Source organism: Lissotriton vulgaris, chromosome 4_1 (genome assembly GCF_964263255.1).
Source record: "Lissotriton vulgaris chromosome 4_1, aLisVul1.2, whole genome shotgun sequence".
Taxonomy (NCBI): domain Eukaryota; kingdom Metazoa; phylum Chordata; class Amphibia; order Caudata; family Salamandridae; genus Lissotriton; species Lissotriton vulgaris.
Genome location: NC_141691.1, coordinates 1,488,325,599 through 1,488,397,687, shown reverse-complemented (window position 1 = coordinate 1,488,397,687; position 72,089 = coordinate 1,488,325,599).

Here is a 72,089-nt window from a genome sequence, read left to right as displayed (position 1 = left end):
TTAGAAATAGTTATAGATTGCATTTTGCCCCATGGCAGGTTTTTGGCTTCCAAAAAGTGATTAAGTCTGAAAGTAATACCTTGGACCAGGGTGAAGCGCAAAATATATTCGACCTGTGAAACACCCTTGGTGGCCACAAAATTCAGTTTTTTCAGGTGTAGCTTTTGCCACCAAAACCAGTGGTTTCAGTGAAAGCTCTATAACAACATTTCTAACTTCAAACGACCCTCACCCATTAAAGCCAAGGAACTTTCCCCACAAGAAGACTTTGACTTCCTTTCAGAGAGTACGGCTGATAAAATTAACCCACTTAGTATATACAATCTTCACTGCTCAATTATCAGCCCGAAATCACATGTAGGTCCTGGTCAACTGATGTTTTTGATTTCTACTTTACTTCTTCTTGGTGCATTTTCCCTTTACACTTTAAAAAATCCATACCGTTGGTTCCTCTTAACCTATTTTAATGACATAGTGTCTCCATAACATTTTTCTCAATTTCTCTAATTTGGGGAATTTTTTGTGTTGTATTTCTTATTTTACACTTCTTGGTATTGCTTGAACTTAAAACACACTTCTCTCGGATTGCCTGCTGCTTGTTTCACAGCTACCAGCTTTTCTCATTACTGTTTGACCTAACCAGATTGGGCATATTATGTTGGAAGGGGTCATCCCTCTCAAATCAACAAACACATTTCTAACAGATGGCTAAGGCAAGTCTTTGAGAATAAATAGTGTTATATACAAATCATTCCTGGGCAGGGTGTGTGTAATCAATAAGTGTGATTATGCTGAAACCTTTGGAGATCTCTTAGATTCTAAAATGACCATAGACAATCATAGTAATTACATAATTTTTCAGTCTCTTTAGGTCGAGACTTCGCAGCGCGCATGTGCTGCAAAGGAAAACTACCTTTTCCGAGCGCTTTGGCTTTTCAGCCAAGCACATTCACGCGTTCCATTGCCTTCAATGGCAATGCGTGCACATCAGGAGATTCCCTTGCGGGAGCGCGTGGCCCATCTGGTTGCAATTATCGCTCCCGCGAGTGAATCCCTCCCCCTGCTGCCGCGCGAGCACTTAGGAATGTCCTTTATGCCGTCCCAAGTAACGCCACCAGTTTGTTCCCTCCCTCCTCTCCCCATACACAGCCTGATACCTCTTTTACTTAAAGATTTCCGTCCGATCAGCTCCTCTCAGTCTGTTCTTTGCTGGCTCCTTTGGGTTTCCATATCGGGCTGTCTGTCCCTTGAGCCTCATTCTGTCCGTGACGCTGCACACGAGATCTCTGCACTACACTGCCATGCTTGCACCCGGGCATCATTCTGAAGCGACTGAAAACAATCTGTGAACTTCCCTCTGTCTGGGAATAAATATGTGCTTGATTGAAAGGAAGCTCGTGTCAAATCAATGGCTTCCAAGTACAGTGAGGTGGGGAGAAGGGCTGCTTAGCAGTAGCGTCCTAAGGGCGAACAGGCTAACACTTAATTGTGCGTAAGATTGTGTGAGCCTTGATGCGCTGTACTGATTAAGTAAGACAGGAGACACATCACAAGGAACACTTTGTAAACGTGCTCCTATTATCATGTGCTTTTAGTTTAATCCACAGGTACTGCTTACATCTTTTTGCGTTTAACCTAGATTTTGATGTTGGCGGAAGAGAGAGGGGGGTGTTTACGGTGCTTGGATGAACGCTGAGAAGGTGTTCACACTTCTCTCAGATGTAAAAGAGTTGAACGGGGCACTCTACAGAAACAGTGTTTTGAGCGCCAGGGTCTCATTCTCATGCCTGCTAGATGTGAACATCTAGAAGCAACTTGAGTTAAAAGCAGTGCAAAAGACTTATTTCAACTTGTTTTGGGAATTTGCTGTAACAGAGACTCATGCTGTCAGGCTACTGTTGGTCATTTATTCTTGCACACAATGAGTTATATCTGGTTAGCAGGGTCGGACTGCTCTATACCGAGTCCAGGCAGTGCTGGTCTGACAGGTCTGTGACTGGGTAGTTCTCTGGCTGTTTGTGAGCCTGTTTTATAGACTTCTGGCAGGTTTTTATTGTTGATTTGCCTGACATTATAAGAAACATTGCCTGCCATGAATTTTAACTTGATGTTGTTAATTTATTTCGTGGTCTTGAGAACATTTTTAAAAGTTTATGTTGGGGTGTGTTTTGGTGTTATGGTGTAGAAACGGGATATAAAATCCCTAATCCAAAAATTCTCATTTAGCCCAATTTGTATAATTCATGAAACAACAGTTTAATTTCTTGTGCCCCCATTCCATTACCAAGCAAAACATGGAGTGCTTAATGTAAACTTATCAGCTATTATATAACATATGCTGGTATAGACACACTTGTTATTTCACATCATGATTATTTGCCCGGTGGTGTTCTTCTTTATATGTTCTTGTTTTTAGTTCCTTTCTTCTCGAGATTGCAAACTCTGATAACATTAGAAAATAGGGTTAAAAATGCTCCCACGGGAAAGAAATAATGCGCGCACCATACGAATAGGAAATATTTGGATGTAAAGAAACAACGACATGTACACAGCATTATTAGATTTTATTTTCAGATTCCCTTTTTGTGGAAGTTCGGGGGGGGGGGGAGTTAAAGGTTTATACAGATGAGATATGTTTTTTACGTCTGTTTGATTGCCGAAAGGAACCTGTCAAATGGTATTTATATTCCTATTTCAATATACATTATATAGAGGTGTGAGCATGAAAGACGTGCTTATTGAGTGAAGATAAGACAGAATGTGCTGAAATAAATTAAACAACACGTGAAATACAGAGTAACAGACGGGAGACACCCTGTTTATAATGGAGTGAGGTTCTTCTCCTGGTGCGAAGCGTGGCTCTTGTTTGCCGGATCATTGGCACGTACTGTATTCTCAGACAAGGCCAAAAGCTGTTAATATTCTCCTAAATATATGACAAAGGAGTTTTGTTTATTTTTTAGCGGCATATTCTTCAATAAGCAATATTTGAATCTAGCGTCTCGAGGGCCGCTGCAGGAATCTGCGCGCTGCGCAGTAACAAGTGTTTCACACATCCTGTAATGACACACTCCCGTGGTGTGCCAGGACCACAGCGTGCCCTCACAGCTAGTAACAGGGAGTTGCGTTTAGAGAGCGAGAGGGGCTGAGCGCACCTATTTACTCGTCGGATACTAGAGAACTCGAGCGGAAAACTAATGCGGTCAGTCCCAAATCTATACGTCTCTGGTAAATATCTTCTCTGAATAAGAATAGGTCACAGAGCTCAGATACAGGAGTCCTTGAATTTTACTGACAAAACATCGAATGGGTGGATTATGGATAAAAGGATGGATGGGGTGGGGGCGGTGAATGATGCTATGCAAGCGAATGAATGGACTTGTACAGTGCACCTCTGCTCCAGGGTTTACTGGCTTGGAGGTGCGGGGGCTTGAGACGTTATGTCCTGGCTCAGTCCAAGGCCGATGGTATCTTCCCACCTTGTTCGGTGGGCTCCAATTTAACACATCTGCATAAAATGACAAACATGTGTACATGCCCACTCGAATATTTGGGGAGCATACGAAGCTGTAAAGGGGCAAGTGGCGTTGTCTGCAAATTGTGCATTGTTTGCAGTTCTATCCATGCTGTGCCTCTGCAGTACACCGCCCAGTGCGCACACAAACATATTTTACACTCACGGACACAGGAGGCCCCTCCTCTGACGTACCAGCTGAGGGAAACTGCGTGTACAGACCCCGGTGGCACCCTACGCTGCACGCTCAATGCACACATAAACACACATTTCTGCCTCAATGCACAGGAGCCCCGTCCTCTGACCTGCCCCTCAGGTAAGGAGCACGTGCAGAGTTCATTGGACCCCTGCAGGGTATGTACGGTACACAAACACCCAATTCAGCCCAGTGATACAAGAGGTCTGTCCTCCGGCCTTGCAGATGAGGGATGCACTGCATGCACAGAGCTCCGTGAGACCCTACACACCTGCCCTGCGTGTGATGCCCAGCCACCTCGCGCTCACAGGTACAGGAGGGCCATGCTTAATTTGCAAACTAAAACGTACCAGGGCCCTTGTCAAGAGGCCACTTCAACGTCCTTCACACATTGTCCCTGCCGCCAATGACAGTACGAACACAACTATCCATCACACTCAAACAAGTGTGACAATTGGGCCTATCCTGCGCGCCTAAAGCTATAAGAATGGCTTGAGCGGCAGGTATGAGTCATTTTCAGTGCTCACCGAATTAACAAACTACTGTTGCTGTGCTTATCTCGAAAATAGACAGACAGTGCAACCATGTGCCAGACTGTCTTACGCTCCGGTGAGGACATGAAGTCCCGGTGCGAAGCACCGTAAACCACAGGCTCAAATTAGGCACTGAAGGATGCCACACTCGGCACCCCGCCCCACGGGATCCCGATTCACTGGAGATATGTGCGTCCACAGATGTCCACAGTACCGACATCACTGCAAGCAAAGTGCGAACAACGTAAACACACGTTCCGCGCTCAAGTGTACACGAGACCCATTGTGGGGATGTCGGCCCAGGGATGCAGTCAGAGCACATAGAGCCAGAATGGGGGGGGGGGGGGGTTCTCACTCAATACCTGGGGGCGCAAGGGGCATTAGTGACTCTGCTAATCTTCAAGGGTCTGGAGACAGGGAGTCATTTGGGGGAAGCCGACCAGACGGAGAGGAAGAAGGCCCGCGCGAGGCTTTAGGCCCGGACCTCCCCGGACACTCGAAACCAGCTCTCTAAGCCCGACACTCTGCTCCGGGGTGAGTGATGCTCTAATGCTATTGGGCCTCAGATAAGGGAAGGATGTTTTGGTTGGTGGGAGACTCCAGGGTGGCTGATATTTCTTCAAGGGAGGGCACCTGACCCCCACGCTGTCTGCTCGCACCGCTGCTGCATACATGTCACTTATCCATCCGTGTGTGTGCCCTTGTTTGCTGGTTTTAATGTGCCCGTCATCTGTTGAATTAGTCTCAGCTGGTAAACAGCTCGGCAGGCTTTGCTCCTGCTGCAGGTATGGTAAAGAGGGCAAGCCATCCAATGACAGGGATAGCCAAGCCAGGGCCAATATTTGGCACGGACTTTAAGAGCCAACCAGACTGGGAACCCAAAGCAGCCCTGGCAAGTTATATCAGACCAGCCCCCACAAGGTGCATAGTGCAACATGCAAGCCTGACCCCTACAAGGGGCTTGGGGGTCTCTACCCCAAGAAGATTTGGGAACAAGCATTGACCTAGCCAATAGGTCTCGCCTTTGGGACCTTTTAAGTCTTTAGTTATCCAGCACAATATCCTTGGTGCAACAACACCAAGTGTTGCATGGCTAAACACTCATAAGGTCCCAAAAGTGAGACCTATTAGCTATGCCAATGCTTGTTTTTAAACTAGGTTTCAAAGGAAACTGAAACATCTCTTTTCTGAGAAAGACATGGCCACTGTAGGTGACATGCTGGATTGCAGCAGTGCCTTAATGGTAAGAACATGTGTTTGTTTGGGAAACTTCTATGTCATGGACATCCTTGAATAAAAACTTGTGTTGTCTACAAAGAGTGTGAAAAATGATTGTGGAGCACTATCCAAAGATTATCTGCACCCAGTCGAACTATCTATTGGTAGAACACAGTACATAGTGGAACGTTTGCCTCTTAGAAAGCAATTAACTCGCTCTTTATAGAAATCTAGAAATTGTACAGTGGCAGCACATGCATGCCTACCTGTTAATGAGCGCTTTACAATCTTGGTGACTGATTGCTTGATCACTGTAATTAAGATAGAGGATACCCAGTTAGGGTTCATAGAATGTTTATATCTTCTTCAAGCCACATATTACCTATTGCTACCCCTGAAGAGTTTCTCGAGATGTTACATCACAACATCCCCACAATCCTCATCACAGTACCATCAGGCGGACTAAAATCAGATTCCATATCCGATGGCACGTGTTTCAGAGCAATAAAGGGCAACCTAATGAAATAGAAAAGAACCTGGAGACAATCTGAAGAAAGCCATTGGCATGTGATAAAACACAGTGTAAATTCCATTAGTCGATGACACAAGGGCTTTTGAGAAACAAACAATCATATTTATATACAGCATGGAAGGCTACAAAGTTTGACTGCAGCATGCAAAGACATAGACTTATGTAACATGACAAACAAAGAAGTGATGCAGCTCCTTATTATATTTATATATATCGATGTTAACTTCCACCTTGTCCGTTAAACATACCACCTGTTGCAGGCGATGGGGCCATCTCTTTTAACATTCTTGGTATATATTTACAGCTATAGCCGCCTGACATGAGACAGCACAGCATGAAGTACAATTCCAAAAAGGAGAGTTGTTGGCCACATTGGCTAGTTATCACTCCTGAGCAAGGGGTTAGGCTGCAAGCTTGCGAAGACATATGTAACAGTGAATGAGGGAGATTTACATGTACCAAAGTGACAAAAAAATACCTTTATTTATATCTGCAACTAATACTGGAAATATCCACCCTTCCTTGTGGCTGCAGTAATCGCAAAACACCCCGACCACCACTGGGACATTTTGCTTTTGAGGTAATTGCACGAAATAGGAAACACTCCTGGGTGAACCATTCAACAAAGACATGTTCTGAAGGCAACAAAAGACACAAAAACATCTGTTGATGCCAAGAATTCCTGCAATTGCTCCTACAAATAAACCAGTGAATTGGGTTTATCAGTAATGGGTCGTCTTGCAGCTGGGCTATTGGAATTCGATTAATATTGGGATCCCAAAGGAAGAAATTTAAAAACTATAGTGAACATAGAAATTTGTATAACCGTAAAAAATCAACCATATCACTCCAGCCATGAAAGAACTTTGATGCCTCCAAGAACACACATTATTTTTCTCAAATGACGCGGAAAGTTGAACGTAAACACAGAAGTTACCCCTCACATATGGACCTTCAGACCGCACAAACGATGAATCAACCATAACTTAAAAGAGCACCGAAACGATGAACCAACCATGCCTATCGACCATACCTTAAAAACGCACTGAAGACTAGTTTGTTGAAGGAGGGTGCTGACTCACACTGATACTTCTGTGGGACATAAGGCCCTAGAAAGGAGATTATGCTCCTTAATTGGGTCGCCTCAGTTCTCTGCATTACCAGTATTTTAAGATTAGCGGGGAAAGACTTAGTCATCAACATGCATTCCCATCTAGACCTACTGGAGTAAATTCAAAGGGTCCTGTATAATTAGTCTTAATAGTGCTATAAAATATCTATTGTTGAGAAAGTGGTACATTACAAAATAATTAAATGAACAATTGATCAAGATTTTTTTTTATGTGCTGCATTAAAGAGCCCAGACTTTACAGCGTAGCACTGGCATAAACGATGCATACATAGAACACTGACCATAACTCAGGGCAGTTGGATGCTTTTGAAGACATTTCCACAATACGTTTTGTTCATGTTGCCGCGTATTGATTAGCTAATATTTTTTAATTTAAACATTTGAATATTTTTTACTTCAACAAGTGATTAGAAAAAAAGATAAAAGACAAGTAAATCAAAGTTCCGTCCAACTTGGAAGAATGCATGGAGCAAGTGACTAGGACGGCGCCAGAATCAAGTTCAGAGCAAACCACCCCAGATAAAAACCTTAGGAGTGCAAATGTCACACTTTCCACATAGATCATTACAAAAGCACAAGCCCTCAGTCGCATTTGGCGTTAGAGCGCGCACAATTTAATCCATTTTATTTATTTATTTCTTTACCTAACTCCGATCGGCTGCATGCCAGAGTTTACTACCCCACCACCCTGCCACTCCCCCACCCCACCGCCCCGCAGCACTCCCTCCAGGAGCCACTACTGGTAAAGGGTCTTTAATTCTAATGGAGATTTACTGATCCATGTTGTATTTGTAAGATTAGCACAGCACCAACAGTGAAAAAGGTCTGGTATTACATCAAGGTTCTTCAGTGTCTCGACGATGGCAGCAGAATTCTTGTCTATTGCCAAGACCTATTGTTCCCAATACTTACAAATATGACTAAAGCATGCTTTAGGTTCAGCCTCTACCTCATTACTATATATCTGTTGGCCATCTCAGGCATCTGCTTTTGAGCTGAGGACTCTCTACCCTACCCACAAGAGATTAGCGATAGAAGATGGATGATCTTGGGTTGGATGTGTTTCCTACCTGGGTGGAAAGCACATTGTGTTCTTAAATCCCCACGGAGCCGTGGAGGGGACGATCAAGTGAGGTAGTATCTTGACTGACAGTGCAAATAGCACGGGGTCCCCACCGTTCTGAAGGCTCATGACGCCTTTGGCTTCTGGACAGCAAATTGATACAAAGGTATTACCTTTTTGCAGTACAATTTGACAACAATAGGCATATTTTGCAACATTTATTCATTAATCCCACTCATAGCATTTCTTGTTTACAGACGGTATCACACTGTCCATGTGAGTAGGGTAGGGATCTGTGAACCCGTCCTGAAGAAGCAGCACGCTTTGAAACACGTTGACACATGCAGGATGTTTTGTACATTAATACATCACACCTCCACCTCACCTTTTTTAACAATACCGGCACAGAGGCCTATTAAAATTCTTTTTACTCCTCACTTGCTAGGTATTTTTTAAACACTCATTCACTATCCACTCCTGACCCTACCACTCACCCCCTCTCTTACTACACATAGTGCTTACATCAGTGCTCCCACGTATCCGCTGGTTAGTAACAGGCCGCGTTCCGTAGAGGGGCGGGGAGAACCCTATAATGAAGTATGACACCAAGGGCCCTTTTGGTGTGTGAGGGGTATTTAAGAAACACAATGTGCTTCCTACCCATGTAGGAAACACATCCACCCCCAAGATCATCAATCTTCTATCGTCAATCTCTTGTGGGTGGATTCAATTTGTTTATTAACTATAGTTAGGGGAGGTCGAAACTACTCCCTATGTCCACTAGGACACACTCAATCTCCACTCCCTCCTTTGGTATTTATAAGACTCTCTACCCTATAATTGTATTTATTCCATTCAGGAGCATTTGGATCTCACAGTGTTCTGATTGTATGAGCTGTATTGTTCCACTGCTGACTTGATGGGAGTGTATTTTTCACTTAGAATTTGCCACTGTGTTTACGTGCTGCACTATATCACCACATACTTTATTTGTACACAACACTCAGCCCCTCCATGCATGCGTATATCTCTCCCTCTCGCTCTTTACCCCACATCCTGTTTTACATTTTTTTCTTTCTATCTTTTGATTATTTTTTAACAAATGGCTGGCAATGCAAATTATGCCTAGCCCTCACTTCCTTTTTTGGTGCTCACACACAGACACACGTTGTTTTCGTTTTTAACTTTTAATTGATTGTTCTAACGTGACTGTCCACTGAGTTAGGTAAGTGAATTGAAAATGGCCACCAGACCTCACTAGGCACACATGGGACATATTGTATTCACACATTTGTAATGAATGAATCAACCTTAAGTAGTTGCCCGTGGGTTATTCTGTATCTAAAGGAATCCTTGGCTAAATGACTGTTTCTCTAAAGACTTTTCTCCCCTTTACACTTTCATGCTATGAAAATAAAACATCAGAGGGAGGTTCTAGAACAGTCTAGAACTTATGGGTCAGGCACTTTCAGACTCTTTATCTAACTTTTAATACCTTGTATTGTTCCACTGCTTGCATTCAGGAGTGTACTTTTTTCATGCTGCTTCCCTCTTCCCCCAGCTCGCCAGCTGCTTTTCCGCTCCCTCTCGGTCCCGCTTGTATTTTTATGGTTTAAATCTTTTATTGGTTTTCAAGCAGAGAAAGGAGAACAGAACCTCCTGATCCTTAAAGACAGTGCAATACAGACATCAAATGTAATTAATGGTAGCTTTACTGAGTAATATGCATAGAGCGGGTCTGCAGGAGAAAACACTCAGAAGGAGCAAAGGAAAATGAATAACAAATACAACCCATCCCCATCCCGCCCTCCCGTCCCCTATCCAAAAAACAAAGGAATAGGAAAAGGGGGAAGTGCTAGATGTATGGGGAATCATCGTGGCCATTTGGGATTACTCTCTTGTGGGATCTCTGTGTCTGCTAAGCGGAAAAGCCTAAGATATCGAGGGCATGTTCCGCTTGTATTTTTAAAAACCTCTTTCTATATGCTCCTTCCACCATGCGCCCCTGTCCCCCAACCACTGGCTACGGGTGTTCCACAGGGGTCATCCCTTAGCCTTCTGCTCTTTAACATCTATGTCACCTCGCCGGTTTATCTCGCGGAGGCTCTAGGGGCTAGGGTGATGGCCTATGCTGATGACACCCAGCTGCTGTTCTCTTGGGAAAAAAATGAGGGTGCAGTTGCCCCTGCTCAACACTGCCTATCTTCGGTCTTTCACTGGCTCGCTCAGACACAGCTTAAGTGCAATGAGGAGAAATCGGAGATCCTTTTGTACGGAACATTCCCTGTCAACTTCAGAGAGAAGTTATGGCCCCCAGGCGTTCCCCTACCCAATTCTCAGGGAGGCTCGGTCAAGAATCTGGGGGTCTGGTTCAATGAGAACTTGATTTTCTCATTGCAGGTTTAGAAGTTGGCTGGCACTTGCTTTAGCATTTTGAAGATCTTGAGGAAGTTTCATCCCGTTGCCTAATTCTGCAAAAGAAACTGTTGTCCGTGCTCTAATTCTTTCCCGTCTGGACTACGCTAATGCACTGTATGCTGGCATTCCAGGTTACCTTGTGAATAAGCTTCAGGTGATCGAAAAATCGGTTGCCAGACTCCTGCTGAGTCTCTCCAGTAGGTGCAATGTGCATTCTTATTTGCAATCTTTGCATTGGCCCCCGATAGAGGTGCAAATTAAATTCTACATTGTATCCATTGCCCATGAAGCCTTCTACGGTTTGGGACCCATTTATTTGCAGAAGAGGATTGCTTTCTATTCTCTGGTGTGACTGCTGTGTTCCTCCTCCCAACTTCTGGAACAGACGCCTGGGTTCAATCGGCAAAGGCTAAGGTGGAGCTCTTTTACATGGATTGCTGCACAGACATGGAATGTATTGCCACTACCCTAAGGGGCATTAAAGACTCTATGGTCTTCAGGAAAAAGCTGAAAACCTTCCTTTTCAAGTGTTGTCCTCTGACTCAGTCTCTGTTTCCTTTTCAGGCTCGAACCGGGACACTCCTCGTAGTAGCTGTGCACGGTATAAACTCATATAACATAACATAGCTCCTCCGTTGCTCCCTCCTCCACTCCTCTAACTCTCATTCGCATGGTCTCACTTCTCACCAACCCGCTGAACCATTGCTCCCCCCTCATCGTATCGATATTTTTGTAATTTGAATTTTCTATTTTCGAGGGGATGGCATCTGCAGTTTGCTGCTGTGCCTCGGGCTTCTAAGACAAAGTAAATGTGCTTAGGCATACTTTTTGCTTTATTATTTTGCTGCTCCCAGATGCGTAGTTGCCATCTTGCAATGTTAAATTATAAACAAAAGCAAAATGGTCATCACCTCAAATGTATGAGCAGTGGAGGAACGCGCCGTCACAACCAGCCCTCTGCAGTGTCATGACTAGTGTGGATTTGCGATGGGGTATGTACAAATATCATCGCTTTTTCTTTTCTTTTGGCGTTGCCATTTTGCTGACATGGTAGAACATGAGCAAAAGCAATGGCAAGCCAAAAAGATTGGTTAAGGCTATTGAGAAATGAGACCAATTGTCAATTTGTATTTTCTATTTATTCCTTTATATTCATTGCTAATAGTATCGTTGCAAACGCTTAAATGTTGTAAGATGGAGAAAAGATGGAAAAAACACATTTGTAATGCATATCATTCATGAAGAGGCAGAATCTACTTAAACCAGACCATACATACGTTAAACAAGTTAACTCCCAAATAGGTGTGTCTTTTTAATTGGTGAGCTTTTTCACATCCTACCACGAGCATTTTGGTTTTTGAAGTGAGGGGTTCATATTCCTGTCTTTGAAAGAGGGTCTTCAATTGAGCTCGTTAAGGCTGGATAGTCACAATCAGGCACATGAATCAAAAGAAAAAACGGTCAGCAAACGGGCAGATTCTCAGAATCTGCTCCTTTGCGACCAGTACTTTTGCATTTGGGATGCATCATCCCAAATGCAAAAATCGCAATTCAAGTAATCTCTAAATTGCGATTACTTAAATAGCAATTGCATTTAAGGAATCGCAAATTGAGATTCCTTAAATGCAATGCATTAAAGTTAAAAAAATAGCGATTTTACAAATAATGGGCGCAAATTACCATGAAGAAGAACTTCATGGTAATTTGCAACAACTTTGAAGAATATACTTTTGTGCATTTTTCAAAGTTTCATGTTGCGCACACACATGCCCTTAGAGCATGTGTGTGCGTAAAATATGTGCACAGATCAATTTCAGGGGTGCAACAGGGTGTCATTTTGACACTGCACCTTGAAATTGCTTGCTCAATTTGCCAGGACCAGTTGGTACTTGCAAATTGAACATGCAATTTCCCATTCATTCCTAGGGGCCTGCAGGCCCCTAGGAATGAACGGGAAGCCATTCCTTATTTGCGATTTGCAATTTGCGACTCGCAAATAAGAAATGTGTAGGAATCGCGATTTTTACAGCGATTCCTACATGCATAGGCTTTTGCGAGTCCTTAATTGCGATTCCTTAACTATCGCAGTTAAGGACTCGCAAAATCCTACCTTGATGCATGTGCCAGCATGTGTCTTCCCCATGCACCAAACGTGGTTGCAGTCTCTGTGGAGAGTTTTAGCATTCGGCGTTTAAATGTATTATATTAGGCGCTTGAGTAGCAAACTGAGCAAGAGTGATAAAGTCCATTACGATCAGCGACCTTGGTTGCAAAAATAAAGTGACAGACAGGCAGAACGCCCTCACAAGTTTCAACACACCTCTCAGGAAAGAGACAATGAACAATCGACCGCCTTGGCAGTCACGGTGGACAGGTCACCACTTAGAAATGTCTCACACAACGGAAAGGCGTATTCTATTACTTCAAGTACCTATTTTACTTTCTTCGCTCATTTATAAAAAAAATATCATGCTTTTAAGCAGTGACTTTTCCATTGTGCTCTTCCACATGCGTTTCCAATTTAAGCCCCGTGCCCTACATTTGCATAAGTATAGAGAGAACACAAAAGGCCACTTGATGTTCAAAAGCAGGTTGTTGCTCATTCTGTTCTTTTGAAGAATGCAAAGCTAAAATACTTATTTCTTCGATGCAACCTTTTGTCTAAAAGCATAACGTTCTCTTCTTGAGGCAGTTTTCTCTGGATTTCAAACGGAGAGAGTGTTCAGATATCCTGTGTACTGGTGATGTCTGAGACTCTTTGTAATTAGGAGCTAGAAGTGCATGTGTCACTCCAGTTAAAGGAAGACTGGAAATATAATCCGATAATATGTCCACTAAGAACCTACTTGATCTAGAAGACTGTTGCATAAACATTATCCATCTCTCTCCTCACACCAGTACCTTTGAAAGAAACACAAAGGCTTTCACTCCATGTTAATGGGTTATACCAGAAGGTAATACCTTCTAGGGAAATAACAATACCAGTGGATGTGTTCATTCCCTCATGCACCACAACAAACAAGTTCCGAAGATCGACATTGGTCATAATGTTGCAATACCTCAGGGTTTCACCCATTTAGAATAGCAAAAATGGCAACTTGCATGTTTTTACTCCCACGAATTCTGTCAAGCTGTATCTGTCGAACTTCGTGAGGGGAAACAGAGCAAAATGTACACACATATGTTAATGGTGATTGAGAGAAAAACCCAAGGTGTGGCCAAGTCAGAATTCTACTCAGAATTCGGGCCTCTGTGTGGAATACTGGCCTTTTAAGGTATACGAAATATGGCATTTTTTCTTTTTTTTCCTGTTGCATCCTTTTTTATATACTTTTGCCTGCCTCTAATACAATTGGTTTGGCATTAGTACGTTGTTTACAGCCTGAATAGCATGCCACGCAAAGGTCAAGCCTACTGGCTTTGCCTATGATCGTTTTTATTTGTGTTGAACTGGAGTTCCCGAACACTAATCACGGACGAGCACTGCATTGGTTTTAAGGTGACTATATTTGTTTAACTTATTGTGCACATTGTAGTCCTTAACAAGACTATTGCGCCTGGCCCTCTCTGCAGAGTCACCCCCAAACGTTTGCCTTAACACTCCTGTTTTTGTAATCTGTTGTTGTTGGCTTTTAGGACTGAGCACTTTACCACTGCTCGCCTGTGATACAGTGCTTATGCTCTCTCCCTAAGAAATTAGCTTACACTCAATTGGCACATTAGATTTGCTTGTAAATCCCTTGTAAACTGGTCAGAGAAGTCTCAAGCCTGCCATTGCAGCCTGTGGATGCAGTTTTAAACTGCCATTTTGACTTGTCAAGATAAACCTTTTGCCAGGTGTAAACCTTTGTTTTAAATACATGTAAGTCCCTCCAGGGTAGGCCCTTAATAGCGCATAGAGCCAGATGCAGTGTGTTTAAAAAGTTGCACAAGTACTTAAATTTTCACCACTACAAGATCTGACTCTTCCATATGAGTTACCTTATTACATTTTCTACTTGATAACTTTAAATTGGTAGAGGTAGGAATGTCAAGATTGGTATCTTTAGAATTGTAATCTAAAACTCTCTTCAAAGGTAGAGTCAGATTTTAAGTAACAATTCTAAAAAGCCACTTTTAGAAATATGCCATTTTCTTGTATCAACCATTTGGTGCCTGCCGTCTGAAACCTGATTCATGTGACTAGGTGTAGTTGGTAATTGGTGTTGCAAATTGGGCTACTGGTTGAGTGGGCGAAGCCCAACTCAAGCAGTAACAACAATTGCAGTCAAGGTGAAAAACAAGCAAACCCGGACATTACCTATGCTTAACCCTCTGGTAGCTTAGCAGAAAAACGCAGTCAGGCTTAATTTACAGGCAATCTGCAAAGTACTTTTGCAGCACTTCAAACAGTATTACAGTGAAAACGCAAGAAAAATCTCAGACCAATTCAGAAACATGGAGTAAAATATAATAAATGATTTGACACCAAAACACCCAAAATCACATAAGCAGAACTGGACAAATGCAATTGTAAACATTAAGTAAAAATAGTGCTTAACATCATGAAGAACCAACTGTTGTTATCTGATTGCATCGCACAGGGACAACGTTACAAGTTCAGGCCGACCTCGATGGAGTACAGTCCCAATACAGGAAGCAAGGTAGGACCACTCAACAATGTACCTTAAATCCTGGTTGGGAAGCGTTGTAGACCCTTTGTTGAGGATGCATCATGCAGAGACGGTTATGAGAGCTGTGGACTGGGATGTGAAATCCTGCATCGAGAATGCATCACGCAGCGGTTGTTCAGAGGAGCTGATGGGCCGCAATGTGAGGGCCTGTGTGAAGGATGCATCATGCAGTACATGTTCCGAGGAGCTGGGGGACTGTGATGGAAGGTCCAGCATCGAGCAGGCATCACACAGTGGAGGTTCTGAAGAGTTGTGGGGTCATGCATCAGGGATGTGTCATGTAGTGGCAGTTCCAATGTGGAGGTGCGAGAAGATGTGTCACACTCGATCGGTTACGCCCAAAACACCAGAGTTGGGCTGGCAGAGCACCTTCACTTCCACATTCAAGGGTCCAGGACTGGAGTGGCACCACTTAGGGCAAGACTCAAAACAGGCAGAGTCCAGAAGCCGGGTCTGAGTTGGTTGGTGCCTTTTCTGTCCCTGAGGCTCTGATCAGGAGGTCAGCCAGCTAACCCTTGAAGTCACTCTGGTAACCTGAGTTCAAGTTGCAGGTTGAGTCCTTCTTACTCAGGCAGCAGGACAGCAGAGAAGCAGGGCAGCAGAGTAGCAGGGCAGCAGTTCTTCTTGCAGCAGAGCAGAAAAGCAGTACTTCCGAGTCTTCTACAGGTTCTAAGGTGTAGTGAGGAGTTGGGTCTTCAGGTCCAATATTCATATTTGGTGCCAGCTTTGAGGTAGGAGGAGGCTCTTGAGGTTTTCACCTCAAGAGGTATTTGGAATTTTCTGGCTCCATGCCTTGGCCCCAGTTTGTCTGAAGAGTACAAACGACTAGTGTGAAACTCTTTGTGAGTGTGCTGAGGCAGGGCCTTTGTAAAGTGCAAGTGTGGTAGGTAACAGCTCCTCCCCCTTATCAAGGTAGAGATGGCCCATTCTGCCAACAACTATTCCCCCTTTGGGCCTGATTCCGATCCTGGATTTTTTTTTCCATACAAATAGGATTTGTAGTTTTTTTCCATACAAATTGTACAAGTCCCTTCCAAACCGTGTAGTACGATTCGAACGGGAAAAATACATACAGATTGGCCCAATCCTTACAAATCGGATCGGGAAAAGCTGTACGACACGGACTTGTAAAAAAGACCATACAAATTGTAAAAAGGCTGTCCAACCCGTCAAGTACGATTCGTACCAGTTTGTCAGCATACGATTTGTATGGAAAATGGCCTATATACGGGGAATGGCTCGTACCGGGCAACGAAGCGAACCCCTATAAGCCTCATACCCAGGTATGACTCGTTCTGGGGGTACGACTCATACTGGGATACGGGTCGTATAGAGGTATGAGGCGTACAGGGGTCCCCCCACATGCGAGGCATGTGTATGGTGCGTACACCAAAATCGCATATGTACGCACCGTACCCCAAAATCGCTCATGTACGCATCGTACCCCAAAATCGCGTATGTACGCACCGTACCCCAAAATCGCCTGTGTACGCACTGTACACCAACATCGCGCATTTACACACGGTACATACGCGATTTTGGGGTACGGTGCATACACGGGCGATTTTGGGGTATGGTGCATACATACGCGATTTTGGGGTACGGTTCGTACACGGCCGATTTTGGGGTACGGTGCGTACAAACGCGATTTTGGGGTACGGTGCGTACACTGCTGATTTTGGGGTACGGTGCGTACATACGCGATTTTGGGGTACGGTTCGTACAAAGGTGATTTTGGGATACGTGCGTACATACGCGATTTTGGGGTACGGTTCGTACACAGGTGATTTTGGGGTACACGACCAGTACCCCTTCATCGCGTATGTGCGCACCGTACCCCACTTTCCGTGTCATCCGTACACACTGTGCATACGCACCGTACCTGTGTATTCATGGGGTGTACGACGCGTACATGGGGGGGTCTGTCTCGTACTGTTTTAGGGGCGTACAAGGCTTTTCCCACACTTTTTGGCTCTTGTAAAAAAAGAGCCGTACCGCATGCCGTTTGTACGAATCGTACTTGCCGGGTTGTAAACTGCTGCCGGGAATACATGGGAACGTCGCGTACAGAGCAATCTGAATCGGAATCGCTTGTATATACGAGTTGTATGGTCTTTTTTACAATTTGTATGGAGTGCGTCTATTTGTATGGATCGTACTTCCTAGGTTGTAGGGGCCTCCTTACAAGTACGAGTTGTATGGAGAAAACGCTCCATACCACGGTCTGTACAGCGTTTTTCCAGGATCGGAATCAGCCCCTTTGTCTCATTGTGAGGGAGCAATACACAAAGACAAGAAAATATCTTCTTTCTAAAAGTAAAAGACACACAGATGATGGATGAAATGCAGAGCAAAACAAACTTTCACCCCCAGTCAAGTGATCTGGGTTAAATCCACTGTTCTTTTGCTCACAATGCCACTTATAAAAGTGGCATTTTCAGTATTGTGACATATAATCAGAGTTTACCATTAAAGAGGGTTTTAAATTGAATTTCGTTAGAAACCAAACTCGACATTCCTGCTGTGTTTTTACTTTATTATTGTTTGAAGTGCTGCATCAATACTATACACATTGTCTTTAAGTTAAGTCTGGCTGATTTTGTGCCAAGATACCACAAGGTGTAGCACAGATTAATTTGGGGTTTGGTTGTGTTTAACCCTAACAGTAATTGTGGTTTCTGTTTGTGTAGATGTTCACCCCCCCAACCAGTAAACCAATTTTTATCATATTTTATACAGGGAATTACAGTCATTATGGTCATCTAGGGCCTGAGTATGAGTGTTTCCAATCTATGAGAATTATGAGAACTGCGATAAATATTGCATCCCCCAGATACCTTTTGGCGGGTCAATCCTGCCAATATATAGCCGTAAAAAATAACCTGAAAATACTGAACCATGCGTATGGTGGAGGAAGTACCAAAAGCCACATTTTTTCTCCATTATGGGGTAAACCTCACAATTAAAAGGTAATAATTAAACTCGATAAATTCCCACCTAGTACAGTTGGATTTTATTTGGTGATATCTATATCATACTAATTACCGGCCAACTCGAAATGAGCGTCTTAGTATTGCTTACTATTGTGCACTAACATATCTTTCTCAAACACATGCTTCATACAGAACATAGAGCTGCCTAAAATCTACTGATAAACACATGGGCCTCATTTATGAGGCCCCTTGCGCCATCGGAACGTCACTTTTAGTGAGGTTCTGATGTGCAGAATCCTGTGTGATATTTATCAGCCAACACTAAGGGGCAGATTTATGAAGGACTTGCGCCGCCGGTGCGTCACTTTTTCCCATGTTAAAAATGACGCACCGGCGGCGCAAGGCCTTCATAAATCTGCCCCTCAGTCACTTTTGTTGGCTTAATGCTGCCTGATAAATATCAGTCCCTTTAACGCAGTGTTCTGCGTTAAAGGGGAATGCAATGGGTGTTACCGGGGGCATCCCCAGCAACATCCATGGCCTTTGGACACTGCCCCAGAATTACGAGAAATCGTAAATCCGAGGCAGTGGCAAAAGCTTACGCCTCCCAGGGGAGGCGTAAGGGAGGCGCAACGGGGAGAAATATCTTTATTTCTCCTCGTTTTTCCTTTTTCTATGTGTGCTGCAGAACAGCACACATAGAAAGAGGAAAAGCCTCTTGAGATTATTTTTGTACAGAAAGGTTTTCCTGTCTGTACAAAAAGAATCATTCCTGCAACGCAGGCACCCTTGCTCATGGTGCAAAGGTGCCTGCGTTGGCGCAGGCAGCCCATTGTGCACTGGCGCCGGGAAAAAAGACAGGAATGCGTCGTACCTTTTAGGTACAGGGCATTCCTGCCATTTTCTTTTGCCGTAGAGAAGTGCAGCGGATGGTAAACTGGTACTGTCAAAAGTCGTAAAAAATGATGTGCTTGTCTGAGAGGATTCGTATCATCACCAGCTTTTTCAAGGTCAGATTTTATGGAAGTTAATCATAGTGGTCTGTGAAAGATTTAGCAGGATGCGACATGCAATATCCTTTACCACAGCAAATCCGAACCTTTCTGACCTAGAACTTATCTACTACAGAAATTCAAAAATATAGAAAAGATGTGTTTTCAAAAGAAGCACAGCCTGTGTCCAGCTCGATAAAGTGAAAGAAGCGTGGTTGAAAGGTTTCAATTTGTCCTTAAGCACAAGAAAAAGGCTACAGATTTAGTTTCACTGAAAGCATTCATAATACATTCTTGCCATTTTTGCTACCAAAAAATGAATTGGTAAATTAGACATACAGACCTCGTAATGAACATTACTTGCACCATTAAATCATGTATTAACTAATTGAGGATTTTGCATCATCAGTAATTCGTAGCAAACTTCTGGGGCATATAGAGAATTTAACATTTTAGTGTAACACTAAACATAGTTAATGTGTGTAAGCTCCTGGGCCCTTATTTATGAGGCCTTGCGTCAGTTTTGCGCCGCCGGTGCGTCACTTTTTGTGACGCACAAGCGGCGTAAAAAATGCGCCTTGTTGCGCCATATTAAAAAAGTTACGCATCTAGGTAGATGCGTCACTTTTTAAACCCCTGCGCCACATTATACCTGCGTCAGGTATAATGTATGCAGAGGGGGAGTTCCCCCGCAAAAAGCCTCGTAATAGTGACGCAGTGAAATCTATGAGATTTCACTGCGTCACTTTTAGGATGCTGTTGCGTCAAAATCTTGCGCCTGCCTCACAGCAGGTGTAAGACTACGCAAGCCCTTTCACATGGGGCTTTCCCCATGTGAAAGGACGCATTGCTGGAGTTTCGTCACTTTTGTGACACACTCCAGCAATGCGTCACTTTTGCGCTTACAGATACGTCAGAAATACTGACGTATCTGTAACTCCTTGCGACATGATGCGTCATAATGTAAATATGACGCATCAATCATGTCGCAAGGAGTGCGCACTGAGAAGTGACGCATCGCTGCTTTCACGCAGCGATGCGTCATTTCTCATAAATGAGGCCCCTGAAACATAAATATATGATCAGACATTGCCACATATGGGTACAAGTAATGCTAAGCACTACAGACCAATTATGAACCAGCAAATATATTGTAAAATAAATTCCTGCTTCTCTGAATATACTTAACCTCTTTGCTGCCTGGTGGTTTGCCGGAGAGGGAGAGCTATGTCCTGGCAGGTGTGGGGTGGATTTGCCATCCATAGCTATTTGTAGTCCACAGAATCGAAGTGACCAGAGCTTGAGCTGAAATTGTTCGCTTTGCAGAATGGTATCTCATTGGGGTGGGGAAGTGGTGCCCATACAGACTGCGTTGGAGCGCTGTAACGTAGAACATTGATGTCGCTCTGTGTTTTTCAGTTTGCCCCTGACTACTTAAAGCTACTGCATCTATCTGATTTGAAGCACTCCAGCACTTGAATCCATTAGATACCTGGGAATTCTGTGAGGTGGGAAACCTTCCCCTTCCTGCTGTATTGACGGTTAGGAGAGAGGAGTATGAAGCCCCTGTATTTTCAGATTAACCCCGGGTAACTATTTGAACTCGCTTGAAAACAAGTTCATAACCATGCTTCATATCTGCCATGGACAACTCTCTTCTGGAGAAATGTGTCTATTTCTCTGCACTTCGTGGCCAAACTTTCTCTGTTCATGTCAGTTTTCAGAGGTGGAGTTTAAGAAACAGTGCATTCATCCATTGCACAATTATTCACAGGTCAAAATAGCTGAAAACTCTTCTCTTAAACTAACATTTAAATTATCCCTCCGATTTTGTCGTCTAATGTGCTTTGGAAATTTATCTCAATCAGAAATGCACCACGGTCTTCCAGGACATTTAAAAGTTTCTCATGACCATTTGATCTTTTAATCCATCAATGAAACAAGACTTACCACTGTGCCCCTTAGAACCTTCAGAGATACAGCATTGAGAATGAGATGGTCCCCTCATCTACACATTCGAAATGCTATTAGCCATGGGTTCCAAGGCATGATTACTCATGTGTATCACCCTCTTGCCAGCTACAGTTTTCCAGTTTGGATCATTGTGGAGAAATACTTTCAAAGCCCCTGCGCTTTTTTCAAATCCTGTTAAGTATCTTCGATTAGCACATGAACAAAGAATACCCGTACAACAACTTGTATTGACAAGACATGAAAATGTGTACCTTACGTGCACTCCATAACATTTATTATGATGGCTCACTTACGTAGGTTATTTAATAAAAGATCGTATAACAGTTTTGTAGTCCAGTCCAATAGAAATTACATGTATGCTCATTGATCAACAAAAAAGTAAAACTTGTGTCTGCCATAGTGGACATAAGTGCGCAATAATTGCGAATGATGGGGCATATTACCAAGCAATAGCGATAATTATCGCTATTGCTTGGTTAGAGACAAAAATTTACAGCTGATCTGCGGCGATTTTTATCGCAGATAAAGCTTGGTATTACCAAGGTTTATTGCAAATGCGATAAAAAACGGCCGCAATGCATGAATATCGCTGAAAAGTCTGCGATTTTCATGCATTACCGAGCTAATGCTCTTAGCCATGTTATCCACCTCCCATTGGATAACATGGCTAAGAACTGCTCAGGGCAGGTGTTAGCTTTTGGAGATATTCGCGCTTAGCGCGAATATCCCCAAAAGTTGGTAATAGGAGATAGCGATCTTAGCGACTGTTACCATTTCCAGTCGCTAACATCTTGGCACGCCCACTTTGCATGTCATTAGTCATAAATATCACTGACATGCAAAGTGGGGCCCAAGATGGTCGCTATCTCTTACTAGCTGTCGCTAACTGGTGTTAGCGACAGCTAGGTAATAGGGAGATAATTTTATCTCCGCTTTCTTGGCTTTTAAAGCCAAAAAAGCGGAGATAAACCCCCTTGATAATATGCCCCGATGTGAGGCAAAATGAAGTCAGACCTAATCACGGGTAATCTAACACAAGTCCACCGATTTTCCTGTAAATTTGGACCAATACATGAAATGTATAAGCAATACGTTAAAGATTCCATAAGACAGTTAAAAAACTACGATCAGTACCATACTATAGAATAGTTAAAATGCTTTGTGCAAGTTGTGACCAAGCATCGTACTGTAAAATTCCTAAAAGAAGCATCCAAGCTGCCTGGACTTAATTACATCTCTAACAGTAAAAAAGCCTTATAGAAAATCAGAGGCATAAACTTCTGTCATCTACCAAACCGGTAATCGGCATTCGGCATAAACAATGGAATTTGATGTATCGGTCACTAAAATCCTCAGAGCAAACTAGTAGTGTCTAGTTTTCAAGTAACGACAAACAGGCCGAATCCACCTTCTTCGAAGAAAGTGGTATACAGTGCAAAAGAACAAAATGTGTTACACAGACTCAGCGGCATGACCACAGGCTTGGCAAGTAGTTGAGTCTTGTTCGGAGGCCCAAGAGTTAAAAGTCCTAATAGGTAAATAACCCAGGCAGAATCTCACGTAAAGGCTTTTAGCCAATGATAGTGTAATCAAATCAAGAAAAGGCTCGAACTTGGGCTACAGCTTAAAATGTAAGAATCCAGTGGTTAAACGCCCTGCTCACATACTTGTAGCATGCCGTTCGGCCACAAAGTCCCAATAATTGGCTTTAACAGTGTCTATGTCATTGTTGCTAACACGCTCCAGACAGGACTTCCCTCAATGATTCACAGTATTTCCTTAACTCCTGAGTGGACCACAAAAGGAGACCAATATAGGCCAATGATTTTACAGCAAAAAACAATTACTTACCTCACTGCATGTTTCTTGTACGATGCGATATACGGTACGTACATTACTTCTATATATCACTCTGCATGCAGTTTTGCGGTTTACCGCACTGACTCCTCACTCCCACTTAGGCCAATTGTTTTTCAGCATAAAACGTTCACCTACCTCGCAGCATGTTTCCCGCATGTTAATTCTCTAGTCAATAATGACCTAGAACTTCAGGGCTATTGACCCATGATTTTACGCTTTGTTGCGACACTGGACACACTGGCTCTGACCCTACTATGACTCAACACTCCTATGTCTTGTACCACGGTCACAGAATACACTGCCCCGTCTATGACACCAATCTAGAATGCTTATTTGCGCAGAAGTTCTCACCTCCTCACATGCATCAGCATGGAATCTTACGCCATTCTTACTCATTTTAAAATCACCCTAACTATTTTCCCCTGTTTCTTCTCTCTTATTCTCTAATTGCAGGCAATTTTATTCAAGAATGTAACATTATGTCCTGATGATGATCCCAAAAATGTTTACAAGGGATCGAAACATTGTTGATGTCCCATTGCATTCTTGCTTGTGCTATTTGAATGTGTAACATACAAGCAAGTCACTTTGCCTGAGCCTTTCTGTTTTTTTTGTGTTTATGCTCTTTATACAAGTTCAGTAGGATGCAGGCTTGTGTCCCACTTTATTGTTTTTCGTGTTCATTTTATAAATTACTAGCAACCCGCCCCAGCGTTGCCTGGGGCAGAAAGGGGCTGGGGGCAGTACACCCGCCCCGACCCCCTCCCGTCCCGACTCCCTCCCGCCCCCACTCCTCCCGCCTGTCCCTCTGTGCACACCCGCTCCCGCCCCCCTCCCGCCTCCCGCTGCCGCCCGCCTCCCGCCTCGACTTTACCTTAGCTGCCGCTCCTTCCCGCGTTCTTCACTTTGACGCACCCGCGCTCCTCACTTCACCGGAGCTCCATGTCTCTCCTCCTCGTAATGACGCACGTCCTCATCACCACGTCGCGGCCAGCGCTACGTCGCGGCCAGAGCAGCATCGCGGCTGGCACTACTTCCAGGGCACTACTTTTTTTTAAAAGTTATATTTTCAAATGTACGTTTTTTTTTATTTTTTATAGCCTATGTCCATCTGCACACCCTGACAATTTCTACAATGTATCGGGTGTGTGGATTGGCGCTGTGGTTCCCGAGTTTACCTGGCTCAAAGGTGCGTGTTCTCTCTTTATAATAGTAGTATAGAAAAGCATTCCGGTCCGGCTGAACAGCCTTAAATATAGTACTGACTCTGAGTCTATATTCATCTTTCTCTTTGATTTTTGTCCTTGCTTAGAGACAGCTGTGTTTAAAACTTGTAGCGACCCAAGGTCTTTGACCAACTGAACTGGGTTCTCTTGTCCTCCTTTAAATATGATAAAAGTGGATTCATCCTGATTAACATATGTCACTTATCTGTTTCACAAAAAGGAGGGGGGGAGAAAGATACACTGGGTTAGTCCTCCAAACGTTTCCTAAACCAACATAACAAAACCCCAGCAGTGCAGAAGAAAAACTAACCCTCAACTGGAAAAAACAAAAACAATTGTAAAATCTTTACCCACCAGGGTTACCCCTTGGTGGCATGCTTCATTGTCGGGTCCATCCCATTCTGCTGCAGAGCAGGGTTCGCTACAACCTACGAATTACGTGGGACCACTTACATGACTATATAGTGACAAAGTTAAGAAACAGAGTTGGGGTTGATCGTAAAAATACCTGTCTAGTGGGTTAATTCTATTTATTCTGACCCCTAGTCGGTATGGTTAAAAATGGGGGGGTTGTTTTAGGAAAGTGAGGTGTTATGTACCCGATTCCTAAAGGGTCAACATGTTTCAAGCCGTAGCCCTATTGGCTTTTTGCCAGGACCTAGGGGTACAGTAATTTATAGAGAAAGCGGCTCCCAAGTGCTCCTCCTTTAAATATGTCGAAAATGGTCTAACCCTGATTGATATATATATCACTTACTTACAAATCCTTTGTATACAGTGTAGAAAATGCACCCAGAACCTGGAAGATAAATGCCATCAGAAACTGTGGCACCTACTGAGCCATTGACAGAATGGGCCTATAAAACATGGCTGCAGGCCTACTGTGTTTTGCCTGACTGCAGAAGCCTAAAAGGTCTGCAATCAAACATATTAAAATACCCCTTTTTGACATGCAGGAAACCCTGCTCCTAAATATTAGTAAGTCATCCCATTGTACACCTTTTTGTTTGCAAGGTAGAATACCTGTTATTTAGAAGTTGAACATGTGCAAAATGAGTTTTGGCATGTTTCACAATTCACTAGCCCCAAAAAGCTATTTTTACTGGCAAGGCTGTTGCCGGATCCTAGAAAATATCAAAATACAAATTGTACACTTTAATCTGTAACTTTTGTCAGGGGACTGATAGAATAGTCTTTCAAAGTCTATTTTTTTTAAAAAAAAGTAAACTTTGATTCATTAGTGAAGTTTGATTTTAAATACATGTTTAGTAAAAGTGACTTTTAGATGGTTTCTTTTCCTTGTCTGAAACTCCTGGATGCTAATTTGCATTAGCATACTAGCAGCTGCTCAACCAGTGCTTGGCCTTAATAAGGTATACAAACAGCCCCAGTGCAGAATGGCTTAGGCCTGCTAAACGGATGGACTGGGTATGGCGCATATGATCCCTATCAGGTAAAGAAGAACAGTTGGGATTGGCCCAGTGTTAGACCTGACATCCTTGGAGCGGGATTCTTATAAACCTTTTGTCTTCACTCCTCCTGTTTTGCTGAATTGATTGTTGCTGGCAATTAGGAGCGTACTACTAATCAGTGTTAAGTGCTTGTGATCTCTCCTTCAAGCATGGTAAAATCTTCCTACCAACAATTGGCACATTTAATGTACTTGTAAATCCCTAGTACACTATAATGAATGTACCATGGGCCGGTACATTAAATTCTACGAGTGAACTTGCAGCACTCATTGTGCCACACACTGAAGCAGCCTTGTAAAGCATGTCTCAGGTGTGCGCTGCAGCCTGTAGTACAGTTATAAACTATCAATTCACATAAGACTTTATTTATATTACCAATAAGTCACCCATAAGGTAGGCCGTGAAGGCCCATAGGGCAGCGCAAATTGTATTTAAAAAGTAGTGCATGTTTGTTTATGTTTTACATGTCCTAGCAGTGAAAAACTCATAAAGTTGTTTTTCACTATTGCAAGGCCTATCTCTCCCATCAACTAACACTAGATTACCTTATTGCAATTAAAAAGTGATAAGTTTAGATTGGGAGCAGATATAAATAACTGTTTACGCTCAAAATAATTGTAATTTAAAATCCTCTTTAAAGATGACATTTTTTGTCCCAACCATTTATGCCTTCTCCCTGTATCCTGGGTCACACGACCTTGAATTGCTCTGCTGCTGTGGTTTGTGTATTCCTTCCAGACAGTGACTCTAAGGGGACTAAGTATGGATAGGAAGGGTCATTCTGCCAGGATGTTTGGGGCAGAGCTGTACCTTGGCCAGTTATACTTCAAAGGGCTTACCTCCGGCACACACAAAGGAACCTAATACTAGTCTTCTGTCACCTCAGACATCTTGGAGCCTTGTTAGGGGTAGGGACTAAGGGGCATATTAGCAAGAACCTCGTTAAAATTATCGCCGCTTTAGTGGCAGGAAACTGCCACTAAAACAGCAATAATGGGCTTGCTAAAATGCGTTAAAGAATTCCAATAGAAGCCCAGGTTAGAGGTGCAGGACATCTAACCTGGGCTTCTATTGGAATTCTATAATGCATATTAGTAATCCCATTATCACCGTTTTAGCGCAGTTTCCTGCTTCTAAAACGGCAATAATTGTAATGAGGTTCTTGCTAATATGCCCTTAAATTTTTAGAACCAGATATGGAGGTAGTATAGAGAATCCCCTCACTTTAAAAGCTGGCACCAGGCAAACATAAAGGGAAGTATGTTTATGAAAGAGTTGTGCCGCCCTTGCACCTCGCAAGGGGGAACAAGGGCGATACAACTACTAAGTTTGATTTATCAAGCCACAGAAGGCCACCTTGATGAATATAGAATAATGCAATATAGTACAAATTGCTGTGTTGCATTACTCTGCCCCTTGGGAGGTATTCCATTGGTGGAGCATCAAGATGTTATGCCTCCCTGGGTTAGACATAATGAGGAGAAATCATTTTTATTTCTCCTTGTTTTTTTTTTCATTCTATGTGTGCAGCACACATAGAAAGAGGAAAATGCCTCAGAGGACTATTTTGCGCAGGCAGGTATAAATTCCTGCACAAAAACAATCCTGCTTACAAAGCAGGTGCCCTTGCACCATGTGCTTGCATTGAAGCTAGGAAGTACATTGTGCACCAATGCACAGGAAAGATAGGAATGTGCGGTATAATATTAAATTCTGCACATTCCTGCCCTTTCCTATCATACAGCACAGCACAGCTCAGCGCGGCAATGTGTCTTGCTGTGCTGCATGATTTCTTTATGAATATGTACCTGGACCTCGAAAAGAGATACTCTTCAGTATACGTCTGGACCTTTTGACATATAGAAGAAGGGCTGCCTTGCTCCCCATGGGAACTGTCCTTCTGCTTGAGGCTTGCCTTGCTATCAAAGGATAGCCCTGTTGCTTGAGGAATATAGTGACCCCCAGAAGGTTGCCCTGATGCCTGAGGATTGTCCTAGTCTCTGAAAAGGAACACTGGACTGGCTCCCTTCTTCCCAGGCTACCTCAGAGACTCCAAGTGCCAGTTAGATGACCTCCTGTCCGAGCTCCAGGGACACAAAAATCTCAAGAGTCCTCCCTGCAACAACCTAGCTGACCTGCTGATTTGGACCTGTGAAGACCTTCAACTGGGCCTGTGTAAGCCCTGCTGGCCTCTGCTGTAGTGAGTGCCTGATCCGCACAGGTGCCTCTTTAATTCCTGAATACTTGTCTGGCAACAGTTGAGCTCATTCTGTGAAGAAAGGTGAAGTTTTGGACTCTTCATGACCTTGTACAGTCCTGTTTGCGCCCACGACAACCACCAATGCGAAACTCCCATGAACCCGACTCTTCATGATACAGCAACCACCAGTAATGTGAGAACTGCTCTGTATTCTACAACAAGGAGTATCCGCAACACACTCTGTGCTCCTTGCGGCCTCCTCCACCATTAATAAAACCTGGACTTTGAAAATGCAACATTTTCAGGAGGACAAAACTGCTCCCTGTTTCTAGCCCATGCTCCATCGCGGTTGGCCTGAACTTGAGACTTTCCATGTCTAGCATGACCAGATGACAGTGAGCGCACTTTGTGCTCTTAAAGCATTATACTTATACATCCCTTTTCTTTTCAGGAAAACGGGCTGCATTAAAAAAATTGCTTTATTTAAAAAGCAGTCACAGAAATGGTGGTCTGATGACCTCAGCAGGCCACCATCCCAGGGAGTGCTAGTTATTCCCAATTCGGTCGCAGATTCCACCTGCCTCATGAATATTAATCAGGTAGGCAATTTGCAGTCCCATTAGGAATCGCAAACAATGTCTGAGACAGTGTTGTAAATTACATTTTGTGAGTTGCAAATTGCGAGTTACAAAACAACACAACTTGTGACTCGCAAATTGTAAGGGTCGTACATCTGGCCTTAAGTTTCACCCAGGGAATTTTGATTGGCCAAAACCCCAAAAGTATCCAGGCAATGGCAGGATGTTGTTGGGCAGGAAATACATTTGTCCCCTGCTCAGAGCTTTTCCGGCTTAAGCCAACAGCTTCACCTGGACGTTGCCCAAAGTCTATTCAACTTCATATAAATGTCACAAGATTTATGTCTTTTTCTTCTAGTTTGTAGATCAAGTCTGAAGGTAATCCTTCAACGGGCATTCCGCTTGGTATAACCGACCATGTTATCCACCATGTCAACCTGAAAGAGCTCCTAGGTCCTGGTGTACTGCAACTATAGACTGCCAGTTGTGTTTACTGCTTTTTGAAGCTTTTTTCACTTAAATATTAAAAAAAATCATATCTCCTGTTCCCTTTTTAGGGGTTTATCATCTTGAGGCCATTAACATTTCAATATGTTCCTAATTCTGCCTGGTATTTTTATTGTTTGGTGTTTTGACTTTGTTACTGTTTTGGTACTGCATAAATACTTTATACTTTACCCTAAGGTAAATCTGCGTGCTCTGTGCCATTGCTACTATGGGTTTGAGCTCAGATTATTTTAGTGATTTTTAGGGTTCACCCTTACAAGTTAGTGTTATTATGCCTTGTGGTGGGCAATCCAAATAATAATCCACCTTCTTACACATGGCATACGCAGAATTCAAATCCACAGAGAAATGTGTTTTAGGTTAAATCAGGACCAACAATTGTAAAGTAAAACCAACATGATGAAATTTCCAAACCAATTCACAAAAATAGAGAAAGTTAATATAATGAGCAGAAAGACACTCAAATCATCAAAATCCAATAAAAGTAACTGGTAATGTGAAATTTGCCAAATGCACATACGAAAAATAAATCGCCATTGAAAAATACCAGCTGGTGGTTGATTGGGACCTAGGAACGATTTCAGCCTCAGAGTTCCATGTGGCAAGATACCTTCATTTTGAGGTCCTGTGCATTTTTCGTCAAGCAAAATGCTCCAAGTGGGATAAACCTAGTTTTCTAACCTATTAGGGTGTGATCTCTTTTGTCATACCTAAGCACTTTGTACCAAACCCAAGGTATTGAACCATTTTTATGTCCCATTTTTAAATTGCTGGGAAAGTTCCTTTTGAAGCCCACACGTTCTCATGGTAGGCTTCTAGGAACCAGGTCTCTCTCCAGCCAAGGCTCCTGCAAGATCCAGTCGCCTGGCATCATCTGGGCACTGTTGGAGTCAGAATTTCTTCCGCTTTTTGTGTCCCTCTATCAAGCAAATAGGAGGTCATGCACCAGATGCATGGTAATCACTTCCAGTATAAGCGTGACAGGCAAAAGTCAGTGGGAGCTTTTATTTGTAAGTGTTTATCCCAGATCAAATAATGTTGTCAGTAGGTTGTGGTGAGGTGCCAGTCTTATTGTGTGCTCTAGTCAATGAATAGAGAATATTTACTACATAGACTGTCTTTTTTTCTCATCATATGCCTCCCTCCTTGTGCAACTCTTCCACTTTACCTAAAATAAAAATTCCCAGATGTCTTCAATATTAAATAATTGAACCTTCTTCCAACAGGTGTGTCTCTGGCTTTCTTCAAAACCACCTCTCTATTTAGATGAGATCACCTGCCAGCAGGGTCCACATTATTTCTCTCTCCTGCTACGGTAGGTTCCCACAGGTCTAAGAGGGCTTGGAAATTATTAAGAGCAGAGGTATTTGGCATCTTAAAGTCAAAACATATTGCGTCAAGATTGCCCTTAGTTCTGATGTCTGCTCCTTCCAGAGATCTAATCTTTGCTAAGTGGCCAGTTGTTCACAAATACTTTGCCTTTCTGTGTCCAGAGGCCAGGCTATTTTTCTATGTAAAAATGAATACTGTCCTTAGGTGGCCAACTCTGGCGCAGGCAGCACAACAGCAGTTTTATAAAGTTACATCTCCATTAAGTTCAGCTGCGGCCCGTGGAGGGAGTTCCATGGGGCAGAGAGGCGGGGGAGGGGCAGGGTGGGGGTTCTAAACACCGGAATATGGATGATTGCAGGTAAGTACACAATTTAATATATAAAACGAATTTCGTAGCTTGCGCTGCATCGCATTTTGCAATGCAGGGCGCACTACGAAATTCGTTTTATTTATTAAATTGTGTACTTACCTGCAATCATCCATATTCCGGTGTTTAGAACCCCCCATCCTGCCCCTTCCCACCCCGCCTCTCTGCCCCACAGAACTCCCTCCACGGGCCGGCTGATTAAGTTATCAACAATCCTTGAAATCAGACTTTGAAAACTATGCCTAAAAATACTAAAAATTATTTGTCTAGGATTTTTCTAAAGCCGAGATGTCAAATAAATAATTTGTTCACATCTAGGTCTGTCTGTGGAATACTTAGCTCTAACATCCACACTGAAAAATAGTACTTAGGCCTTCAGTCACTATAAGCATACATATTTCAAATATTTAATGTGCTTTTTATCTATGCAAAGGTGTTTTCCATTCTATGTGCCACTTCCAAGTGCAGCCCAGCTATATTCAAAGGCACTTTCCATTCCATGAGTCACTTTCAACTGCAGCCCACACAGAGCGTTGCGTTGCTCCTCAGTGCCATATATTTTAGTCATATGTTTGGGTGCTGTCAGTATACACAGCAGCCTACATATGGCATGTAAATGTCATGCCATTTCTGTGTCAACTGCCATGGTCTTACTGGAAAGTTAAAGAGACTGATTGGGTAAAACCAGTTTTAACAATACCATTTTAGAGCCAGAGTACATGTACTGAGGCACTTGAATAGCAGTGTCACAGTACACAGTATTCTGATACTGACTAATGCTAGCCAACATTAGGGTCCAGGGGAGACTGCGCAGAATGCCAAATTGTTACAGCAACACAAAGATCAGATTGGCATACATCATTGCCCAGAGTTCATCACCTGTTTCAGTGGATGCACTTTGGGTAAAGAGATCCAAATCAGGCAGGTGGGCATGATAGAGGTCCCAAATGGGCGAATTCTCTACTGCTGATGAGAATGACCCCCTCCAACTGACAGATGATAAGTGAGCACATATTTTAGGGAAATCGCTTACTAAGTAGAGCATAATATTCTGATCACATAAAAACTGGTTGCAAAATTGTAATTGATTTTTGCCACCAGTTAGTACATTTGAGTCCACTTTGCAGTTGTTTCCAGCAGAGCGGTGACTATAGTTTATCAGGAGTATATGTGGGTGGCTTGAGCCAATGAGAAGACTGCTCTACTTCACACCTGTGTAGCTATTTGTATAGTCCATACATCAATGTGATCTTCAGTAATGGTGGGCACATTCACCTACGCAAGTCAAGGAGTTTAAGGAAATGCCAAGGTTTGAGATGACATGCAGATTAATTCTGTAAGCAGAAAATCTGTTTTTGGTAAGTAAGTCCTTTAATGAAAGAACTAGAAGCAAATGCACTGGACAGTTTTTGAAAGGACAGATGCAAGCAGTAAGAGATTTAGGAGCGAATATTGATCTTTGTGTTAAGCATAATAGAAAAAAGAGTAGGCTGGGGCGACTTGCATTAGGGGGCATAGTGGGTGTCTCCTCACCCACAAAAACTGAAAAAAACACTGAATTACTTTAACATAATGCTCATTGTTGCTCAGTCTCAGACAGTGATCTGGAACTCTAGTGTTGCAATCGAACCTGGCTAGGTGTAGGATAGGATGGTCTTCATGCTGAGCACACACATTTTGGAAATTCTTTAGAGCTGTGTATACTGTTGCATAGCTTGCGACTGGAGACAGTATTACTGGTACAAACCCAACCTTTTTCAGTGGGACTGTATTCTGGGAGTTCAGAGCATGAATTCCAGCCCTCAGAGGAACTGGCTTTTCTTCATCTTTCAGTCTGCACCGAATAAGCAATATGATAAATTCAGGGAAATTAGCTGTGTGGAGCACAGCATCATGTTGAAGAAGGTCCATGCCCTCAGCCACTTTGAAACTTTCTGGTTTAGTGGGACATGTGATGGCTTTTTAAAAAAATATATTTTTTAATGAGAGTTCAGATCATGATATAATATAGACACTTATGCATAAAAACAAAATAAAGTGCAGAGTGCATGTGTGCTCAATATAAATTACATTTAGCAACCCAACAAGAATACCTAGGTACATCCTTCTATAAACAATAGACTTAATATATTTAAAAAGCACAGATTCTATATATAGTCCGATAATGCACAATTCCTTATTCCACAGTGGACAAGTATTAAGTGACATGTGCATATATTCAATATGAGATAGAATTAAACAACTAAAAACATATACATATATCAATCGACTTTTTCAACATGTGTTTCTAAATTAAAAAGGGCCACATTTTGTAGGGTTGCTCAGAAAGCAATACTATTACCCAGATCTTTTTTATTAATTTCCTATAGGTCCCTAACGTTTCTCAAATTTCCTAAGAGATCCTGTTCTTAGTGCATAACGCCTCTCTAGTTTTTTGACTTTATACAGTTTTGCTCCCCATGCTTGAAACAAAGGCTCGAGCTGACTTTCCCCTGACTTTTGTGGCATACCGAACGACAAACACGTCTGCACCGGAACCTGTGCACATTGATGACTCGATCCTGAACATCGATCTCCTTGCCCTCCATCCTCCCTATCTGGTTTGCTACCTCCCTCATCTTGCCTGCACTGTGTAGCCAGCTTCCCTGTTATTTCTCCTGACTGGATTTTTTGGTCTCCCGCCTTTTCGTAGATACTGCTATTGACGCCCGTTGTTTGGGGCCCTCCATCTTAGGTGCTTCGACCTCATCCTCTTTAACGCTGGACTGCTCCCTATCTACCAGCTTGACCTCCCATCTTAAGTCTCCTACACGCCTATATTCTTGTACTGTCTCCCATTCACTGGATGTTGAGCTTTGCCCAGCCGGTCTGCCCATCTTTCACTTTGTCCCCCTGAAGTACTTATTGGTCTGACTGTTCCAATCTACATTCCTTGCCCCTTTTTCTCCCCCCCCTCCTTCTATGCCCCTTAGGACATGTGTCCTTGTAATTGTATACCCCAGTAACTTATGTTTTACTTTTCTCTAGTAACCCATGTTTTACTGTGTATCACTGTTTGTTTTTCCTATGTTTCATTATGTTCTAGTAACTGTCATAATTTTTGTAACTTGTAACACACTGATCCTCATGTAAAGCTCTCTGATACCTCTGGGTCTAGCCAGCGCTATAAAAAACTCTGCAAATAAAATGAATAAAATAAAATAAGGGCAGATATATATAAGCATTCTTCTTGCATTTTATTTAGAGTCGAATTTGGAGAGCGTCCCAAAACTGCAGTATAATTGTCGATAGCTATAGATTGGCCTATGGTACTTCTAATATATTTTTTTATTTCTTCCCATAGATTCTCACTTTTTGGGCAATCCCAAACGATATGAGAACATGTGCTTCCTCCTCTATTTGCGTAACAAAAACATCTGTCTTCGATCTGGGGATATATACTATGTAGAAATGAAGTTTTTTAAAAATAAAATAGCATTCATTTAAAATTAGCTCCTCTAATTACTGTGGCGTTAAGTCTGTTAATTCTCCAAGTTGTTCTTGAAATCTGCATACCTTCTTTCTTACGCCAGTTATCCCGCAATTTCTCACAGATAGTAACAGATGTATTATCATTAAAGATTTCATCCAAGCGCTTACTGACCACTTTCCAGGGATTTCTAGAGATTCAGTTATTCCTGAACTTGCTGTTAAAGTTCCTGCATATATATTTTCTAGAAAGTGCTTTATTTTAATGTATGACCATTTAGGCATGTCCTTGGAATGAAGGAGCCCGATTTCTATCTCGGGCCACTTTTTCCAAGAGTCTAGGTTAAGGAAGTCTTTTAATGCCTATACCCATTTTGCTCCCACTTTTCAATATGCTCGTCTGTAGTAATTTAACCTCCCAATATAAAGATCAGAGAGACTAGATGTACCACTTATCCTCGGAATGCTATAAAAAGCTAATTGAGCTCTTTCTTTAAGAATCCATGGGAGTACTTTCTACTGCACTTTATTAGGATCCTTAACTATTCTTTTTGGGTCCTAGACTCTATACTCTATTAAAATGTTATTCATAAAAAAAATATGTATTTCAGAGGTATCAAGTTGGGTAAAAGAATCTGTGTTAAAATAGTATTCTCTTATGTTTGAGAGGGATAATCCTCCCCCTTTCTTCAAAAAATATAAAGTGCCTAGTGCTAATCCTGGTGTCTTATTAGCCAAAAAAAGGATGAAAACAAACTTTCTCCTTAAAAAAAAGACATTTGTAGAGGGCAAGGAGCTGCTGCAAATAAGAAGTTAAACAAAGGTAAAATTGACATTCAGGTACACGACACTCGTCTTATAATTGATAATGGTAGTTGATTCCATCGTGCTAAAAGGTGCTTAACTTTTTGAATGAGGGGAATATCATGCAAATGGAACAAGTCCTCTACTTTTCCTGTCACAAATATCCCTAGAAATCTCTTCGGGCGTGAGTTGTACGTTGGCCTGAAATTTGGCAATAAAGTATCCAAGGAACAGTTGCATAGTACAATTTAAGTCTTGACCTTATTTATTTCTTACCCACCTATTGCTTGGAATTCCGAAAAGATTGCTAGGATCTCCTCCTGGGTATGTTCCCTGGAGTTTAAAATAAGAACAATATCGTCACCATAAAGTTTTATATTAGTCATGCCTTGCAGAGGTGTGGTATGTAACGTTTTTTGTCTAAAATCTATTGCCAAACGTTCAATAAAAAGGGTGAATAAAATAGGGGAAATGGGCAACCTTGTCTTGTACCCCAATTTATTCGACAAGAGCCTACATTGATAGAATTATTTAATATTTACTCCTGTGAGCATTTATAAAATTTTCTTATTAATTGTATAAAGCCTTCAGGGAAACCAAACTTTTCAGGAATAAAAGTAAAACAGTCCCATGATACTAAATCAAAGGCTTTCTCAGTGTCTAAAAAGCACACCTGAGCCTCAATACTGTTCTTATGAAAATAATCCAGGGCTTCTATTAAAAAAAAATTATTTGTCGAAAGCTGTCTCCCAGCCATGATACCACATTGACCTGCATGAATCAGTGAACCCAAAAATCTTTTAAGCCTATTTGTAAGACATTTTGTGAAGATCTTGTAGTCAACGTTAAGAAGACTAATAGGTCTATAAGAGTTGACCTTTTCCTTATCTTTATCTTTCTTCAAGACGCCGACTACCACCGCTGTATGGAAAGAGGCCGGAGGTTCCACTCCTTTCAGTAGATGGTTGGCAAATTTTAGGATTTGTATAATAAGATTTGGGGCTAATCTCTTATATAATTCTGCTGGTAGTCCATCCTCCCCGGTCGCTTTACAATTGGCTAACAAACCAATCACCAGTTCAACTGTCTCAATAGAAAATTCCTCGAAAAATGATTCTTTGATATCATCGTCTAATGCAGGGATCGGTAATTTGTCAATTAAACCTGTAATAAGTTCTGGGTACATTTGCCGATCTGAATGATAGATTCTCCTGTTGTGTCTCAGAAAGGCATTCTCAATGTCTTTAGTATCTGTTAATTGTGTTTTAGATTCCTCACCCTGAATACTTTCAATTCTGTTTTTGTCCTACTTCTCTTTTGCCTACCATGCAAGTAGTTTCCCTGTAAACTCACTCTCTTCATATACCTTTTGAAGATAAGTCTCACTTACTGCATCCCCCAGTTGATAATAATAGTCCTGCATCTGCGATTTTGCTTGCAGCAATTCCTGTTTTGTTTTAAAATCTCTATACTTAACATGCTCGTTATTTGCCTGTGTGAATCGCGCCTCAATTTTTAACCTTTCTTCCTTTTTGGCCTTTTGTTGCGAGATTTCTTTTGATGTAATTATCCCTGGTAAAGTGGCCTTAAATGCATCCCATACTTTATTGGTGCTCAATCTATATTGTTGGAAAACAAAGTATTAATCTTGTTGGCTATTTCCATACACCAGCTGTCATTTTCCAAACTTAGTTTATTAAGATACCACCTCAGGGGCATTTTCGCCCTTGATCTTGCTCCCGCTAGTTCCATCCTAATTAAGGCATGGTCTGAAACAGCATTCGGGATGTGATGGTATGTATTAACCCTGAGGCCATGTGAGATAAAAAAAAAAAATCCATCCTGGAAGCCATATCAAATTCTGCGCAAAAAGCTTGAAAAATCCTGTTATCCTGGGTTTTGAAAGCACCATTGATCTATCAAATCTGAGGACTTTTTACAGCTAGCCAGGGAAATACCCACCTGGAGCTTGTTTTGCCTTCGAGCCTTCTTAGAGGAATCAACAGAAGGGTCCTTGAGAAAGTTGAAATCGCCCCCCCCCCCTTATAATAGGGCCGGGAATACAGGAGAGTGGTTGCTTCAACTGTAGCATTGGTTGATAATTATTGAAACTGGGGCATAGATTGTGGCCAAAGTGAGACTTGACTGATTTAAAGTTCTATGTACAAGAGCCCACCTGCCTCCCGGGTCGGAAGGAGTGTTTTTTACTTGGAAAAGTACATGTGTGGGACTTGGCCCTTTTTGGCTAAAGTTCCCTAAACTTTTTCCTTTTTCCCCCAGACCTTTTTTCTGACATGTGTTGCCACCTTAGATGATTTGGACACGTTGCCACTTGTAAACAGTGTCAAAGTGCAAGTGCTCCCTGTGCAGAGTGTAATCAAGATTGGCTGACCATTATTGGTATGGTCGCTTTACTAGTATAGTCCCTAGTGAAGTGCACTATGTGTGCCAGGGCTAGTAATACAAATGCTACTGGTGGGCCTGCAGCACTTATTAGGCCACCCTCTCAAGTAGCCTTGTGAAGGGAGCCTAGGCCTGCCACTGCAGGGCCTGCACACTGTTTCCTAAACTGCCATCTTGTTCTGGTAAGTGCAGACCCTGCCCTTCCCTTTCCATACACATCAGGCATCCCTATGGTAGGTCATGGGTACCCCTGGACAGAGTGCAGTGAATGTGAAAGGTGGCACATGTACAAAGGTGTTTACCATGTCCTGGCAGTGAAACAATCTCCATATCGTTTTCACTGCTGAAAGGCCTTCTTGCCAATTAGAATAGAATGGAAAGGCTGAGTAATATGTTTTTCAGCCTATCTACCCAAAGGCTTAAGATGAAAGGGTGAAGTTTAGTATGCCTGAACTCACCCTGCAATAAAACATCTTTTATAAAGATGGTTTTTGCACTATGTGTTTGCAAGCCACCCTTTCAGAAGTGGCTGGGTTTTTGTGCTTAAAACATTTCTGTGTGTCTCTGCCTGGTTGTGGATTGACTGCCTGGATTTAAAAGGAATAGGATCTGGGGAATGTCTTGACCCAGGGGAGGAGGTGAGACAGCACAGGCTGACCTGCATCTGGAGTGTGCAGAGGGAGGAGTAGGCCTAGAGATGAAGAGGCCTGGGCTGGTGCTAAAAAACAATTCTTCCACCTTCTGTTGAGTGATTGAGAATCCAGACCCCACTAATCAAAGGAAGAATGCGTAATAGCGAGAGGAATTGACGCTAGTTGCTTTCTTTTTAATCATTAGGTGAACTGCTGCTACTTTGCTTTTAAACTTCTTCACCTTTTATTCTGTTGCCGCCCACTCCCCGATCCACCACGGGTTCGCCCGCTTGTTGTGAAGGGAGCAGTGGTCTTTGCTGTTTCTGGGAGGAGGCAGGGGAGGTGGAGTGCCGATGACAGCAGCCAGCTGACTGCCATGCTTTATATTCAATGCCCCTCACTCCGCGCAGCTGGCGCGCGCAGCGGGTGCGCTCAGTGGCCGTGCCAGCGGCGGGCCAAAGGCCAGCCCGTTCGCGCCAGTCCGGGCCCAGGGGACACAACTCCTGCCCTGTTTGATAAAGACATTAGGAAATATTCTCCTGGATTTTTACGAGGTATGCAGAAGAGACCGAACACTGACTGCATCGCTCTTAAACCAGGCAACCCCATCCTTCCTTGCCCAGGCTGTAATTTTACCTGCACTTCTTTCCAAAATAGGACACAGTCGGCTAATAATGTTGGTAACATGAACCCAATTAAATCATCATTAGTGGGGGGAAGACTCATAGGAGATCACTTTATAGAGTTTACATTTTATAATTTAAATTGTAGATCCCTAGCAAAGCACAAAGAAGATATCTTTGATCTCCTACATAATTCACAGTCACAACTAGACACAATATTCCTTACGGAAACCTGGCAACATGAAAGCTCGGGCCTGAAATTGCGGCAGCCTTCCCGTCCAATTATTCAATTGTCAGGAAGTATAGAGTAGACAAACTTGGAGGCGGTATCTTAATAATTTTTGAAAAAGCATATTCGTGTAAATGGGAAGCTTTAGAACTCGAAGGGTGTGAAGCCGTTTTTTTCAGGCTCCTCCTTTCTCCTCAGTTTACACTCACAGGCCTTCTAGTGTACCGACTAACGGGCCCAGTGGGACTCTGGGCCACTAGCTTTCCTGAATTCATCACCCCTTTCTTGCTTAATGCTGCTAACTTTACTATTGTTGGTGACCTCAATGTACATTTTATTGGCCCTGCATGTAAGACTGGCTGGCATGTTAGTCGCTAAATGATGGTTAAGAGAGTCGATATTCAACTTCCTCCAATTTCTGCACTAATGTTTGGATAAAGGGATGAAAGAATTATTGGGCCGTGGGTCGAGTGATATCTTAAACCTTACCAGAAAATGATCCAACCAGGTTGATGGAAGAGCTGTTTAGCATAGAACATTAGGTAGATTTGAGAAAACAGGGTCAAGCAAGTGGCCTGCCCAATGGGTAGGACCTGAATTACAAAGAAACATATTCATGGCTTCATATTCAATGGAAGCTATCCCTTCCATTGAAATATCAGATGCCAATACCATCCAGACTTGGATTATGGATTCTGTGAATGCTTATCTCCCTTTATCCTTTAAGAAACTTAACAATCACTGCCCCCCTGACGTTTGGTTTACTGAAAAACTAAAGCTTGAAAAACGAGGTGTAAAGCCTTGGAAAGACACTGGAGAAAAGACTACGCTTCAGATTCCAAATATAACTATAAACTGGCCAAGAGAAATTACAACTCCCTTTGCAAAATCGCCTGTGCTGAATATGTAAATAGCACCATTCTATCAGCACAGAATAATGAGAAAGTATTGTTTAAATTAGTTGGCGAGCTCTCAAGAGAATCCTGTCAACCGATGCCCACGATACTTGATGAAGCACATTGTGAAGTTGTGGCGAAATTTTTTATTGAGAAGATTGCAAGGATCTATATGGAACTTGAGATGATAACCACCAAAGCGGAGCAGCAAAACAACACCGTACCTCACAGGCTAGACTGTAACAAGTCAGAGGAGACCCCTCTATCCGTATCTTCTCATAAAATTACTAGCTGGCAACCACTGGACTCTCAGTCCTTTAATGGTATCTTAGAGAGCCTTAAATCGGGCTCATCCAAGGACCCATTTCCAGTCCAGATTCTTCAAAAAGTAAAACCCACTATACTTCAGCCTGTTATGGAGTTACTTAATGCAAAGATGGCATCCTACCTGCAGATTGGAAACACGCAATGGTTCTTCCTCTCTTGAAGAAACCTAACGCAGACCCAGCAGAACCTTCCAACTTCCAACCGATTTATATCATTCCTGTTTTTTCAAAGATTTTGGAAAAACATGTGAATCAACAGCTCGTGCAGTTTGTGGAAACCAATGAAATCCTGCAAGTATCCCAATCAGGATTCAAAGCCGGTTACTCCACAGAAACTACTCTTTTGGGAGTTACCAAAACACTTCGCCAACTCCTTGATAAGTGGGAAAGGACAGCGCTTATTTTGTTAGACTAAAGCGCCGCCTTTGACACGGTGTCTCACCTTACTCTTATAAAAGTCCTTCAGTCACTGGGAATTGGGGGCTTAGCCTTGGAATGGATCAAAGACTTCCTCACGGGAAGATCTTTTCAGGTCTTTTCGTCCTTGGCAAATTCAAAGACTTATGGATCCCCCTATGGAGTACCACAGGGCTCGATTTTGAGCATGATGTTGTTCAATCTATACTTAAGCCCGCTACCCACCATTGCGGGCGAAACTGGGTTGTCTATCTTTTCATATGCTGATGACACCCAGCTTCTTTTTTCTTTACCTTCCAATGATACCTCTAAACCATCTTCCTTCCAGACTGGGCTGAATAAAATAGCTAGTTGGATGCATACCAACTGGCTAAAATGAAATGGCGGAAAAAAGGAGATCCTGATCATGGGGAAAGATAAAGATCTTTGGGGCCCATGTCCCTGGCCATGTCATTTCTCGGGAAATTATTTCTCAGTTCTGGAATTTCTGGATAATTTCTGCTTTCTCTTGGGGTGTAGCTCAGCGATTCTGTGTGCATGTACCTTCTACTGGCTGAAACCAGCACAAATGGTGCCCAGTGATCTTGTGTGTCGCAGCGACGCTACGTGCGTGTGCCATGCACAGTTTGAGACCCTCGTGAGGAGTTGTCTGGTTAACATGCACCCTGAGTTCCTGTGAGTCTCATTGACTCTGAGTGCAGGTGTAGTGTGCAGCCTGGGATCCTCCCATTGTCCGGAAATTCAGAGAAATTGCATCGGAGGCCCAAGTCGCTGGACGAGGAGAGGAGAGTGAGTTCACCCCCCTCAGGTAATATGTGTCGACTCTTGGGGCGGGGCACGGGCTCGGAGGGAGACACTCTTGCCCTCTCTCTGTCCTGCAGCGCAATCATCTAATTCGGCTATGATTGAGGCCCGTGTGCCAAGGGAGTGCCAGCACCGGGGCCTGAGTGCAAAGCTGCATTTACTGTGTTCTCTATTACCCGTGTGGAGGGGCAACTGTGGACAGAGACAAACCGCAAGCAAGCACAAGTGGCAGAGAGACAGCCGGAGGCACCGGGAATGGTGCGGGAGTAACTCTTGTATTGCATTAGTTCTGCATACATGGAGTATGCTCTATTTCTACAAAATGGACTGTGATGTTTTCTCGTATTGCCCATTGCATTAGTTTGCCTAATGAACTGCCTGATAGGTGTGTTACGCATTGCACTATGTTTGCATAACAAACTGCATGATGGATGTGTTATTCTTTGTCTTAGTCCTGCATCATGATCTGCCGGATTGTTGTATTACACATTGCATTAGTGTTGCATACCGAACTGCCGGATATATGTGTTCCCCATTGCATTAGTTTTGCATAACGCATTGTCTGATAACTGTATTGCACGTCAAATTGCTTTTTCCTAAAAGAGTATCTGAAAGGGGACCGTACGCATTGCATTACGGGGCATAGTAGTCTACTACCAAATCACCAGATAGCCGTATTACGATCTGCATTATTTTTATGTTGTGAAGTACCTGAGTCTTGCATAACGAACTGCATATTACAACATTAGGATTATGTCGGATTGTTTAGTTTAGCTCAATAATAATAGGCCAGGGGGCATTACCCTGACGCATATTTTGGTTTAGTATTGTGTGGTTGCATCGTATATCTTTTTATAAACATATACTTGTTTTTCTATGAAACTTGTGTGGAGTCTATTTGTGGTGTCATCATTGGATTGCTGTGAGCGTTATTGCAAATACTTTACACATTGGCCTTGAAGATAACCCTGACTGCTCGTGCCAAGCTACCAAAGGGATGGAGCGGGGCTCTCTCTAGAGGCGACCTGTCTTTTTCCTATTGTTGGGGTTTGCAGGACCCTGTTTGGCCCACGGTACCTGCCTCAGCCAAGCAGGGATTCTGGGAATTCTAACAACATGTTTCCATATGTATACCACTACCTCCTTCTTCACACATTCTGCTTTTGCTAAACATTGGAAACCAGCCCATTTCTGGAAGATTTTACTTGCATCCGATGCGCTCCAGAAATGAGTTTCCTGTAAAAAAATGGCATCCAGGTTGTGTCTTCTAAGCCAACTTTCAATTGCCTGAGCCTTACGTTTATTATTCAGGCCATTAGCATTAAAAGAAAGGACTGTGATGTTTTCCTTACACATAGTTGCTTTAACAGAAGTTGGCTAGTATCTTTCTGAGCTGCCTGTGCAGACACAGCCCCCAACCCCGCGTGTCTCAGAAAGGAATAACTTTGTAATTGGTGCAGCTGTTCTAAAGTGTAAATATACATTTGCAGGGGACAAAAGTCAAAAGTGAATGAAATAGAATATATATAGCAACAACGTATACAGTACCTAGAATATATAAAGTGACAGGTGCTAACATGAATCAAAAACATCTGTAGGAGATAGAGGTCTAAAGTGCAAAAAATAGCAAATAAATAGCAATAACATTTACAGTACCTAGAATATATAAAGTGACAGGTGCTAGCATGAATCAAAAACCACAGGCACAGACCAGAAATATATAAAATATCAATCATTATCAAATCTCTGTAAAAGTACAAGGTGTCCAAATGGATTTCATAGCAGCTAAATATCTAAAGTGCTTGTACAGTGCAAACAGTACTTATAATACCTAATGTGGCAAGTGCTAACATGAGTCAGATCGACCTGATAACTACATAAAGTGCCTTGTGCTATAGCTGGTGACCTCTAGTTAAGTTTCTTAAAGAATAAGAAACAATAATGTACGCGTATAGCATCTAAAATGATTTGTGCTCAAATAGATACAAAATGTATCAGGACTATATAAAGTGACTGTACTCTATCCAATCACATCCAATTTGAATCCTAAAGTGCATATAGCTTGTGCAAATGGCAAAGACAGTGCCTATGGTACATGCCATATTTAAGTGCTTGCTAGAACTATCAGTAAGGTGGATTAGACCTACCGGCGTAAGCCATAGCCGTATCATACCTGCATTCTTTAAGAGGCTTCTAAACAAGTCACCAAATGATACGCCATAAAAGTAGACAGATTTATACTGCAAGTAAAAAAATTCTGATTGTGCTTCCCAGTAGCTGATTATCTGCAAGATTTACTAGGAACCTGAATCATCCTGTGAGAGCCAAGAACATCTAATAGGTATCGAGCTTTTACAATATAAAGCACAAGCAGTGTAGGCCTCCTATCTGGTTTAACCCTTATAGCAATTTCTATTTCAGAATGACACCTGCTGATCCTATAGTGTTTAGGCTCATGGACTAATGTTTTGGAGCACACATGTGAGAATTCGCTTTTTTGTAAATGCTTCACCCGCTCTACCTCCCTTCCGCCCCCCTCCCTCGATGGACGGAATTGCCCACTATTCCCTCCTTCCTCCCCTCTTATTGGATGCCATTTTGTAGCATCCTTGTGCACCCTTTGGCTCATCCCTGTCCACCCTTAGAACAAACAAAGTGCCCGGATAATTTACTGTTTCCTTGCCCTCTGTTTACATTCAAAAGAAAAAAGAAGGGGGAGGGTCTTAGTCCCCCCCAACTGACAGCACTGTGAGGAGTAATTGAGCTTCGTGAATGTCTGAGAAAATGTAGAATTTCCCTTTAGCCAGTACTTTGAGTTTTGATTGCTGCTCAATTGCTGCTTGGCTCCCCTTCCTTTGATAGTATCGATCATCTTAACAAAATCTTTCTGCCTGCGTGCAGAAGCTGCGGACATGTCAGAGAATATTCTGAACTTCTGAATCTCTGTAGTGGAAAAATATATTTTTGCCTAGACTTGAAACGCCCAGTGGATCCAATAGATAGGCTCTTCGCCCTGGGCTGGGAGCATCCACTGCAACATGGAGGTGAAGTCATGCAACACACCCTCGGAGCAAAGGCCACTGGAGTAAGTGAGGACAACGAAGCCAAGGCCAGAACCATCGGTAGTCAGCTTAAATGGCATCATGGCACAACTGTACGGCGGGACTCAGCACAAAAACATTTTCTCCCCCATCAACGCCAAGACAGTTAGCAGATCTCCGAGCGTCGGTCGGCATCAGAGGCTCGGAGAAAGACTGGAAGCCGGAGCTGAAAGTGGGCGGAGCATAGGGTGAGCTTGCCGGCCCTAGCATCTACGTGTGTGGGCCATGCCTCCCATTCCAGGTACTTGTCCCAGACATGTCTTGTCGTGATTTTGCACACATTGGCAATCCAGCTGGGTTATACGTTCACAGCTTTGCTTGTTAATGCCTACAGCTGATGCAGTTTGTTTTCCAGCTTCTACTTCATTGGTACGGTAGTGAAAAAAGCCCCATGTTAGTATCATGTGTGCTGGATGTTTCAGAAAAAAATGAGATTTCATCAAAATCAAAATAATCAAGAGCATCAATTGTAAATCCTTTCCTTCTAAAGTGGCTTGGAAGTGGTGTGCTTTCGGATTCACAAGATTTTACAGCATGAGCTGCTAAGAAGTTCCTTCTTTTTACCATGTCATTATAGCTTGTTGAAACACCAGTCCTATTCATTGAAGTGATTAGATCTCTACTTTTGCACTTGTCATAGATTGTGTGGGCAGTCATCATGTGTAGCAGAATTTACTTTTTGTCGTGATGTAATTCATAAAACATGATTTGGAAAAGGCAGAACATTTGCACAGCCTGTCAGTTCATGAGATTGTCTTCCACGTCTTCTCTTATATCTTCAAAGCTATCATCAATGTTGTTTGGCTTCTGTTCGGAACTCAAGAACTTTAGTTTGTAACAGTTTTGCTTTGCTGATATTAAACAATGATGTAAAATAGTGTGAAGACAACATCAGACATTCTTGTTGACTACAAGATTTGCGAAGCTCTAGGGCATCTCAAAATTTGTCCTAAATCTACTTCTTTTGGACATTCCTTAAAATGGTTTCTGCTGATTTTACTGCATCCTGTGATCTTATTTTGGCAGCAAGAACTTCATGAGTCAAATTAACCGAGAACACAATTAGTGTCTTGACTTTTCGTTAGACTGAAAAAAACATGAATTCTGTCATTGTGCATTCTCACCAGAAAAATCTTAATTTAATTCTTATTGATCAATACAATTTCATCAATGCTTACCATAATTTCTCTGAACTACATATGAATCCATAGCCAGCACTCAAGAGCAGCTTTAAAACTTAATTTGCTTCTTTAAAGAGTGCAAACTAAGCATGGGCGGAGAATCCGTTTTGCTCGCGGATTTTGCGGATTTTCGGTAAATTCGCAATCCGCGAGATTCGCGAATCTCCCGCAAAATCCGCAAATCCGCGAGCAGCGGATTTTTCTCGCACTGTTCGCGTGAGTTCGCGGCTTCCCAGTACAACTTCACGCCCCGGGAATAAGTGCAAAATTGCAGAAATACGATCTTAGCAAAACTGAAACTACTTACCAGGTTCAAAAGTTCAGGCTCATCATTAGTAGCCATTTCCTGTAGTGCTTCCTGAGGGGCCCCTCCAGAGTTCAGTTGCCAGTTGCAACTATTATGTGACCCTGCTCTGAACCTCAGAATAGTTACACATATGCCACAAAGGTCCTGAATTACAGCTAAGGGAGACAAGCAGGAGCCAGGCTGGAAGTTCAAATCCATTAATCAGCCCCTAATTCATTATTGTCAGTTGGGGCAGGGCAGGTGTTGTAACTAATTTTGCAACAATGAAAGCACTTAGCAAGTGCAAAAGATCACTAATCAGGAAGCACTAAGGAAGCAGGTGCCAGCTAAAAAAATATTCTGTGACACATTAATCAGCCCCAAATTAATTCAGGTCACTTGAGGCAGGGAAGGTGTGCTTGCGTTGCCACAATAATGTACACTGACTGGACAACCAGAGGGTGCTGTGATGAAACAGAGGGTGGCATGGGTGGGCCAGAGAGTGGCATGAGTAGTCAGAGAGTGGCAGTGGTGACAGAGAGTGGCAGTGATGAAGAAGAGTGTCCCAAACAGGCTGGACACGTAGAAACAGCAAGTTCGCGAAACTTGCGACCCGACAGGTAAGTTCGCGTTTTGCAAAATTGTACAAAACCCTCGCGAACTGGCAGAAACCCGCGCAAACACAAAAAAAAAAAATCCGCAAATTCGCGAGAATTCGCGGATTTTGCGGATTGCGAGTTCGCAAATCCGCAAAATTCGCGAACGCGAGATTCGCAAAATTCGCCCATGCTTAGTGCAAACTTAACTGAAGGTCGGAGGTTACATTGCTGCTAGGAGCTCATTGTACAGTCATATTTTCGTATGTATGCATGCATGCAGTTTAGGTCAGCATACAAATCCGCTGTAAATATAATCACCTTGCTGTTTAGATCCGCCACCACAGCAGAAAACATCATCCTAGAAGAAACTAGCAGCAGATAAACGCATATTTGCCCTTTGAAACTCACATACTTTGTACATTGATCTTTTGACAATCCCTTTGGCCCTTGCACTGGCTAAAACAGAGAGAACACATTGAAAATACCCTGTTTTCTATTCAGTTGTTGAAGGTGGACGAGGGGTAGCCGTCGATGGGCATTGGGTTTGGTTTTAATTGCTTTCTCAGAAGACTCATAATATTGTTGTAATTCACTGTTTTATACTACTTCATGGCAATTGTTTTCCAGGCTTTTTTCCTTTGTATATGACTTGTAGCACTTGTTACAATGATAAAATATTTGATACTCTTCACCTATGAGTTTAAATCTTTTGTGAACTTCGTCTAGCCATATTTCTGCAGCATGATCGAATTATCTTCTGTCCAGCCGCAGTTGATGTTAGATTTTCTTTCAGACTATTTTTTCATGTGACACAGGAGACCTCAGATTTTGTAGTTAGCAACACTCTGTCAGAAGTTAAAGATCCTCAGCTACCATCTGCTTCGCTTATATTTATGAATTTAAATCAATGGAAAACCTGAAACAAAAACAACATTAAAATAAATTACCAATATGATGGCTAAAACACATCATTATAGAGCCACCGTTTAGGAAAATGACAGAAGGGTTGAAATTATGAGTTGTTTTCTGTCTCTATAAGACTACTTGACCCCCAAACCTATATTTTGACACCAAAATGAAGTATACAGATCTCATGGTTCCTGAAATATTACATCACTACAATGAAATGAAATGAAATGAAGGGAGTCTTATCGTGCGCAGACTTAGCCCACATCAGCTATTTTAAAAATGTCGTCCAGAAAAATCTGACTCGAATTAGCAATGTGTACCCAAGCTAAATTACTCCTCAAAAACACAATCAAAAATTAAAATATCTGGACAACACTTTTTTACAGATGAAAAGAATTACTGAAACTCCAATGGTTTAGGCCTAGAGGTCTTGAGCGCTATTGCTAAATGTTTATCTTGTTAGTTTTGTTAACATATCTGATTTTATGAATGTTTGTTTAATCTAAGCATTTAATTATTTGTGTTATCTTTAAATTAAATTTAACTAATGCACTGAAATGTGGAAGTTAAGGGGCCTTTTTTTTATTGTAGTGTGCCAATGAACTAATGTATTGCGATATGTCAATAAACATTGAAACTTAGAGTGACTGTAGATGAGTGCACTCTCAGCGCATGTGCAAAAATAAATAAAAAATAGTACCTGCTGACGAGTGGATGGACCCTGACCTCAGAAAGCAGTACTTAGTCCAAGCTCCACAGCATGGACAAAGAATCTGAAGTGTAGGAGGAAGTTGGAGGCCAGGAAGAGCTGCTGACAAATAGGAAGCAAGGAACGAAGAGAAACATGGGATCCAACAAATAGTAAGTAATGAGAGGGCTCTAAGTCCCTTTTATGATTTACAAGAGATTTGCAAGCATAGTGGAAGTGCTGTGCAGGCGAAACCTAAAATATGTGTTACCAAACATTCAAGTTGCCGAAGTGTTTTCATTTCGGCAGGCATTCTATATAGGCGAAATACACTGCATGTTGTGAGAAACGAGGCTGAGGCTGGCAAACAAAAAGACCTGAATTTACCATTGGTTGGAGTGGACATTTTATTGATGTGGTATTGCTATCCTGGCCCTTATATGTACCCGCTCATTAAATGTCTATGTGAAATTGTACTCTAGAGAATATGTTTCCTATACATATAAGTAGTTCAACTACCTGTGTCTTTCCCATGTATTTCTTTCAAGTCATATTGATCATACATACTCCATGAACTATGGGACGTCTTAATCTTAAACATTACATATTGCCAGCATATTAAATCAGCTTAAATCGAACTACTCTTTTCTGTTTGGGCATTCCCTTTCCGCTAGCAACATATTCATTGTGTGGACCGTTTGAGGCAATCAGTGTTGGGCGCTCTTGGGTGCAGGGAGCACCCTTGTAGTAATGGTCCAGTATATGAGGTTAATGCAATTTCTTGCTATCCACGTCAATACATCATTGATGTGTCCAAGCCATAAATTGCTAATTGAATTTTTACAGTGCAATTTAATATTTTAAAGGTTTATAAAATATCGGGGCCCAGAGGATAGTTTTCGTTTTTTTCTAGCTCCTAATCCTTTCCAACCTTGAACCAACTAAGGCACCGTAAACCCGAGAATGCCTTCAAAGAATACATTTTGATGCTGTCTTTACATCAGAAAGATACTAAAATAGAAATAAAACTGTTCATGCTACATTATTAGCTCAAAACTCATAAAGAACAAAAAAGGAACAACAATGGATGTCGACGCTAAACAAATTGCTCTTTGAAAGAGATGGCACTGAAACAAAGACAGCTAACAATAGCTTGACAGAAGCCAGGAGCCAAGAATGAAGTTAAAAATAAACACACTAGCAACCGCATTATTACAGAAGTAGCAAACTTCAGATTTAGGCATATTTCACGGGAAATTAAACACTTTACTTTTCTGTATTTCTTCAGTTACTGAAGACAAAAGCATTTTAGACTTGGAGTCAAAAAGCCCTGCAGCATTGATCTTTGTAATTCATTTATTGATTGATTTTGTATTTATTCAACAATTGAAATAATTCCATCAGAAATATTTTACATTACCAACGTTTTTGGTACTCAAAAGCAGTAAGGTTGAGGTGAGCAGCATAACATCCATAAAGTTACAGTTATGGCATGTGTTAATCTTGTCGTGGTAAGAATAGGTGGAAGAAAAAATTTAACTAGTGCACATAGTTGCCCTAGAGTTAAGAGAAGGGTAGGGATTGCTTGCATTTCTCCCGCAGCCTTCCTAAAGAGGTGTTAACCCTTGGAGACAGGGAGTTACATAAATACTCTGTGGTTGGGAGTTTCAGTAGAGAGATTTTATGAGGTGGAATCACCAAACTTAAGGGGTCATGATGAAGGCGGAAGGACCGCCACAGCGGGCCGGCAGTTCTTCGGCCATCACATATCGCTTTACGCACCTCTAAATTAGGATGGCAGTGGGTACTACGGCGGACTCAAAATCCGTCCGCCGATTCACTGCCAAAGGCAATCACGCGATTGCCTGACGGAGGGAGCAGGGCCACTAATATGGTGGCGTTGCCTAGCAGACACAGTCCACCACATTAGAATGTGGGTCCAAAAAGGTATTTCCATGGCGGTGATGCCACCATGGAAAAACTGGCAGGGATTGGGTTTGGGGGTCCCTTACGGGTCCCCCTTGTGTGGGGGATGTCACTGCACTGTACTCCCCTCTTTCCATGCACCAAGTGGCAGGCACTGCTTGGTGCCTGTCACATTGTGCAGGGAAATTCTGTGCCCACACTTTTGACATTGCATGCAGTTCAGCAGTCAGCTGCACCGCCGGCAATGTGAAAAGCCCAGGATGCGCCTGCTAGTATGGCGGGCACATCTTAGTCGCAGTGGTGAGACCAAGTCCGTCCGCCATCGTAATCACCCCCTTGGAGTCTACGCATTGTGGTTTGGGTGACTAAATTATTATGGTTAGTTTATAATAGATTCTGAATTGGTTTGTACTGAGAAACAGATGAGGCCATGACACTTACAGCTTTGAACATTAGTGGCACATATTCTTTTGGGAGTATGCCTAGCACGAGAATTTGGCACAGCTTAGTGCATCCAGCAGTGTGTGTAGGGCTTGGTTGCATTCTTCCCGATTTGTGACAGTGTTCCTCCAATTAGAAATAATAATGTATGTTTTTTATATAATAATCATAATATAGGAAACCAATACATATTTTTCTACAATAAAATAGAACACCACTATGCCACTTGATGGGAGTTGAAGAAAACATGCACTGCATCCCATTTTGCATTTCTTTCCTTAGCTCCTTCGGTGCTGATAATGGCCCCAGCCGTCATGCATCACAGTGCTCGTGTGCTGATGACGGCTGGGGGCTGTCATGAACCCGCCCACTCATTAAAAGCGCCGCACAGGTGCAGAATCTCGGACGCGCCCAAGGGGTTAAACTATGTTATTTGCTATAGGCACATTTTTCCACAAACTTGAAAAATGGGTCCCGTTCACAAAGGTAAATTAAGTAATACTGAAGAAAAAAGTTACTCTTACATCTAGAAGTAACTTTACTACGTTTTGTTATTTAACATTCCCAATTGTAACATTAAACCTAGGTGTAGACTTAAATCTCTCCATCCTCTGAGTTCAAGGGGTGGCACATGCTTTCATGTCATTTTCGAATATGTTTACTACTAATGATGTTAAGACTGTATTTAAGTTCCCCATATTTACCAGAAACCTCTCCACAAACAGAAGGGAGACCTTTTTATGGAAGGGAAAAGGAAATTAACACACAGCTGACCCAAATAACACACACCTGACACCTTTTCACTTCTATCCACATCAATACAGGCAACACCATAGGCTATGCTCTTCTCCTGTTCCGGTTTGTGATCCTCCAACCACCAGGAAAAATGTTTGGCTTCAACGACGGAGACCCTACTCTCAAATCTGATGAGGAAGAGAAATGTCACTGATGAGGAAACATACCTTGTAGTGAAAATTGTGGTCAAACACTACAATAACTACACTGGCTGCCCTTATTTATCCTTACTGAAGCACAGAAGGCAGCCATGTGGTGGGAGGTCACTGATTCAGTTAATGCATTGGGGGAAGGCGGCCACACCTTTGGCAACATAAAGCAAAATGGCAAGATAAGTGGAAGTGGATAAAAGTGAATTTCTCTAGGATCCGTTTGGCTACAACTCTTCCCGGTGAAACACCTGGATCACATCTCCACTCAAATATGACTTTGACCCACCATACTCTAAATTGGTCCCTTGGGGCCAGATGTAGGTAATTCCGATTTACCTACTCCTAAATACCGAATCATACAGTTTCGGTATTTAAGAGTAGGTAAATTGGAAGTAGGCAGATGTAGGTAATTTTACTTTTTCAATTACAGAATCTGTAAGATTCTGTATTTACCACTTCGGTAAATACCGAATCGGTATTTCCCATTGATTCCTATGGACCTTGAAGCCCATAGGAATCTATGGGAAATACAGAATCGGTATTTACCGATTCGGTAAATACCGAATCCTGGCAGGGGGAACGGGGTGTCACTTTGACACCCTGTAGCACCCCAATTGCAGGCTTGTGTGCCATGTGGCACACATACATGCCCTAAGGGCATGTCTGTGTGTCACATGGCATAGGTGTACATGCACAGATGTGCATGTACACTGGAATTCGGTATTTTGCCACCTAATAGGATTTGGGTGGTAAATTAGGAATTCCTAAGGGCCTGTGGCACTGCAAACTGTGCCACCTACATATGGATTTACAAAATCGGTATATTTACCGATTCGGAAAAATACCAAAGCGGTAAATTTACAGAATCGGTAAATATACCGATTCTGTAAATTCAGAGATACCTACATGTCAAAAGCCAAATACCGGTCGGTAACGGCCGAAATCGGCCGTTACCGACCGGTATTGGGCGACCTACATCGGGCCCTTAATGTCTTGCCCAAAATATACTTGTTAGACCTAGGGAATCCTAGACTACATAGGGTAGCTTGGCACAGTAGGGAACAGCTAAACTCTCAGGCGTTGGTTAAGTGCTTACAGAACCCACTCACAGTAACTCAATGATTGACCACTAAAATAAAAGACACAACACCAATTTAGAAAAATACCAGTACCTTTTATAAAAATAATGATTGTTCTATTTCTTATGCAAAATCTGTTTTTGTTTAGCTCAGCATAAATTCAAATATGTTACACAGATTTTAGTACATTTCGCACTCTAGCAATGCTAAATCATAGGTACATTTCACTTGTAATAAGTTACTGTCAATTCCACGAAATTACTTCTCCCATCAAATGTCACAGAAAGACATATTCACTATACAGGTTACAAAAGCTACATTACAGACCTGGCATGTACATTTCATTACCCTTCTGTTCTCAGAGACCCAGTCAGGCTCGTCAGACTCCTACCCCCAGCAGCGCTGTTCTCAGAGCCCACAGCCAACTAAAAAGCTAAACAGGAGACAAGATGAGTTAATAAGGCTTCCCCTTTGTTTACTTAATGGCTACACCGCTCTGGTAGTGAGTCTATCTCCAGGTGATTAATTGCCTGCAGAGATCCTGAAAGGGAGCTCTAAACCTTACTGAATTTCCCTGGCCCAGCTTCTCAAACACTGGCACAAGTACTTGAACCTAGCGGTTCGTGTCTGTAATCAGAGGGCAGGAGTCAAATTCCCTCAGGGTCTATATGGGAGGCCTCGGCACTTCGTAGCCGCGTTCGTTATCCCCAGTCACCAAAGTTACTGGTTGCCGGCACAGCCGCCTCCCGCTCCCCCACTTCCCGGCTTACTTTTGCTTGAAGGCGAGCTAGCTGGCGTTGCCTTCTTCACGCGTTGGCGATGGTGCCTTTCAGAAGTCGGTGTCGGCGTGAGGAGACAGGGAAGCCTACCCCAGTCCGGGGCGCTCCACCGACGAGTCCGTTGCGGCGCTTCTGCCTCCTACGATGTTCCTTCCGACTGGAGCTCCGCCGCGGGCGCACCTCCGGTGACGCGGCCGGGCCCTTCCTGCAGCCTGACTCCGCCTTGCGCACGCCTCCTCAGACGCGCTTGGTCCTTCCTGCCGCCGGACTCCGCCTTGAGCACGCCTCCTCAGACGCGCTGGGTCCTTCTTTCTGACACTGGGCTCCACCTCACTTCCAGCGACGCTTCTTCCCGTTTACTCACGGGTAGCTGGACACTTCATACGCGTGTGGGGCAGGCTTGGCTGACGGCGCTTTGAGCAGGTAGGCACCACAGCTGATTTCGCCGCCTATTTCCACCGCGTGTGCCCTGGTCACGAGGGTAGGAATGGGATTGTCGGTACTCCTCGGTCAATAAGCCCAATTCAAGTCCGATGTCCACTAAATCCGCCCACAGCCTTCAGGGCAGATGTGTGGGTCCTTCACCAGAGTCGCTTGGCTGCAATTAACGAGGGTCTTCTCCCAACACGACCCGGTTCTTCACAAACTGGTCATCAAGTCTCTGGTCACGCTTTATGGATGACGTGACAGTGGGGTTTGGTCAGCCTGAAAGGGGGCACTTCCCAATACGCGACAGCCGGCCCACAGGTCGATCTGGTCACCACTGGTGCGCAATCCTCCTCCACAAGTCGCCTCTCTCCTCACTGGTCACTCCTGAGACTGCACAAAATGGCTGCTGGTCACTGGCCTTTTATAGGGTGGCCTGAGACCTCTGGAAGCCACTAGATGGTTCTGGAAAGTTCCTCATGTTAAGCTATGGGTCTGCTCTCCTGGAATGTCCGTTATGGCAGTTGGTGGACACCATTTTAGGTTCCTGGGTGTCCCTAGATTTTCAAGGAGCATAACTAGGCCTCACAGAATATGAGGGGAAAATGGCGTCATAATCAAGGAACACCTAGCCCCCTGACAGCACTGAAAAATCCTGGTGGACATATAAAAAATAAAAATAGAAACTCTGGGAGACTAAGGGGGACAAACATAAATAATGTTGGTTAGAGTATCCCCAGATGCAGACAGGTCTAACAATACTCATACAATTTCTTTGCTCACTTCTATGGCTATTGTCATTGGCCTATCTACCACCTGCCACAATATCTACTTCTGCTACTACCATTACAGCTAATCTCAGAATGGCATCACAGATCACATGGATGGGAGAGAGGGGTAAGTATAATAATTCTGATTTATAGTATGAGTAGGTTTAATATTTCTGACAGGGTGGAGGAGGACATTACAGCTAACAGCCTGATGGACAAATGCCTTCCATATGTGTAGATAAGCTGTGAACCAGGGGTGATCGCCGCGGGACTGCCATCAAAAACAAATTTAAAAATCACCTGCTCTTCAATGTTAATCTGGTATCTCTTGTTCTTTGTAACATTTTTTTATCTTGAATCAAGTTTACACATCCTAAAGCACCTTTAAAAACTGGCATCAAAAACAAATTTATCTAACTAGCCAAGAACCCTTACTTCTGTCTTGCTTGTGTCACATTTAATCATTGCATCTGCAATGATCCCACTTATTGGGCAAGTATAATATTTAATTAGCTGCTGAAATTATAACGTCCTGTTATTTTTTTCATGCCGTTTATATTGTTACTACTGCCCAAATATTTGGTGTCTGGTCATTCCTCACAAATATTTTAACATAAATATAAGACTTTAAATGCATCCATGTATTTTCCATTTGACCTTATTTCTTTGAAATGACAAATTCATAAAGGGAGAAGGCGGAAGTGGCATAAGTAGGCATTTTGGACTAGGACCTCAAAAAGAGATTTATAATGTGATTCATAGTTTAGGGTACCATGTCCTCTGTCCATCAGGGTGGTGGAGAATATTACTTTCACCATCCTGGAGATCTACCATCTACCAAATTTAGGGGTCCATTACAATGGCGGGCAGAATGCCTGCCATCGCGAGGGAGCCAGGGACCAACTGCCGAAGTTGCGACGGTCCCACCATGTGCATTAAGATGCACCCACCACACTGGCGGGTGCAATCCTGGGCCTTTTACATTGCGGGTGTATCTGCTGGCTGCAGACCCACTCGCAATGTAAAAGTACTGTGCACAGCATTGACATGCACTAAATGTCAGGTACCACGTGGTACCTGCCACGTAGCGCATTGCACTGAGGGGGGTTGCAACCCACATCCCCACAACACCTGGGGGGCCCGCAATGGGGCTCCAACAGCAAAGACCACATGCCTTTTTGCCACCATGGAAAGGCTGCTCTCTGTCTGCATCATTTTATGAATGGCGCTGTCTTGCAGACCCCGCCACCATATCATGCCCCTTTTCCGCCCGGTTGACAAGTCGAACGACGGAAAAGCGGTGGACAGTTTTTCCATCCGCTGCGGACCCCCAGGCCATACTAATATGCCAGGGGGTCATTAAGGTTTGGATGGCTGGCCGATCACCCTCGCCGGGCCAGCAGGGGCTACCGCCGGCCCGGCGGGGGTGATCCGCCCACCATCCTAATGGCTCCCTTAGAGATGATCACTGACCCTGTGGTCCTCTCTGTACACTAAAAGGAACAGCAGTCATGGCGAATCCCTTCGATGTAGAAAAAGCTTGGTGTATGGTCACAGCCGGTTTTGACAGCCATCCACCAAACGTTTCCAAAGTTTCTGTTTTTAGAAACAAACTCTTAAGGTCAGAATTTGTTTCTGAATGATAAAAATCTAATCAGCCGTAAACCATGGGAGTCTTAGATCATTATATGGGGATCATTATTGTTTTTTAGTTCCTCACCACTAGGTTTTTCTTGTCAATGATGGACAGGAAAAAGACATTACACCATCCACCTTAAATATGGTAGATGGTGTAATGTCTTTTCTCCAACAGCCTCTACTCCTTTGGGCCATAAGAGGAGGTTTTTCTGGCAATTGAGCCAAAAGAACTCCAATGACTACAACTTGAACTCCACCTATCTCTAAATGAGGTGGGCAGACTTAAAGTTTGACAGACAGGGTGCTCCATTGTGTTTGCAATAGAGTACTCTGTCTGCCAAATTCTACATCAGGCCATTAGACAAATGGATTTATAAAAAATACAGACACTAACAATAAATTGGTGGAAAATGGAGGCCATCACAGTGCCCCACTGATAATACTTAGGTTCGCACGGAAAGAGGCTAAAGTTTTCTGCATTCTCATGGAAATGCGCTCTTCCCTAGTTAATCTACAGTGAAACACATCTTTAGCAATGGTAGAAGTGTGCCCATCCAATAATAGTTATAGTTAATTTCTATAACTGACCATCATCTTGGGCAGTATGCCATTTGTCTCCTACAAGGTGTTGCTCCACCAGTAGGTATAGCATTGTTTGTGCGTTGTCTTTTGCAGCTAACCATTCTTTCAATTTTATCCTATATTGTTGCTCATAAAGCACTGTACTCTCTGTAGGAATGTGCTCTTCACCCATCCAGTTGCTGCTTGGTGACCAATTATATTAAGTCATGCACAGTGACACAGGTTATCTCTTCCTCTAACAACATTCCACTGCTCATGTGTATCTTAGTCAATCTAAGGGCAGTTGTAAAAAAGGGAAGAGGAAGAAAGTGACAAAAAAACTAAAACTGCAGAGGAAGGAACGCAGGCAATCTCCAGGGAGAGAATAAATAAGTACAATACATTCTGTTGCAAAAATAGTATCAGTTAGCCAAAGGGCTCTTACAAAAAAGAAAAAGAGGACAATGGCTAAAAACAAAAAAAATAAAGATAGAAAGGGCACCACTGGCATTCTGCAGAGAAAGAGAAACAGTGGAAAATGCTCCTGTAAAAACAACACGCATTGGCAAAGCCATTAGGTCTGCAATTTGCAAGAAGGTCCATTGCATGCACATGCACCCAAAATAAAAGGTAAAAAGACAACATGCTGTCATTTAAATGTAACAGCCTTATGCTTGTAATAAAAAAAAAGAAATGTAAGCAACATTAATCAATGCAGCTCTTTTAACAAACCAATCAGTTGCACCATGTATTTTATTATTATTATTATTGTTGCCACACACTCAAACGTGAAGCAGCGTCAATGCTGCAATGTAACTTGAACACGTTATGAAGTGAACTTTAAGAATGACACAGAAAATAACTATGCACCCGAAGTACAGGCTGAATAACTAGTCGTATTTTTAAAGTTAATACTAAAAAGAAATAAAAAGTCATACTTTGAACCAGCTTTGCAACTATAGAGAAAGGGAGTATTTTTAAAGAGATGTAAACGATGTGCACAGGCTTTCTGAAGTCATTCTAAGTGATTCGAGCTAATGGTTAAAGTGGAATGAGCCTAGGGCCCAGGCTGTATGCAGAAGTAAAATGTGAATGACAATTTAACAGACCAATGGATGAAGCCTGCTGTCCTAAAGCCCATCTATGTATGTAAATTATGTATGATTTTGAGGAATAAAACAATAGTCCGTCAAGACAGTTGAAAACGTCACAAGGCGAGACAAAGTGTTCTGGGCAGGGTCCGAAGGCAGCTGCTTTCAACTATAACGTGTGAGTTTGATGCACACTAGTTGCCGTGCTGTTTTCTGCAAACTATGACATCTCCAGCAATGTTTTTCTCATCACAGAGATGCATGCTTATTCGAATTCCTACCAATCGCATGGTGTTCATTAAGAGGTCTTAAGCAAATATCTTCATAAATATTATAAAATGCAAAGTTCAAAAGTTATACATTAAACTCAGAAAAGCTTTCAAAAGTAAATTCCCTCAACTTTGAACCCCCTCTAAAGGCACTGAATAAAATACTCAAACGAGTCATAATGTAGGCTTATGAGTCTTAAAGCTTTACAAAACACCTGACAGACATTGGGTGACCGAGAGACTGGTACGGTCTCACTTGCCTTTGAAGTAATCCCATTCAAATAGCATCAGCGCTGAGGCAGATGGTAGGGGACAGTCCTTGCTCCTAGGCTATGCGCGTGTGATTCTTACACAGTAGAAGAACCAAAACAATCTTCCATCTCCTACCTCTTTTTAAAAACATAAAATCTGACACGTCTCAAGCCAGTTTCGAAAAATGCTATTAAGGCAATGGCACCTGTCCAAAATCCTCCTTTGACTGCTGAACGCAAAGTGATGATAGGGAAGCTTCAACAATTAACTTGCCTGAAAAGAAGATATTTTTCATTCGAGAATGTAATCCAAAGAAATTGTATCAGTGACTTGAGAAGGAATCTGAGAAAGCTATTGCTGCATTCAGATTAATAATGCATTACAAATTAAAAAAATTCTAGTTGTAAAAAAAAATTTGGTATAAAAGGTTTGCATTGCTGTATTAGTATGGGAACTGTTGGTGATTCTGGCAATTTAAAAAAGTAAAATGGATTTATTTTGCTTCTTTATCTCTATTTTTCAAAAGAACATTACATAGCTATCAAATTAAAGTCACAACCTTTAAATTACATTGTAGGATTATTTATGTAGCGTTTCCATGCCCCTTGGAAGGCCAAAAGAGCTTCTAGGATTATAGAGTAAGTTACTACTGTGTAAGTATCATTTATGTAGCACTTTGTAAACCAATGGGGCAATTGGAGTGCTCTGACTTTCATCGAATTCTTGGGCAAGCTTTGTGGTTATGGTTGAAAGGGTGTGACCTCTAGGGGAGGAGCCAGAGGCAATTCATGCAATTTAGAGGTAAGGTAGACACGTTGAGTGAGTTTCATGGCGTTTGAATGTTGGTAATGCAGAATAGCACAATTGGAGAAAATGGGTGGGATACCATCCTATAATTTGTGGTGTAGTTCAATCAATCAAAAATAATTTATGTGGTTTACATAATAGAAAACCATAAAAGGTTGCAAATCCTCATAAAAATATACAAAGCACATATATACATATCTAAACATATTAGACAGATAGCCAAATTTATATATATTTTTTAAAAATATGTGAGGATATGGACACATCATCATCAATGTTAAAAAGGTTACTACTTAGGTAGATAAAATACAGCAGCCAACGTTTAAGGATCCAAACTGATCTGTACCTTACAGAACATTTCAGAAAACAAACCTGTGGTGTAGTTGACACGATCTCCCATGATTTTGAGGACCAACCAACACGATTTTGGGTCATGTGGTCATGAGTGGCACCGTCAAATTCTGTTTGTGTGCTGTTGTTCCACAGTGATTATCATTTGAACACTTTAATCAAAGTCACTAGTTTGAGAGGTTGAGAATTTGTTTTGTTTTGTCAAAGCCAAATAATTATTGCCTTTCGGAATTGTAGATGGTTGCCATTTTTTCTAATTTGCTTGGGTAAGGTGCTCCATAGTTTGTATGTTTGTATCTGTGCAACTGATTAGCCTGTAGGGGTTAGAGGGTGTTAAAGAATAGTATTCTTGCAACTGAAAGTCTGTGCACTGCTTGCGGGGCATAGGTGATGAGGATACTTCTGTTCAGGCTAAACACATTCCTAGTAGAAGCATTCTGGACTCGAAGTTAGTTGATTACACATTTGGAATACCAGTTTAATTGAAAGTCGATTCTACTGCCATAATCTACTCTTGGCAGCACCAAGGAGGGTGAGTTGAGTATCTTATAGGATAGCTCAAGTAGGCAAAAGATTAGTACATTTCTCATGCTGTTAAAGGAATTTATCATCAAATTGTTGACATGACTTTTGAGTGAGTGTTCAGACTGTCTGGCCACACCCAGATTCTTTACATCCCATTGTGACAGAAGACTTTTATAAAATGTTTATTGCAAAAATGATCTGGAAGATATGGATTTGATTTGGTCGATTATGTTGGGACAGGTTGTTAGTCGTACAGCTATTGCCTACACCCTGAAAATGGGGGTTGATATGCTTAGATCTTCTACAGTTCGTGTAGAGCTGTTGTAGGGATTCTGTTAACAAAGAGAACTATGCCTGGGATCACAGAACATCAGTATCTAGGGACTTAGTCACCATACCACATCAGTATCTCTAGGCCCAAATCGAGCCTAACTCTTAGTGCTTTACCTGCACACCTAACCTTGCAGAGCAACAGGTATATTTGCATCCCAGAACACAATACTCTGATCCCTCTCGGGGGTCATGGTAACAGAATGTCACCTTTTGTTCTCTCACTCATACGTGTCCACAATAAACAGAAAAAATACGAAGAAAGCGTACAATATTTATTTAAACCATTGTGCTCTATCATGAAGCAACTGTGAGGTAATTAAAACATATATGCAAGTCAGCAATGTGATTAGCATAATTAATAAACTGTATACAATTAAAAGCCCTGTCATAGTGAACAAAGAATCTGCCTAAGCCTACCCTCACTATAGAAGCACAGAGATATATTAGAGATTTCTGGGATTAGTGCCGGGCCCCATAACTGATACTGATAATCAGTTGGTTTACATCTCAGATGCACATCTCTCTTGTCTCAGGACCTTTTCTCTGCCTGCATTGCTCCTCTTTATTTTCAGAATGACAAGTCTCGGCTTACATAATAAGAATTGGCTTGTCGGAAAACTGCAGCTGGATTTGTGTAGGTGTTAGTGTCCGAACACACAGAAAAACAGAGTACAATGCTGTTTTACCCTATACGAAATGTTCAGACTGAATACGAGCAGAAGAGCTGAAACACAAAACATGGATAGCCTATTTAAAAAACAACAAGTATGTTTCTTCCTATTGTGTGCAAATCAAAAGCAGCCTACTACATGTGTAGTTAGGCTAACATAGGGGAGAAACCACAGTGGGTCCTAAACAAACTCACAACACAGTAATTCATAATACTTAATTGGACCCATTATATACCATTACAATTATATAAATTTAAATGTCAAGAGGACTTGAAATATCCCAAATGCCTCTTAGAGTCTGGGGAATGTAGAAGCCTGAGGGATTTCTGAATCAGTAAGCAGATTTAACAGGACTTGTGATTTTAACTATTAAGATTATTATGTTCGGCTCAGATGATGGAATGCCACAGTACTGTAAAACGTTTTTGTTTTCTGTACAACTAACAACTTGTTACAAAAAAAATGACTAATATAAAACTATATTCTCCAGACCATCTCGCAATAAACTATACATATTTTATCAAATTCTCTGATCTTAGCATTACATTGATCAGAATACAGTGTAATGTTATAGCAATTGTAAGATTATGTATCACTTTGGAATGGATCAATTCTGCACCTATTATGTCCTAAAACATTCTGGTATACAAGGATGATTCACATAATTTACAAAATAGGTCAATTACTAAAAGAATAATCACTGATTCCCTGTGCAACATTACCCCCAAAAATATATAATCTGTAGCGTCCTCCCCAGCTCGATAACATGTAAATGATCACACCACACACAGAGCTCGGTATTTAACGTCTGCATTCCTCAGCATGTAACAGATAACTGAACATTCTACATTATGAGTTCTATCACCCACAGCCACGCACTTACGTCACTGTGTCACGAAGTCCATCAGGAACCAAAAGTGTCCCATCATCTCTTACTCACAAGACACTAAATCCCCCCCTTTGTTAAATAAAAAGTACAAATAATAAATACATACACAACCCTTCAATAAGTACTTTTGTGCTATCATTAATCACCCAGATCTGTTTATGTGAGGTTGTGGAGATACTGGACAAGTGTTGATGACTAGCACTGGTGACAGAGACACTGGCACAGCCATTGGTTTCTCTGGATTCTCAGGGGGAAAAGTCTCACTTCTGAAATCTGGAGCTCTCGAAGGTCGAGGCAGGTGCTTGAAATGTGAAGAATCTCATGTAATGGACTTTCCAGGATTTTGAAGAGTCACTATTTGTCCTTAACTAATCACAGCAATCAGTGGGACAGCATCGAAAGGAGCATTAGACTTGCATTTTCCGGCGCTGCCTGTAGATAACTTGGTCTCCTCTTTTGAACACATTGCCCTGAGCACAGTAGCATCTAGGTTTTTCATTTTGTGTTTGAGAGATGAGTCAATAGTGTGATGTTTATCAATGTCAATAGATCTCTCATTGGTCGATTGTGGCTGTTTCGTTCCTATGGTTCTCTAAAATATTAAGGTGGCAGGGTTTTGCCAGTGCTAGAATTTGGAGTTGACCTGTATGCATGAAGCTTAGACTGAAGAATTGATTTGAGTTAAAGCTTTTCCAGTGCAGTGCACAGAACGGTCTTCTTGAGGAAGCTCATACATCTCTCAACTACACCATTGCCTGTGGCCAGAGCAGTGTACTATTTTGATGCTTGGCATTTCAATGAGTGAGAAAATCTTTAAACTCTCGACTATTGAAAGGCAGGCCATTGTCAGATTTCAAAAATACTTTCTAATTTCTCAATGAATCTTTCATGAGTAGTTGACAACAGATCTTCCAGAAGGGTAAAATAGGACTATTCATTCATAACAACTAGCCAGTGGGTCCAAAAAAATAAATTGCAATCTTCTCCCATGCATGTTTGAGAAGATCAGACATGTTTAATGGATGTGGGGTCATTTTGGATGACAAGCAGTTGCACAAATGACATGCCATTACCTCTTTTTCAACCCTTTCATCAGGATGAGAAATCCACACTCAGTCCCATAGAGCTCGTTTAGTATCAACAACTCCACAATGCCCTTCATGGACCAGTTCAATTACTTGCCTCCTCAAACTCTTATGTAAGACAATTTTTGACACTCATAAGATGATGCATTCAAGGGTAATGGAAAGTTCCTCCTGCACATATTTGAATTTCTGATATTCAAGGTCATAAAGAAGAGGTTGAATATATTTTCGCCATGATTGGTGTGTAATAATGTCTTTGAGTATCAGCAAATCTCTGTCAGTGCTTGTGACAGCATTTATTTGCTCAATTGATATAATGACAGGGGTACTAGATTTCACGATGAAGTTAACATAGGCATCAGTCGCTTTAGAAGTAGTACCATGACAGCGTACTAGCACTCAAGAGAAGCAGTCAGCAGGGTTTTCATCTTTTCCTGGACAATTCACAATCATATAATCATACTCCTGTAACCACAACCCCCAACATTCAATGCATGGTGGCTCCTTGGCTTTAGGATTGTGAAAAATGGTGAGCAATACTTAAGGGTCAATGATAACTGTTTCATGGATTCCATACAGGAACACATGAAAATGTTGACAAGCCCACACCACAGCTAGGCTTTCTTTTTCAGGTTGTAAGTAGCCATGTTCCGTTGATGACAAACTTCAGTTGGCATAGGCCACAGTGTGCCTTGGGGCATTGGGATGGCCAGTGTGCTTCCAAAGATGGAATTCAACCCCTTTCTGCTTGCATCAACAACAACCACTGTCTGTAATTTTGGATCAAATTATACTATTTCAGTGGTGTTCTCAATTGCATGCTTAATTTTGCTGAAGAATTGCTCACATTCAATTGACCATCGAAATGGGACATTTCATTTCATTAAGTCTCTCAATGGAGATCTTACAGTGGCTAAGCCACGTATATACCTTGAATAGTAACTGGCCATACCAAAAAAGGATAGAGGCATAGTTACATCTTGTCTGGGAGAAGTGGATTTCAAGGCTTGCAATTTATTTAGATCCATAGTCATTCCCTAGAAGGAAAGATATGACTAAAGAACTTGAGTTTGGTTTGATGAAACTCAAACTTTGCATTTAAGGTAAGACCTATGCCGGCAAGTATACGACACACTTGTGTAAGAGCTTCATCATGTTGTTTTCATGTGGCCTCAAAAACTAGTATGTCCTCACTGTAATCAAAAGCATTTGGGACTGGCTGTATTATGTGACAAATGACATCCAGAAAAAGGTCTGCAGCTGACTACACTTCGAAACTTAACATTTTATATCTAGATAAACCAACATGAGCCAAAAAGGAGGTAATGTACCTGCAATTCTCTTTCAGCTCGAGCTGGTGGTACCCAATGTTAAAATCAAGGTGGGAAAACTCTAGCCCCATTCAGTCATTCAACTGCGTAATTATGTCAGCAATGTGCGGGCTTGGATGTTGTTCTTTTTTCAATCACCTTTTGCACTTGGTGCATATCAATGCAGATGCGCACAGCTCCTCCACTATCTTTTTCGGACCTGTGGATTGCTCAGTTATGTCATGCTTTAAGAGTGTTTCAAGTACTTTCTCAGCAGCCTCCTGTAAATGAAATGCAATTCACCGATGTTGTTAAGCAATGTCCTGAATTATGTTAAATTGTGCTTTCATGGCCTTCAGTCTTCCTTGCCCATTATAAAAGAATGGAAACTGATTCACTATGTCATGATAGGCATTGAGATTGTTCTTTACAGAAATCAGCCTTATGTTAGCAGCAGTACTGAAACTGGGTAAACATGCCACAGTCTGTAATAAAAGGTATGGAGCACCCATTTACCTTCAGTGTGATCTTGGGACCTGGTCCAAATGAATTTCACACTTTCACTTGTTGACCTAGCTTTGACCGGCATTCTTCCTTGCAAGAAGTGCTAATCCTACATGTGCACATCGCCCAGCAGTCACCATTGACATCGCATACTGAACTTTCTCACTATCACTTGACAATGATAGTGCAAACTTTTAGACGAGGAATTCGATGACAATCAACGTTGTTCAGTTTGTCCTTGACTCTACTGATGTGGTTGCTTAGCATTGTGGGTGCGTATACAGCAGCACATCTTGAATGTTCTGGCATCCATTTTTTTCCACGATGTTCCACACATGATCTTTCCCTCGATTTGCGAACTGTTTCAAAATGGTTCTCTTTCCCTCATTCTTTTCATATCTGTCCAATGGTAGGGCATTTACCTTCATGTCAAAAGGCAAATCTACATTAAAAACATAACTTTATGGCCTTCTACCTTGTGTTTCAACTTACTTTTCACATTCAGCGCTGATTCATATTGGGCCATTCCGGCCTACATGTTAGCTGCTTGTCCAACAAAGGACACACAAATGATGGATGGAATGCGGAACAAATTAAACATTCACCCCCAGTCAATAAACCTGGGTTAAATCCTTTATTCTTTTGCTCACCATGCAACCCCAGTTTAGACCCAGCCATATTCAAATCAGTCTTAACACTGATTCTCGTGGGAACAGTCCAGCCTACACTGCTGAGCCAGGTCCTCCCTGGATCAGAAATAAGCATCCTGGGACTCGTTTGGGGTATTACCCCACATCAGCCTGGCTAGCTTGAATCCATTGACACAGTGAGCCTGGGACCCACGTCAGGGCATACCCGGCGCACTTAGGGCGAGAAAACAAAAGACGCACAAATAATGGATGGAATGCGGAACAAATCAAATATTCATCCCCAGTCAAGAGATCTGGATTAATTACATTATTCTTTTGCTCACCATGCCACCCCTGTTTAGACCCAGCCATATGCAAATCAGTCTTGACCCTTATCATCATGGAAACAGTCAAGCCCGAAACTGCCAAGCCAGGTCCTCTTTGGACCAGAAACCAGCCTCAAACAAGCATCCTGGGACCGGTTTCAGAGTATCACCCCTCATCAGCCAGGCTAGCTTGCATCCAGTGACACAGTGAGCCTGGGTCCAATGTCTGGGCACGTTCTGCGCACTTACGGTGAGAATGCAAAAGGCACAAATGATGGATGCATCTATGAAATCATCGAAAGTCTTGATTCATGCAGTTCAGCTGTCACCAATACTTGCAATTTGGCTGTAAGGAAGGGAGGTGGTAGTTACAAGAAGGAACTGGCACCATATTTTGAGGTATTTTAGGTATTTATTGAAAGACTTCACTATTCTGACTGCTGATCCCGGCCTTTCACTTGGTCCAACGTGATTCACCAGCCTTTTAGGCACAACCCTCCATGCTTCTACTTGAGTTGTGGTGCATGGTACTGAGGTTGAATGGCTCTCTTTACTCTGGTACTGGTAAGAGTGATCTTATTCTCCATATCCGGGTATTGCCACCTCCAATATTTCTCTGTTTCCCTGCTTCTGCTAACAGCGTTTCCTGTTGCAGCTTGTTGCACCTTCCATACATGATTGTCACGCTCTTTATCATTTTTGTTTGTGTCTGTAATGTTTCCACTTTTAGAAGTCCTTCCACTTGGCTATCACAACCTTTAGCGCTTCTCTGTATCTGGTTATCACTGCCTTTAGCATTGTCGTACTGTACAAATGAAGGCTGTGTGTTAGGCTGTTGTGTAGAATCTGTCCTCTCCGTTGTCCCTCTACTTAGCCAGGCCCTATTCCCAGTGGGAAAGAAGTAGCCTCCAGAACTGATTTTGAATGACCACAGAGGAGAGGTTGATCATTTACCTATCTATACACTTGTGTGGGCAAGAAAGCTCTGCACAGGGGAAGAAAGGGTATATCATGTTTGATTTAAGCACTGAGAGATTATTTGCATTAGAGCATATAGGAATTGCTGCAAACATGGGTAGGTAACCCCTGGGAACTTTTTCCCTATTGGTTAGGGAGGCACCAAAAGTATCCCCTGCCCACAAATTTTTGCCAGGCATAATTGCAACACCCTTATTTATTTATTATTATTTATTTATTATTTGAATTTGTTAAGCGCAACAGCTACCCAAAAAGGGTTTCCCGGCGCTGGACAAGCAGGTTCTATTAAATCTCCATTTCAACTACAAAGAGTTATTGATTAAAAATCCTTAGGCATCCTCCTCAGAACACTACTAGATCCGTGATTGACAGAAGAAAAACTTCATATGCTGTAGAGACCTGTGAGGAGACCTGAAAGGCTGGACCTGTTCCCATGTGTATCCAAGTCAAAGAGGTAGACTCCAAGTGTCAGTTGGATGACCTCCTGTTAAGTTACAGGGATGCAACAAGCTGATAGAAGCTCTTTTCCAAAAGTGTCCAGCTGGGTCGTTCCAACTGGGCCTACACTGGGTCCTGCTGGTTACTTCTGCTAAAGTGAGGTTTGAACCCCAAATCTGGTATTTGAAGATCTGAGACCCTTGGCCAAGTCAAAGGGCACTCCTCCTAAGTTTTCCTAAACCTGGGACTACAAAATATTTTGGCTCAAAGACCACTGGAGCACTGTTACGAATCTGAAAGTCATCCTGACGAAGACGAGTTGCCACTGGGTCTAAGTTTCAGTTTGCCCCCTTTTGGAGCTTTTCTGGAGCAGTAAATACATTTCTGCTGGGCATCATGGAAAGGGTATCTTGCCTCATAGAGCCTTGTCTAGCCTTGCCTAGCTGGAAGAATCTGAGCTTAAAAAAATAGGGCTAGGTCCAAACACAGACATCTTTACTGGATGATGGCGTCAAAGGTATCTGCATGATGAGGGACTTTATTTGAACACAAATTTTTAAGTTTTCCTGCACATAGATTTCCCATCAAAAGTTAAGGGCTATGCTGGGACCTCATCCAATGGCTTTCTGGCCTTGTGGAGCCCTTCACCACCACAGTGTGCTGCCTTTCCCCACTGGGAATTTGTGATTCCATTTCAGAGGCTAAACCAGAGGGTACATCTTCTGACTGAGTCATATCCGACTCGTACTACATCTCGGTCGGTCTGAAATAGCAGCTTGGTACCAGTCAAGAACATCCAGATGGCCAGATTCTCTCGCACATGGACAAGACACCCAGTCCCGGGGTCAAGGTAAATGCCTGCATGACTGAAATTGCCCAGTGATTGAAGACCAACTGTCTAAAGCTGAAAACATGACAAGACTGCAATTGTAATTTTTGACCTGTTGATCAACACAGCAAGGACCAACACCTACCCCTACACACTGAGCCAGGAACCAAAGGATCTTCATTGACAGCAAACTCAACATGATTGTCCAAGTCAACGCAGTCAATGCATTAATCCTCCATACTGTGAAGATCCCACGCAAGATTTTCTAATGGCTCCCAATCAGCACCCGGAAAACTGTCATTCATGCCATGGTCACGAGCAAACTGTACTATGAGAACACCCTCTATGCCGGGATCAACAAAAAACTTACCAATAGGATGTAGATATTCAGAACTCAGCGGCCAGAATCACTCTCAACCCCCTTGCCGTATTCACATCACACTACCCCTAAAGGAGCTCTACTGGTTCTCCATAGACAAACAAGCACATTTCAAACTCCTTACCCACACTTTCAAGGCACTACATAACACTGGCCCAGCATACCTTAAGAATCAGATATGCTTTTACAAAACTTATGGACACCTTGCTCATCTAAACACTTCCTACGCTGTCAAGTCTTTTCCTACATCGTTCCTAAAGCATGGAACAACCTGCAGTGATGCATAAGAGCCTCCTCTTCACTTCTTGAATTCTACAATAGGCTGAAGACCTGGCTTTTTGAGTAGTCCCCCCTAGCCTTGAGTATAACTAGACTCTCACCTTCTCAGAATCAGGATACCCTTCAGGGTTATAATGTGGTCTACAAGTCTGCATAACATACGATAATACAGGTACACAGGAATATCCTGCTACATGATAAATCCCATCAAACTGTGGTCCTGTCTTCACTCGGAGAGCCAACATCCTGCCACTATGCCCCTGGTTCCTTAGAAGGGTTGGTCTGGCTCAAAGGACAATCAATCAGCGTCTATTTGGCTTATGTAACAGAGCAGTGTGCAGGCCGATTTTTTAGCACCTTGTTGCACCTGTTTTGTGTACAGAAGAGCAAGTTTCTACTGTTGATTTCCCTGAAATTGCCACAACCATTGCCTGCAGCAAACGTGCAGTGCATTCTCCCGATATCTTTCAAAATACCCATGCAGTGTCGCTGGCAAGATTTATAAAATGTGGGCCACTTTTATTTAGCTCACTGGGTTGCTAATGAGGACCTCTTTTGGTCTAGTTTGCTGGCCTCATTTTTGTCCCAGTCCGATCCTGTTCTCTAGAGACAATCCACCACTGGTCGAGGTTGGCTTGTGACCCAAATTAGTAGCAGCTGGTCATCAAAAATCAATACATTTTTAAATTAGTTACTACTCAAATTTCAAATTTCAACTTTATTCGGTTTTACAAAACAGAAAACCATAAAAGCAGTGTTAAAACAGTAAAAAAAAAGGACATTTTTGATTGTTTGAAAGATAACATATGCAATGAACTTAAACAAGAATTAAAATAGTACATTCAAGTATTAAAACAATCATGTTAAAACTTGCATCTCTTTGGTATATGCCGACTCTACAGTAATTAATACAGTAACCACAATACGAGGTGCCCTTAGTTCAGAAGGCCTTTTCTCAATCTCAGTGCAGATTTTAGAAAACCGACCACAAATAAAATGGTTTCTGGCGTCAGCATTTGCAAAAAACAAAGGGCCGGGCGAACCTGAGTAAAGTTCATCTTTTTTAGCAAAGATATTAAAAAGAACCTCTATGGGGAATAATAATAATGGCAGAAAAACATAAAGTGCGTCATATCCTGTGGAGATGAAGCCTCGCAGCCAAAGGGAGACAGCACCTGACCTCTATGACTACCCTTTGGAACAGCTAATAGAAGATGGTAATAATCAAACCTAAACCTAATTAGCAAGAAACGCTCATGGAGAGAGAGGGGCCATGTGAGATATGGTTCCATCGAAGGACCAGTTTTAAGTAACATAAAGTTGCGCACGCTGGATTTTACCAATTCTGCCCCATCTCTATTAAATTTTTGCCACAAGGAAAATGTCTTTTTAACATAATCCACGTCCCCAATGGTAATTGTGTCAGGACTTGAAAAAAGGTCCTACTCTTTCTTGCACAATATTTTAAAACTTTAGACATGATTAAGATGAGAACTGTATGTAAGGTTCTTACCATTATGAGCCTCTACCTCATCTATCAACTTAACAGATGTGTATGGCATAATACATAGGTATATTTTACCTTGTTTTCTTGTTAATAAATGACTAGGGGGCATATTATCAAGGGGGTTTATCTCCGCTTTTTTGGCTTTAAAAGCCAAGAAAGCGGAGATAAAATTATCTCCCTATTACCAAGCTGTCGCTAACACCAGTTAGCGACAGCTAGTAGGAGATAGCGACCATCTTGGGCCCCACTTTGCATGTCAGTGATATTTATCACTAATGAGATGCAAAGTGGGCGTGCCAAGATGTTAGAGACTGAAAACAGTCGCTAACATCGCTATCTCCTATTACCAACCTTTGGAGATATTCGCGCTAAGCGGGAATATCTCCAAAAGCTAACACCTGCCCTGAGCAGTTCTTAGCCATGTTATCCAATGGGAGGTGGATAACATGGCTAAGAGCATTTGCTCGATAATGCATGAATATCGCTGACTTTTCAGCGATATTCATGCATTTCGGCCGTTTTTTATCGCATTTGCGATAAACCTTGTTAATAGCAAGGTTTATTTGCGATAAAAATCGCCGATGTGCGGCGATAATTTTTGTCTCTAAACAAGTTAGAGACAAAAATTATCGCTAGTTGTTGGTAATATGCCCCTAGATAAGTAAATTGTAACATTGTCACTCTTCCCAGAAACATCACCATGGGTACAATATATTCTGTTGCTTAAAAAGAAGAATTTGTATTTATCCCCAATTTAACTTTTTTCACCAGTGCAAACCATTTGCAGTCTTATTAATGTAAGCATGGCATATATAAAAATCCCAAGAAACACTATTTAATTGCTGTTTCCCATTATATTGATAACAAGCGATATTAGCATGCTACTCCTGACTGACTTTTTTCCCACAGTTTATGCGGTCACTTGCTGGAACTTCAAATTAACAACACGCTGTCAGCAACCCACAGCCTCCTGCTACATGTGCACTATTATGTGCCTCCCACGAATATTATAGTCCCTTCAAAAAAATCCGGCTAATGAGGGGCCTTCGTTAGAGAAAAATGTCTGCCTGTTGCAAACTTCTTAATTAATATGGCTCTAATTAATAGCAGGTGGCACACATAAAACATCACTTCGTTCATTATGTTGATGCATATGTTTCCGCTGATCTTATCATAGAGTAGTGCAGCAAACCAGCGCTGTATTTTAAACATGTGCATGTGAATGTATTTCAGACCTTTTATATTTTCATAATTGGCTCCTCAGTCAAAATTTTCATAGAACACCTAACAGGTTTTGTTTAAGATATCGTCCATTTTCTAATATTTTACGATAACCAAAACAAGCTAAAGCATATGTTATTGCTTAATTTGAACGCTATGTGCCTGAGACCACCTGCTGTTGCTTTGCCTGCCAGCGGATATACTGCGTCCTGGGCACTGTAGAGTGTTTTGCAATGAGTTGGAATGCAGACTCCATGATTGCCAGCAATACTCTGCCCAGATGAAGGTGAAATGTGAGCATTATATTGATGTAATTGATCTCTAGAGGCAAGCACAATGCCTTCAAAAACAAAGATTTACAAAAAGGGGGTGGTGATGAACAGAGTGTCTGAGTTAAACAGACCACTCTTACCCAGTCCAAAGATCAGGGCTTGATCCATCACCGTTATTTATCTCACTGCCCCATCCCAGCTCAGAACCTGGCTATATGCAAATCAGTCTGTCCCTGGCCCAGTGCATCATGGGAACAGGGCAGACTAAACTACCAAGCCAATTCTTCACCAGAAAGGAGACAAGCTACCGGGGACCGGTTTCTGGCATTTCAGCCTTCTTCGGCCCGGCTTGCTTGAATCCTGATGGAGCAGTGAGAAAGGGACTCATGTCTGAGTATACCCTGCCACACCTATAGTGGCCGAAGACGGCTGTAATGCCAGAAACCGGTCCCCGGGAGCTTGTTTCCTTCCCAGTGTAAGAATTGGCTTTT